This window comes from Thalassophryne amazonica, chromosome 12, assembly GCF_902500255.1.
Source record: "Thalassophryne amazonica chromosome 12, fThaAma1.1, whole genome shotgun sequence".
In the NCBI taxonomy this organism is placed as follows: domain Eukaryota; kingdom Metazoa; phylum Chordata; class Actinopteri; order Batrachoidiformes; family Batrachoididae; genus Thalassophryne; species Thalassophryne amazonica.
The window spans coordinates 103,605,664-103,677,752 of record NC_047114.1 but is presented as its reverse complement, the minus strand read 5'-3'; the positions used below and the strand labels follow the sequence as shown (position 1 = coordinate 103,677,752).

Sequence of the window (72,089 nt, the reverse complement as noted above, 5' to 3'; positions counted from 1 at the left end):
TTGGTTTCGCCTCCCGGGGTTTGATGGGACGGTCCCCTGGGGGGTGATGGGTGGGTAATTGGGTTGTTTTTTCTTTTTTCTTTTTTTTGTTTTGTTTTTTGTTATGCCCTCTCTTCTCCTCTGACTCCAGCCGGGTGAGCCGTAGAGTCGGCGTTGCTGGAGTGGTGCAGTTTGGTTATGCTGGGCGTTTCCCAGGTAACCTCTGCACCCGGGAGGGGAGGGGGGGGGTTTGGGGTATTTTCTTTTTATTCCCTCTCTTCTCCTCTGGCTCCAGCCGTGTGAGCCGTAGGTTGTCGGCGTTGCTGGAGTGGTGCAGTTTGGTTATGCTGGGCGTTTCCCAGGTAACCTCTGCACCTGGGGGGGGGGGGTGTTTTTGTTTGTTGATTCCCTGTTCCACCTCCGGCTTCAGCGCGCCTTTGAGCCGTCTGCCATCGGCGTGGCTGAGGTTTGGGGCAGTGGGATATACCCGCAGCTGGTGGCTGGTTTGGAAGTCGGAGGAGTGGCGCCGTTTTGTGCCGTCTGCCATAACCGCTGTTCCACTCCTCCCAGTTGGCTTCTGGGGTATAGTCACGGTTTGTGACGCTGGACGTGCTTCCAGTTTCCACTGCGCCAAGGGGGTGGGGTTGGGGTTGTTTTGTTTGTATGTTTTTTTTCTTTCCTTTTGTTTTTCACCCCAGTTTCCGCCCTCAGGGTGTGACTGTGGTGTCCTCTGGGGGGGAAAGGGCTGTGGGTCCATCTAGCCATAGACGGCCAGGGCTGGGTCCGTTGGTCATGAGGGGAGGCGTCTCCTGGGGTTGATGGAATGGTCCTCTGGGAGGCGCTGGGAGTCCCCGTGGGTGACGTTGGATCCCAGAGGGACCTCGGCTGTGGTTATTACTCCTGGAGCTGGAGGGATGTCCTCTGGGGGGTGTTGGTCCCTACATGTCATTGGGGGGGGGGGGTTAGCATTTTTATTTGCAAGCTTAAGTTTGGGTTGTTTTTCTTTTCTCCCCTTCCCCGGGGTTTGATGGAACGGTCCTCTGGGGAGGGGGGGGGGGGTGTTAGCATTGTTATTTGCAAGCTTAAGTTTGGGTTGTTTTTCTTTTCTCCCCTTCCCGGGGTTTGATGGGACGGTCCTCTGGGAGGGGGTGGTGGTTTGGTTGTTTGTGTTTGTCTTTTTTGTTTTATGACTAATCAGACTGAACATGGCTGGACAAAGGCTGACCGCACAGGTTTAAGACCTCCTGGCCACACCTGTGCTAAGTGACTGACAGAAACAAAGGCAAAGATGCAGCCAGAGGAGAAGACATCAACCGTTCTGTTAAATGAAGATTCTGTTGGAAGACGAATGCAGATACGGTTTCCAGCCATGGTCCCTGGAGGGGGGTGTTTCTCCTGGGCCAGGTTTGTGTGGTCGCCGGGAGGCTTCCCGTGAGGGTGGGGTGCTGTTGTGGCTGGCGTGCCTGGCTGGCTTTTGTGTGTCTTTTGTTTCTGTCTTTTGGTTTTCCTCCCAGGTGGTGCGCATTTGGGACTGAGTGGCTGTGTAGCTGAGTTTATCAGGACCTCACCCTGATCACCTGAGGCTGATCACGTGCAGCTCGTCAGGACTCACAGCTGTGGTGCATCTACATGGATTGGAACATGGTAGCATTTAAGTCTGGAGTACACAGTGTGTATTTGCCAGAGACTCGACCTTGTGACCAGACGGGTGAGATCGTTGTCTCAAGAGCCATCTCATCATCAGTGGATGCAGAGAACGTCCAGGTTTGATGCATGGTCTGTGAAAGAGGAGGGGGTGAGGTCTCACGCTCGTCAGCACACTTCCTGAGGTACGTTAGATTTTGTGACTAACATTTATACAGTCAGTAAATGTGGTGTCCCTCACACCTTATTGTATTGAGCTGTTATGTTGGTCGTTTTAATTAGCTTCCACTGCAGTGAGTTTGTGAACAGGATGTTCCATGCCTGCAGGGTGGGAAGCTGATTAGTAATTAAGCCAGGAAGTGTTTGCTGTTTGTACACCTTTGAGCGTTCTCTCTGTGTGTTGAGTGTGGACTCACAAGATGATTTCTTCATTCATAGACTCGGTTTGTCGCGGCCACCTGGGGGGTGTCGGCGGGGTCCTGGGGTCCGAACTGGTTCTGGCTCCGGACCGTTAGCGCTGCTGGGAGCGCACCGCAATCCACCACGCCAGACCGCGCACTTTTATATTTATCACATCACTGTTATGTTTATTAAACTCTGTTATCCTTTGTACCGTGCTCTGCTTATTTTATACTGGGTCCTTCAAACGCTGGTCGGTTCTCCGGGCTGCGTCCGACACATAACACCTTCGCCATGGAACATTATACTTAAACAGGTAATGATGTCACATAGTTAACACCATCAACTTCCTTCCACTTCTAAAACATGCAGAACAAGTTGGTGAACGTAGATGATGATCACCGTGAACTTACGAGTAACGGCTTCTGTGTGGCGGCATACCGAATATCGCCCCTTCGCCATGAAATTACCTTCTTCCTTTTGACGGCTTTAATTTTGTCATATCATCATGAAAATTGATACACAGGTCAAGCATGATAGCCTCTTACAATTCATAGGGGCATCACCCATGGGCGGGGCAAAATGCCTCAATAGCACCCCCTTGAAACTTAAAAAAAACCCCTCCCCTTAGGGGTTTTTTTTGTACTAGGGAGATGAAAATTGGTACACGTGTGACTTGCATAGACGTACAAAAAAGTCTCTTGCACCATGGGTCTACTCCAAACAGGAAGTCGGCCATTTTGAATTTTCTTCTCATTTTGGCGTGATTTCCACATGTTGTATTTGAACGAACTCCTCCTAGGGATTTTTTCCAATGCACTTCAGATTTATTTAACAGCATCCAGAGATGATACAAACCAAAAGTTATCGAAAGCTTTTCTCTATGTTGAAGGGTGCGGCCGCTGTGGTGCTGCCATTTTGACCATTCGCCATAGAACATCAAGTCATGATAACTCCTTCATGCTTTGCCTGATTGACTTGAAACTTCACATGTATGATGACAGTTGGCCCCTCAACACACCTGACCCCTCTGTTTGTACACTGTGCGCCTCCTAGTGGATGAACCATCAACATGTCATAACTCCTTCATGCAATGTGTGATTTCCTTAAAATTTGAACTGTGGGATGAGTGGTTGCCCCTGCATGCACATGCCCACATGTGTTCACAAGGGCACCCACTGGCCTGGGTAGGCGGTCGCGCGGAACGAGGGCCCTTATATGACTGCTTGCAGTCCTAGTTAGTTATTATTACTATTGTTGTTGTTGCTATTATTATTTTTAATGTATAAACAAAAATACATTTAAAAAAATTACAATTTGTAATACATTTGACTCTTTTACAACAACAGATGCTGAACCACATTATACAGAAAACAAATGCACACAAACGTGCTGAGATGCAAACATCTTAATCAATCAATCAATCAATCAATTTTTTTTATATAGCGCCAAATCACAACAAACAGTTGCCCCAAGGCGCTTTATATTGTAAGGCAAGGCCATACAATAATTATGTAAAACCCCAACGGTCAAAACGACCCCCTGTGAGCAAGCACTTGGCTACAGTGGGAAGGAAAAGCTCCCTTTTAACAGGAAGAAACCTCCAGCAGAACCAGGCTCAGGGAGGGGCAGTCTTCTGCTGGGACTGGTTGGGGCTGAGGGAGAGAACCAGGAAAAAGACATGCTGTGGAGGGGAGCAGAGATCGATCACTAATGATTAAATGCAGAGTGGTGCATACAGAGCAAAAAGAGAAAGAAACAGTGCATCATGGGAACCCCCCAGCAGTCTACGTCTATAGCAGCATAACTAAGGGATGGTTCAGGGTCACCTGATCCAGCCCTAACTATAAGCTTTAGCAAAAAGGAAAGTTTTAAGCCTAATCTTAAAAGTAGAGAGGGTGTCTGTCTCCCTGATCTGAATTGGGAGCTGGTTCCACAGGAGAGGAGCCTGAAAGCTGAAGGCTCTGCCTCCCATTCTACTCTTACAAACCCTAGGAACTACAAGTAAGCCTGCAGTCTGAGAGCGAAGTGCTCTATTGGGGTGATATGGTACTATGAGGTCTGTTAAAGATTTTGTATATATGTTATCACTGTTAAACATTTGTACATTTGTCTTCTTTCTCATGAGAACGGTGTTGTGCTGTTTTGCACTTCACCCTGAGAATGTACGTGTTATTCAACCTTGTTTTAGCTTTGTCTTCTTTCTCATGAGAACGGTGTTGTGCTGTTTTGCACCTGTCTTAACGCAATCCTGAGAATTCAATTTTGTTTTAGCACTCTGGGGTCAATCTGAGCTGGGAATGAAGGGCTGGATGTACTTATTATTATAATATAACTTTGTTTTCGCAGCCTCTAACGACTGGGAGTAAGAGAACGTTTTGACTGTTGTGATGTGGTGCTTAGTGTGAAGGAGTGTGAAGGACAGGACACTTCAGGCAGATGCAGAACAGCTGATAACTGCAACAGACGAACGAGATGTGCTGACCTGTGTAAAAGAAAGTGTTCTTCCTTACAGCTGCACTTATTGACGTATGCGTTTATGTTACGGGAAGAAACTTGTCTTGCGTCATCACCCCCACCCTTAGGACAAGTTTTTTGTTTATGTGATGAGGGCGTCTCTTAATAAAAAGAGCGGAAAAGCAGGCCAGACTTTAGTGTAGCCTTGGTGTACAGCCTGACTGCACTCCGCGCGTAAAATTTGACTTTCTGTCTCACTGGTGTTTCTTGACTCTGTTTGTCTTGTTAAAGGTTTTAAAAATGTTTGGAGGAGAAAATACCCAACACCGCCCCTCTCCCTTCCCGTTCTGAAGCAGCCCCACCTTCCCCACGCTCCAGAGCCAGAATGCTCCATGTGACGACAGCTCCCCCTGCTGACAAATCTATGGACACGAGCAGGGCCAAAATAAAATTAGAAAACAGACAGAGGAGGCTGGCCCGCGGAGAGTGCTTTTTCTGCGGCTCTAATGAGCATTTGCAGAAACAATGCCCCAAGGGGTTAAACACCAATGCTCGCCCTTAGAGATTCGGCTAAGGGTGAGCCATAACACACACGCGGGTAATGCACGAAAATCCGCAGGAATCCCAGTTGTGATCCTCTGTGGGGATTTAACCCTTCAAGCCCCAGCACTAATCGACACGGGGTCAGAAGGGAATCTGCTTGATAGCAGATGGGCTAAAGAAGTAAGGCTCCCTCTAGTGGCCCTTCCTTCACCAGTGAGGGTACGGGCACTAGATGGCACCCTCCTTCCACTCATAACACACCAAACACAGCCCTTAACACTGGTTGTGTCTGGAAACCACAGGGAGGAGATTGTGTTCTTCGTAACACCTTCTACCTCCAGAGTTATTTTGGGCTATCCATAGATTAGTAAGCACAATCCCCGGATCGATTGGCCATCTGGGGTTGTGGCTCAATGGAGCGAAAACTGCCACCGGGAGTGTTTAAGATCCTCGGGCCCACCCGGTGTGACTGCTAAAGAGGAGGTTCGAGTCCCTCCCAATCTCACGGTGGTGCCAGCTGAGTACCACAATCTTGCTGATGTTTTCAGCAAAGATCTGGCACTCATGCTTCACCCGCATCGACCGTATGATTGTGCCATTGATTTGATTCCGGGCGCTGAGTTTCCATCCAGCAAACTGTACAACCTCTCACGCCCCGAACGCGAATCGATGGAGACCTACATCTGGGACTCTTTAGCTGCCGGGTTGATCCGGAACTCTTCCTCCCCATTAGATGCTGGTTTCTTTTTTGTGGGCAAGAAGGACGGCGGACTCCGTCCATGCATTGATTTTAGAGGGCTGAACGAGATCACGGTTCGCAATCGATAATCATTGCCCCTATTGGATTCAGTGTTCACGCCCGTGCATGGAGCCAAAATATTCACGAAATTGGATCTTAGGAATGCGTATTACCTGGTTCGGATCCGGAAGGGAGACGAATGGAAGACAGCATTTAACACCCCGTTAGGTCACTTTGAGTACCTGGTCATGCCGTTCGGCCTCACTAATGCCCCCGCGACGTTCCAAGCATTGGTAAACGACGTCTTGCAGGATTTCCTGCATCGGTTCATCTTCGTATACCTAGACGATATCCTCATCTTCTCCCCGGATCCTGAGACTCATGTGCAGCATGTACGTCAGGTCCTGCAGTGGTTGTTGGAGAACCAGCTGTTTGTTAAGGGCGAGAAGTGCGAGTTCCACCGTACTTCTTTGTCCTTCCTGGGGTTCATCATCTCCTCCAACTCCGTCGCCCCTGATCTGGCCAAGGTAGCGGCGGTGAGAGATTGGCCCCAACCGGCAAGCCGTAGGAAGCTGCAACAGTTCCTTGGCTTCGCTAATTTCTGTCGGAGGTTTATCAAGGGCTATAGTCAAGTTGTTGGTCCCCTTACAGCCCTGACCTCCCCAAAAGTTCCCTTCACCTGGCCGGATCGGTGCGAAGCCGCGTTTAGGGAGTTGAAACGCTGGTTCTCTACTGCACCAGTTTTGGTGCAGCCCGATCCTAGCCGCCAGTTTGTTGTGGAAGTAGATGCCTCAGACTCAGGGATAGGAGCCGTGCTGTCCCAGAGCGGGGAGTCCGCTAGGGTCCTCCACCCCTGTGTCTATTTCTCCCGCAGGTTGTCCCCGGCAGAGCGGAATTATGACGTCGGCAATCGGGAGCTCCTGGCGGTGAAGGAGGCCCTGGAGGAGTGGAGACACTTGTTGGAGGGAGCTGTGGTTCCATTCACGGTTTTTACTGACCATAAGAACCTGGAGTATATTCGGACCGCTAAGCGTCTGAACCCCAGGCAAGCCCGTTGGTCTCTATTTTTTGGACGTTTTGACTTCAGGATCACCTATCGCCCAGGGACCACAAACCAGCGGTCAGATGCACTGTCCCGGGTGCATGAAGAAGAAGTCAAGACGGAGCTGTCGGATGCACCAGAAAACATCATCCCGGAGTCCACTATCGTCGCCACACTTACGTGGGACGTGGAGCACATCATCAGGGAGGCCCTGACGCGTCACCCGGACCTCAGCGGTGGACCACCTAACCATTTGTACGTCCCACCAGACACTAGGACTGCAGTTTTGGACTTCTGTCACAGTTCTAAGCTCACCTGCCATCCAGGGGTGCGAAGGACCGTGGCAGTTCTCCGGCAGCGGTTCTGGTGGGCATCTTTGGAAGCCGACGTCTGGGAGTATGTCCGGGCCTGTACCACCTGTGCCAGGGGCAAGGCAGTCCACCAACCAGAGAAAGGACTCCTCCAGCCGTTGCCGGTGCCTCATCGCCCCTGGTCCCACATCGGCCTGGACTTCGTCACGGGTCTCCCTGTGTCCCCTGTGACGATAGTGGACCGGTTCTGCAAGGCGGCCCACTTCGTGGCCCTCCCAAAGCTCCCGACGGCCCAGGAGACTGCAGACCTCCTGGTCCACCACGTCATACGTCTGCATGGTATCCCTGCGACATCGTCTCGGATCGTGGTCCCCAGTTCTCCTCGCAAGTCTGGAGGAGTTTCTGTAGGGAACTGGGGGCCACCATGAGCCTTTCGTCCGGGTACCACCCACAGACCAACGGACAAGCAGAGCGGGCTAATCAAGAGCTGGAACAGGCCCTGCGGTGTATGACGTCCGCGCACCCGACGGCCTGGAGTCAACATCTGGCCTGGATCAAGTACGCTCATAACAGTCAAGTTTCATCAGCAACCGGCCTCTCCCCATTTGAAGCGTGTTTGGGGTACCAGCCCCCATTGTTTCCGGCTGTGGAGGGAGAGGTCGGGGTTCCCTCGGTCCAGGCCCACCTCAGGAGGTTCCGTCGGGTGTGGCGTACAGCCCGCTCTGCCCTGCTGAAAGCCCGGACAAGGGCGAAGAGCCATGCAGACCACCGACGCGCCCCGGCCCCAGAATATCAGCCCGGGCAGGAGGTCTGGCTGTCAACCATGAACATTCCTCTCAACACGGAGTCACAAAAGCTGATGGACAGATATATCGGACCATCACCAAAATCATCAGTCCAGCCGCAGTGAAGCTGGGAGTTTCAGCTTCACTGCGGATCCATCCTGTTTTTCATGTCTCCAAAATCAAACCATACCACACCTCGGACCTTTGCACCCTCGGACCTGCGCCGCCTCCTGCCCGCATCATCAACGGCGAGCCTGTGTGGACTCTCCGCAGGCTCCTGGATGTTCGCCGGAGGGGTCGGGGTCTCCAATATCTGGTGGACTGGGAGGGTTACGGGCCTGAAGAACGCTCCTGGGTGAAACGGAGCTTCATCCTGGACCCGGCCCTCCTGGCCGAGTTCTACCAGCGACATCCCGACAAGCCGGGTCAGGCGCCAGGAGGCGCTCGTTGAGGGGGGGAGCCCTGTTGTGTGGGCCGCCCGAAGAGGAGGTACTGCTGGCCAACGCCAGCATCACTCTGAGACATGACCTTTCTAATTTTAGAGATATTGCGCAAATGCAAAAAAGCAGTCCTACATATTTGCTTAATATGCGCATTGAAGGACATATCCTGATCAAAAATGACTCCAAGATTTCTCACAGTATTACTAGAGGTCAGGGTAATGCCATCCAGAGTAAGGATCTGGTTAGACACAATGTTTCTAAGATTTATGGGGCCAAGTACAATAACTTCAGTTTTATCTGAGTTTAAATGCAGGAAATTAGAGGTCATCCATGTCTTTATGTCTGTAAGACAATCCTGCAGTTTAGCTAATTGGTGTGTGTCCTCTGGCTTCATGGATAGATAAAGCTGGGTATCATCTGCGTAACAATGAAAATTTAAGCAATGCTGTCTAATAATACTGCCTAAGGGAAACATGTATAAAGTGAATAAAATTGGTCCTAGCACAGAACCTTGTGGAACTCCATAATTAACCTTAGTCTGTGAAGAAGATTCCCCATTTACATGAACAAATTGTAATCTATTAGATAAATATGATTCAAACCACCGCAGCGCAGTGCCTTTAATACCTATGACATGCTCTAATCTCTGTAATAAAATTTTATGGTCAACAGTATCAAAAGCAGCACTGAGGTCTAACAGAACAAGCACAGAGATAAGTCCACTGTCTGAGGCCATAAGAAGATCATTTGTAACCTTCACTAATGCTGTTTCTGTACTATGATGAATTCTAAAACCTGACTGAAACTCTTCAAATAGACCATTCCTCTGCAGATGATCAGTTAGCTGTTTTACAACTACCCTTTCAAGAATTTTTGAGAGAAAAGGAAGGTTGGAGATTGGCCTATAATTAGCTAAGATAGCTGGGTCAAGTGATGGCTTTTTAAGTAATGGTTTAATTACTGCCACCTTAAAAGCCTGTGGTACATAGCCAACTAACAAAGATAGATTGATCATATTTAAGATCGAAGCATTAAATAATGGTAGGACTTCCTTGAGCAGCCTGGTAGGAATGGGGTCTAATAAACATGTTGATGGTTTGGATGAAGTAACTAATGAAAATAACTCAGACAGAACAATCGGAGAGAAAGAGTCTAACCAAATACCGGCATCACTGAAAGCAGCCAAAGATAACGATAGATGGGAGAAGAGTTTTGTTTTTGCTTTATTCCTTCTCTGAGAGTCTCCTGACCACACTCCAATCAGTAAGTGGCGGTAATGCACCTGTAAATTGGTTTGCCAACTGCCAATACGACCCGACGAAGAAGAAGAAGAAAGGAGTGGCAACATGGCGGACGGCGGGATCCCTTTTTTTCAGTGGCGAGTTTCAATCAAATGTGTTAAGTTCACCTTTAAACTAGCTGGTTAACTAGCTGTTAAACTGAGTCTGACGGCCATCCGCAGCCTTAAGGCGTGTTGGAGCGAGACGTCGACCGCAGCCAAGCTCCTTACTGGACCTTCAGTCAAAAAAAAAAGTAGTGCGTGTACTACTCGATGATGTAGCATGCTAATGCCATTAGCAAAGTGTAAGTTCTTATTTTTAAGTTAAAAATAAGGGTAAAAATAAGTTTAAAAAATAATATTTTTAACAGATTTCAACACTTATTTATTTTGTTTTTATTCCTCTTGTTCTGTCTACAAACACGCTAAAAAAGGAAGTTTTGATTTCATGTGGAAGCAGTTCTTCCTCCTTGTGTTTGTCCACCTGCCTCTAACCCGCCTGTGGTCTAACCTGCCTGTGGTCTAACCTGCCTCTGGTCTAACCTGCCTCTGGTCTAACCCGCCTGTGGTCTAACCCGCCTGTGGTCTAACCTGCCTCTGGTCTAACCCGCCTGTGGTCTAACCTGCCTGTGGTCTAACCTGCCTCTGGTCTAACCTGCCTCTGGTCTAACCCGTCTGTGGTCTAACCCGCCTTGGTCTAACACGTCTGTGGTCTAACCCGCCTCTGGTCTAACCCGCCTCTGGTCTAACCCGCCTTGGTCTAACACGTCTGTGGTCTAAGCCGCCTCTGGTCTAACCCGTCTGTGGTCTAACCCGTCTGTGATCTAAGCCGCCTCTGGTCTAACCCGTCTGTGGTCTAACCCGCCTTGGTCTAACACGTCTGTGGTCTAAACCGCCTCTGGTCTAACCCGCCTCTGGTCTAACCCGCCTTGGTCTAACACGTCTGTGGTCTAAGCCGCCTCTGGTCTAACCCGTCTGTGGTCTAACCCGTCTGTGATGTAAGCAGCCTCTGGTTTAACCCGTCTGTGGTCTAAGCCGCCTCTGCTTTAACCCGTCTGTGGTCTTAGCTGCCTCTGGTCTAACCCGTCTGTGGTCTTAGCTGCCTCTGGTCTAACCCGTCTGTGGTCTAACCCGCCTGTGGTCTAACCTGCCTCTGGTCTAACCCGCCTGTGGTCTAAGCCGCCTCTGGTCTAACCCATCTGTGGTCTAACCCGCCTTGGTCTAACACGTCTGTGGTCTAACCCGCCTCTGGTCTAACCCGCCTCTGGTCTAACCCGCCTTGGTCTAACACGTCTGTGGTCTAAGCCGCCTCTGGTCTAACCCGTCTGTGGTCTAACCCGTCTGTGATCTAAGCAGCCTCTGGTTTAACCCGTCTGTGGTCTAAGCCGCCTCTGCTTTAACCCGTCTGTGGTCTTAGCTGCCTCTGGTCTAACCCGTCTGTGGTCTTAGCTGCCTCTGGTCTAACCCGTCTGTGGTCTTAGCTGCCTCTGGTCTAACCCGTCTGTGGTCTTAGCTGCCTCTGGTTTAACCCGTCTGTGGTCTAAGCCGCCTCTGCTTTAACCCGTCTGTGGTCTTAGCCGCCTCTGGTCTAACCCGTCTGTGGTCTTAGCTGCCTCTGGTCTAACCCGTCTGTGGTCTAAGCTGCCTCTGGTCTAACCCGTCTGTGGTCTAAGCTGCCTCTGGTCTAACCCGTCTGTGGTCTTAGCTGCCTCTGGTCTAACCCGTCTGTGGTCTAAGCCGCCTCTGCTTTAACCCGTCTGTGGTCTAAGCTGCCTCTGGTCTAACCCGTCTGTGGTCTAAGCCGCCTCTGGTCTAACCCGTCTGTGGTCTAAGCCGCCTCTGGTCTAACCCGTCTGTGGTCTAACCCGTCTGTGATCTAAGCAGCCTCTGGTTTAACCCGTCTGTGGTCTAAGCCGCCTCTGCTTTAACCCGTCTGTGGTCTAAGCCGCCTCTGCTTTAACCCGTCTGTGGTCTAAGCCGCCTCTGCTTTAACCCGTCTGTGGTCTTAGCTGCCTCTGGTCTAACCCGTCTGTGGTCTAAGCTGCCTCTGGTCTAACCCGTCTGTGGTCTAAGCTGCCTCTGGTCTAACCCGTCTGTGGTCTAAGCCGCCTCTAGTCTAACCTGTCTGTGGTCTAACCCGTCTGTGGTCTAAGCTGCTTCTGGTCTAACCCGTCTGTGGTCTAAGCCGCCTCTGGTCTAACCCGTCTGTGGTCTAAGCCGCCTCTGGTCTAACCCGTCTGTGGTCTAAGCCGCCTCTGGTTTAACCTGTCTGTGGTCTAACCCATCTGTGGTCTAAGCTGCCTCTGGTCTAACCCGTCTGTGGTCTAACCCGCCTCTGGTCTAACCCGTCTGTGGTCTAAGCCGCCTCTGGTCTAACCCGTCTGTGGTCTAACCCGTCTGTGGTCTAACCCGCCTCTGGACTAACCCGCCTCTGGACTAACCTGCCTCTGGACTCTGCGCACGAGCCAGTGGTCCAGGAAGTCATTAACAGCCCAGATCTTAGTTTGGATCCTGGACAGTCACAAACCCACACTGTGTGATTCCTCTCAGTGTCCACTGATTCCACAAAGTCAAGATCAGGAAACCTTTTTTAGTCATCAAAAGTAGCAAAGTTGCTGGTTTCCATGACCCAACCCGCCATCCAGTCCATGGAAGAACTGAACAGTATAGGAGCCAGAACATATCCCTGAGAAACACCAGTTTCTCTGGAAACCTGCTTCTCTACCTCAGCTTAGTCCAGCAGTCGGTATCTGGGTAAAGGCTGGATATGATGTCCAGTATTTCTTATTTTATTGTATTGTTACAAGTATTATTATTGCTTATCTTTTCACATGCTGTTTGATGCACATTTTCCTCTACTCGCACTCATCTTGTGTGTTTTTTAAGAGCTGAAGTAATGTGAATTTCTCCACTGTGAGATCAGTAAAGATCTTATCTTAAAGTCTTGGGGATCAGCTAATTTGTCCCTTCGTTCACACTGAGTACAGAAACAGATCCTTCATGATGATCAAACACCTCTGTCACACCATGATGATTTAGCCTGTACTCGTATAAGTTGACCATATAAAAAACGCTGGTGTATGTCAAATAAGTTACAGGTAAGTTTTGTTTAAGCACGCATGATGTTATACGTCATAATACGCCGAGTACCTTGAACAAGTTTGAGCATGTACAATATTTTCAAAATATGACTCATACATCCCGCACATATGGAACATAAGTTATAGGTAAATTATGCAATTATTGGCATGCTTATAATTTACTCATAAATCAAAATATGTCCATTGATTGGCTGAAAGCTGCCATCCTCACGTGAACAGTACAGACTGTTTCAAATATTAAACCATCACACAGGGAGTATATATGAAGTCTTTATCTGACCTGTTGGTTTCAGCCGGATTCATCATCACAGCCTCACAAAAACGTATCCACATGAAGCCTCCTGATTTTGGAAAACAATGTCTGAAAATACTTTAGTTTCTTGTTTCTTTTGAAAGAAACATTTTAAGGAAGTCCCCCTGTGTTTTGTTTCTCAGCCTGAACCAGAGAACACTGGTTCTTTGTGCCACAAGAAAATGTACTTATTTTAAAAGGTGAAAGAGTCACAGCGCCTCATTCATTCACATCAGCGTTTGTCACAACATTCTGCATACAATGAAAATAAATCCCATAATCCACCAAAACTAAAATAAAATAGTGTTAAATTACTCTGTTTGGCTTCCGTGTGGAGCGGAGGGAGAGGCTGTGCACAGCGTACTCGCGCTCGATGACGTGCTTGTTAATATTTACGTTTTCCACCTACCAAATAAAAGGGCTTTGCCAGCGGTGGCTACGCAAACCAAGCCAGACTTAACTGTTTTTCTTGTTGCTTAATGCTGACAAATTATACTGTATTTGTCTTTCTGATCAATCAATCAATCAATTTTTTTATATAGCGCCAAATCACAACAAACAGTTGCCCCAAGGCGCTTTATATTGTAAGGCAAGGCCATATAATAATTATGTAAAACCCCAACGGTCAAAACGACCCCCTGTGAGCAAGCACTTGGCTACAGTGGGAAGGAAAAACTCCCTTTTAACAGGAAGAAACCTCCAGCAGAACCAGGCTCAGGGAGGGGCAGTCTTCTGCTGGGACTGGTTGGGGCTGAGGGAGAGAACCAGGAAAAAGACATGCTGTGGAGGGGAGCAGAGATCGATCACTAATGATTAAATGCAGAGTGGTGCATACAGAACAAAAAGAGAAAGAAACAGTGCATCATGGGAACCCCCCATAACCATCCCTTATAACTAAGGGATGGTTCAGGGTCACCTGATCCAGCCCTAACTATCAGCTTTAGCAAAAAGGAAAGTTTTAAGCCTAATCTTAAAAGTAGAGAGGGTGTCTGTCTCCCTGATCTGAATTGGGAGCTGGTTCCACAGGAGAGGAGCCTGAAAGCTGAAGGCTCTGCCTCCCATTCTACTCTTACAAACCCTAGGAACTACAAGTAAGCCTGCAGTCTGAGAACGAAGCGCTCTATTGGGGTGATATGGTACTACGAGGTCCCTAAGATAAGATGGGACCTGATTATTCAAAACCTTATAAATAAGAAGAAGAATTTTAAATTCTATTCTAGAATTAACAGGAAGCCAATGAAGAGAGGCCAATATGGGTGAGATATGCTCTCTCCTTCTAGTCCCCGTCAGTACTCTAGCTGCAGCATTTTGAATTAACTGAAGGCTTTTTAGGGAACTTTTAGGACAACCTGATAATAATGAATTACAATAGTCCAGCCTAGAGGAAATAAATGCATGAATTAGTTTTTCAGCATCACTCTGAGACAAGACCTTTCTAATTTTAGAGATATTGCGTAAATGCAAAAAAGCAGTCCTACATATTTGTTTAATATGCACTTTGAATGACATATCCTGATCAAAAATGACTCCAAGATTTCTCACAGTATTACTAGAGGTCAGGGTAATGCCATCCAGAGTAAGGATCTGGTTAGACACCATGTTTCTAAGATTTGTGGGGCCAAGTACAATAACTTCAGTTTTATCTGAGTTTAAAAGCAGGAAATTAGAGGTCATCCATGTCTTTATGTCTGTAAGACAATCCTGCAGTTTAGCTAATTGGTGTGTGTCCTCTGGCTTCATGGATAGATAAAGCTGGGTATCATCTGCGTAACAATGAAAATTTAAGCAATACCGTCTAATAATACTGCCTAAGGGAAGCATGTATAAAGTGAATAAAATTGGTCCTAGCACAGAACCTTGTGGAACTCCATAATTAACTTTAGTCTGTGAAGAAGATTCCCCATTTACATGAACAAATTGTAATCTATTAGACAAATATGATTCAAACCACCGCAGTGCAGTGCCTTTAATACCTATGGCATGCTCTAATCTCTGTAATAAAATTTTATGGTCAACAGTATCAAAAGCAGCACTGAGGTCTAACAGAACAAGCACAGAGATGAGTCCACTGTCCGAGGCCATAAGAAGATCATTTGTAACCTTCACTAATGCTGTTTCTGTACTATGATGAATTCTAAAACCTGACTGAAACTCTTCAATGCCTGGTTCTGTTTTTTCTCTCTGTTTGAGGTGCAGCTCCATCCAGAGATGGGAGTGGGTGTCTTCTTCTACAGGCCTCCTGTCCTGTGCACCGGCATGGACTCCCAAAATCTCCCCAAATTTCCTGTGTAATTTCCTGTATTGTCAATTGTGTCTGTATCATGGTCCAAGCAGAGGGTCGCCCCTCTGAGTCTGTTCTGCTTGAGGTTTCTTCCTCAAATCATCAGAGGGAGTTTTTTCTTACCACTGACCCCTGTATTCTTGCTCTGGGGGTTAGTAAGGTTAGACCTTACTTGTGTGACATGCCTTGAGGCATCTTTGTTGTGATTTTGCGCTATATAAATGAAATGAATTGAATTGACCCACACGACACCGTGCAGTACCGACCCGAACCGCTCGGTGGAAACGGGCCTTTCGTTATACGCTAGCTAAATTGTCCAGGTGTGACAGGGTCCTAAGGATCAAAGAATATTTGTGATATTTGATGTCATATTTTTAGATCTTTTGATGACCTAGTCAGATGTATTTGTAGTTTTAAGTACTTTCAAATGTAATGAATATTTTTCATGCTGATGATTTATTTCTTTTTGTTATTGTGTTTATTATAATATTTACACACAGCGGGTAAAATAAGTATGGAACATGTCACCATTGTTCTCTGTAAATATATTTCTAAAAGTGCTATTGATATGAAATTTTAAACAGTTGTCAGTCACAACTCAAATAATCCAAACATACAAAGAAACCAAAAATTGCAGAAATAAGTACAGAAATTAAGTTATGTGTAATAAAATGGGATGACGGGGGAAAATATTGAACACGCTTACTGAAGAAAAAAAAAGCCGTTGCTGGTAATGAAGCTTCAAGATGCCTCCTGTATGGAGAAACTAGTCACATGCATTGACCAGGTGTGATTTTGGTCCATTCTTCCACACAAACAGTCTTCAGATCTTGAAGGTTCTGTGGACCTCTTCTATGAACTCTGACCTTTTAGTTCTGTCCATAGATTTTCTGATGGATTCCAGTCAGCTGATTGGCTGGACCTTTCTAGCAGCTTTATTTTCATTCTCTGAAACCAGTTGAGTTTCGTTGTCTGTGTGTTTGGGATCATTGTCTTGCTGAAATGTTTACCCTCCTTTCATCTCCATCATCCTGGTAGATTTTTGTCACGAATGTCTCTCAACATCCATCCTTCAGTTATCTGAAGTTTGTCAGTGAAGAACAGCCCCACAACATGATGTTCCACCTCCAACCTTCACTGTCGGGCGTGTGTTTTTGGTGACATTTGACCTCCAAACATTGTGTGTTTTGTGGCATCCAAGGAGTTCAGTTTTGGTCTCATCTTTCCAGATTAATTTTCCGAGTATTTCAAAGGTTTGTCTAAATGTTGTGCATCAAACTGCTTTTTCTTCACTAATAGAGTCTTGTGTGGTGAGCATGCACACAAGCCGTGGTGGGTTAGGTGCATTACTTACAGTTTTCTTTGAAACAATTGTACCTGCTAATTCCAGGTCTTTCTGAAGCTATCCACAAGTGGTCCATGGCTCTTGGACAACTCTTCTGATTATTCTTTTACTCCCCTGTTCAAAATCTTGTGAGGAGCACTGGGTTGTGGCTGGTTTATGGTGAAATGATGTTTTTCCACTCAGTGGTGGGCACAGTTCCACTAACTGCTAATTATCAAACTTAACTTTTTTGTTAGCAGATTAGCTTGTCAGCTAACTTCAAAAACCATCAACGGACCAATTAGCTTCCGATAAATTTAGTTCAATAACTCTTAGACCGCTAACGTTTTTTTTTTTAACTTGTACTTTTTTTTTTTGAGCTTTTGAAATTTTTCTTTGAACATACCTTTTTAATTCTGTTAAATTTTCTGTTTATTTTATTTTCTTCTCCAGACCTTTTCAGTCTGCGTGTGATTTACTCAGATTTATATTTGCACTGAAAGGCTGCACTTTACCTTTTGTGGTGCTGGTTACAATACCAGTAAAGAATCTGAATGGAATTTTTTGGACAACTATGGTTTGATTTCTTTATATGTGTGGATTAGCTGGGTTGTTACCAACTAGTAAGTCCCTTCAGCTGCTCCCTTGTTTGCACTCGGGGTCGCCACAGCAGATCCAAGGTGGATCTGCATGTTGAATTGGCACAGGTTTTACGCCAGATGCCCTTCCTGACGCAACTCCACATTACATGGAGAAATGTGGCAGGGGTGGGATTTGAACCCGGGACCTTCTGCACTGAAACCAAGCGCATTAACCACTTGGATTGTTACCAACATCTGGTGAAAATTTCATGTCAGTAGCACCTTTAGAATATATATTTACTGAGAAAAACGGTGACGTGTTCCATACTTATTTTTCCCGCTGTATATATAATCAGGTTGTTGTTGTTGTTTTTTTTTTGTTCTTCTTCTCTTACCAGAAGAAGCTGCAGGTCAAAGTTCACACAGCCCCCTTGTACTTATTTGTTCCACTCACAGGCTGAACTACAGCTGCCTGTTATGGTGTGAAGATGGCGGCAGTGAAGCAGCGGTACAATGAGATCAGCCCTGTGACGCTGCAGGTGGTGGGCGGGATGGTGAGCTCCACCCTGTACTGCAGCACAGTAGAGGGCGTGGCGGCGGCTAACCTGGTGGAGTCCTTCCTGGTGGAGGTTTTCCGTTGCAAGCTTTGCCAGTTCACCTGCAGCCTAAAGAGCACTATCTGCAGCCACGTACTGGACCAGCACCACTCACCTGCTTTGCCATACATGGGTCGGACCAGCTGTGAGGGCGTGGCTAACAGCGGCAGCGAGGTGTCAGGGTTCCAGCATGCGGAATCACCGTACCAGCTGACTCTGAACGGAGGGTCCAAGCAGAATGAGGAAGACGAGGAGTTCCTGTTGCCCATGTACAGCATGTTAGAGAATATGAGCCCACCCACCTGTGACATCACCACATACGGTGGGCTGCCGGTCGCGCACACGTGTGAGGTGATACACCACACAATCATAAATAACAGAATCAAAGTGGCTGTGAGCCAAGCTAACCTGGTAGCAGGCTATTGTTAGTGCCCACTTTTGCTGATGTTCCCATGATGCAGAGTTTCCTTTTGCATCTTTGTACAAACATGTTTTTCACCAGAATGCTATTACACGAAGTTGACATTTTATTGTTAATTAGTAAAGTATCATAACATGGTAAGACATAGTTACTGTTGGTTGGTTATCTTAACCTCAACTTATCTCTGCTATTATGCTAATGTTACAGGTTTATCAAATGAATGAATGTACAAACTTATTGCATGTAATAATGCTAATATTAGCATGCTAGTTGGTGTGTGTATGGCAGCTGTGTTTGATGACTGTAGCTAAAGCTAACATTAACTACAGTAAAGTTAAAACTGTATGGATTTACTTTTTTTTTATATTTAAGTCCTAAAAAGAATTTTCTTTGATGCCACTATAATTATTAGTTAATTGATTCTTAGCCTTTAAATGGGGAATTCATAACATGACATTGACAGTATGGTCAAAATTCATGTCTGCAAAAAATTCTAAAGAACAGACAGCCTTAAACTACTGACATTAGACACACGTACAGTCTGTGATGGTGATGTCACAGATCACGTGAGGGCTTCCCTGACTTGTGCAAGGGATGCTGGGAAGCACAGCAACAGCCAAACAGAGTAGAGATGCACAGTGATGTCAGATGGCTGCTCGTTCCAACAAAATAATCCATGGGTTAAAGTTCTCTGTCACCATGACGGATTTCCATCATTTGGAAAATTTAACCACACATACGCTCGCGCATGTGGTGTCATGTGTGTTTTGGGGCAGAAATATGATACTCTTGTTTTCAAAGCACCATCCCATTCTGTGCTCATCAAAGCAGCAGCAATGTCAGTGTGGATGGCGCCACCGCGGAGGAAGGGACTGTGTGAATTTTCACTCCTCTCCGCTCTGTTTCCTGCTTGCCATGAGCCACGGTCCTTCTCCTCCCTGTCATCATGAGAACATTGGCAGACACTCCCCAAGTAGAGCAGGGTGTGGCTTTGCTTTGAAGCACTGAAGCAATGCTTTGATCTGCTGCTTCAGTTCTTTGTTTATTTCGCTTTATCTTAATTTTTTGCTGCTAAAACCCTAAAGAGTATATATCTGTGAGTAATATTTACCTTTTTTATGTTAAACCGACCTGTTATAGTCTTCTGAAACAGTTGATAGATGTATTTTATAACTTAAAAACGGGACCGATGCTAACGCGTTAGCATGTCTATGGCGTTTTCAAAGTTAAAGTTAGCATTAAGCTGTAAAAGAGTCAAATGTATTACAAATTGTAACATTTTATTCATTTATTTTTATTTATATATCAATAATAATAACAGCAACAACAATAATAGTAATAATAACTAATAATGCCACAATACAGTTTTAGAGAAACAGACAAAAAGAACCTGATAAAACAAAACAGAAAAGATTAAACCAACTAACAATGAACATAAATAAATATAGAAATAAGTGTTTCCTGTGAACACCTAGTGACTCTTAAACCTCCACTTCATCCCTGTTTTATTTAAGTTTAATGACGATTTGTTTCAGTCAAACCACATCTAAGCTGTGTTTTTACACAAGAAAAAAATAAAATGCAGTAAACTGCACATTTGTGTCTTTTTTCATGAAAATATCTTATTAAAGATCACATATTACACTTTGGTCAGGCCTTTAAAATACTTTTGTGGATTCTTGCTGTAATACGTTGCTGTAATATATAACTCAAAGAAATAATGGCAAAACTCACATGTAAGTAAAAAATAAAAAACGATTAATTGAAAAAATAACCGATTAATCGTTAGTTGCAGCCCTAGTTTGTTTTACGAGTGAGAGCATTTTACCAATTAAATGTGAATAAGCCAGTTTTGACTTTCTCAGTGCGCATGCGTTTTCAAAACTGGTGACAGTGTTACTTTGTGCAGAACAACGTTGTCAGTTGCTTTAGGCCCTAATTTTGTATTTTATTGACTGTACAGTCAGCGACACAGCACCCATTTGGTGCATTTACTGGAATAGAACAGATCAAAATACTACAGAAGACAAAGAATTTTTACTTGACAGTTTGAAGTGAGTTTTCTTTGTTTCGCCGCCATGCGGCTCCACCGCGACACGCGGACTCCTCTTTCCATGACAAAAACTCCTGTAACAGTGGAATGTGCCGTTCATTTCTAAACTGGACGCTGTCTTGATCCGGTATGTCGTCTGACTAGCACAGGAATTGTGAAAAGACGTGGACATCAGCACTTTTTCGGCACATTGAGACAGACGTGCGGAGGAGTTCCGCGCATCACGGTGGAGCCGCATGGCGCAAAGCAACGCCGTGATGAAGCCTCACAGGACATGTTGGGGCATGTCCAGCTCATGCTCAATTTCTCGGATAATCACGCGACTGAAAAGCAACCGACAGCCGTCTGAAATCCACCTGAAAGCCGTCCTGTGAGACCAACGCGGAGGTGGTTTTGTGCCGCGTAATGAACAGCTCCGTAGTGCATCCCTCTGCTTTTCTTTCCATGAAAAAAACTCCTGTAACAGTGGAATGTGCCGAAAAAGTGCTGATGTCCACGCCTTCTGCCTTTTTGTGAAAGTCAGACGACGTCCCGGATCAACAAAGCCTTCATGTTGGAAATGATCTGGTTGTTTCAGCGGGGTGTCAGCCTGTCGATCAGCGCTTGGAGCGCGGCGCGCTCTCAGCAGCTGTGGGCGGTCTTTAAACCGTCTGGATCACTCCTTAATCTGTGTAATCCCCATAAAATCGTCCCTGAAAGCCATATTAATTTTTCGAACGGTGTCCACCTGGAGGTCTCTCTCAGTTTCTGGAAAAAAATTGATGCAGCAAAGCTCCAAATCGTTCAGACATTTATTTGCAATAAAAAAATGACGAGAGGGGTGGACCAGTGCTCACACAAGGCCTGCTCACAGGCGAATGACGCAACCGACAGGCGTGAAAAAACTCACGCATGTGCACGAAGGTTCAAGTTTGGCTGATGCAATCACACATGATTCAAATCCATATGGTTTTTGAAAAAAATAAAAAGGTCGGATACTTTTCTAACAGACCTTGTAATTGCTCACTATGCCTTCGCTGTCCGTGTCTGCTGTGTTGGTAAACAGAGCCGCGCTTCGACACATTTACTCGCATGACGTCACATCCGTCGCAGAGAAAAAGTAGGTCAACTCGGAGGGGGTAAATTCAAATTCTCAGATGGGTAACGAAACGTCTAAATCCTTGTTCAGTGTAATTTTATGGTAAAAACAAAGACAACATGTGGAAAAGGCTTTTTTTATTCTTCAAGAATATGTACAAACGTCATGGCGTGGCAGGGACACTTGAAAAGGAAAATAATATGTTCATTATGGAATTCCCCCCAGATAAATAAGTTCTCTTCATTAAAATGAGTTCAAATCTTCAAACAGATTACAAAGATAAACCAACATCATAATGTTTGGATTTCAGAAGAAACTAAATTTTGTCAGTTTAGTGAAATTTGAAAGGTTGAACAGCTTTAAATATAATTTGTTTGGTAAGAATTAATGTAAAATACAAACAGAAATCATTACTGAGTATTACTTATTTCTAATGTGGTCCTGTATAAAGTTTCAAAAACAACAACAAAAAAAAAACTACACCAGGTCAGAAGAGAACCTGGAACCTTCCACAGCACTGAACACAGACACTGAGTGGCCCGTGATATTTAGCCTGGGTTTATTCATGGGGACTGTGCTAATATTTCTCTGCTGTTTGGGAGAAATATGGTGATTAGCCCCCGTTGCCATGGTGAATCCCATTGTCTCTTCCAGGACTTCTTTTTTCATGTGTGTGCTTGACTAGGGGTTGGCTGAAGTGATTAGAATAGATTAGCCTTTATTGTCATTGTACAGAGGAGGGGGGAGGACAGTGAAATTTGGGGTGCTCCTGCAGAGCTACTGTACACCACAAAAAAAATAAATAAATATGGCTGAAGTTTGCTGCTGAGGGTTCCACTCAGGTTGTCTGAAACTGGATTTCTTATCGCTGCTTTGATCAGACACGGAGGATAAATGCTAAATGGGCTGCATTTATATAGTGCTTTTCCATCTGCATCAGATGCTCAAAGCGCTTTACAATGATGACTCACACACCGATGGCAGTCTGCTGCCATACAAGGTGCTCACTACACACCGGGAACAACTCTGGGATTAAGGGCCTTACCCAAGAGCCCTTTTTGATTTTCTGGTCTGGCTGAGATTTGAACTGAGGATCCTCTGGTCTCAAGCCCAACGCTTAACCACTAGACCATCACCTCCCCATACATAAAGCATAAATGAATCAGGCGATTTCTTACCCTCCATATTGGATTTTGGTCGCTCTTTCTTTCTCATCCACTGAGACGTATGTTCTTGTCTCAGCAACGCACACATACGATCTGAACCATCTCAAAGGTTATCTCCATTACAACATTTGTTCTAAAACCTCTAAATATGTGCAGTTTTCCACACATCACTCACAAGGTAATAAATCCCAGAAGCAAGTTAGTCAGAACTCACCTCGATCACATCCTTTATCTGACCTTTTAAAGTTTCAGTCCTTTTTAGTTCTGCTGCTGCTTCCAATTGTGACTTAATAACGGCTCATTTTCTGGGTCCAAATTTGACTTAAAAGTACCGCATCTCTTTTTTAACGTCCATGGACGCCAGCTGTAGGCATACAGATGATCCCATGATGCATTGTGCTGCCTCCGGCGTGTGCACTGACACGTGCAGTTCCCCTGTTACAAATGTCTTGCTGTTGTCTGCAGGTCAGCACGCTGTTTGAGGAGGATGAAGACGAATCCACCATCTTCCCCCTGAAGGGAGACTCTGTGGACCTGACCTGTCCTGCCAGCCCCTCCTCCTCCCATGAGGAGACAGCCCAGTCTGCTCATCTCATGACTCTGGGACTTTGTCGCATCTCTGCCACCAGAGCTCCTCCCTCTGCAGTGCATTCTGTCGCGTGCCCGCCGCCGTCTGATGATGATGTAAGGACCAGCAGGAGAGCAGACAGCCTGTCAGGGAGGATGATGCCATCCAGAAACCAAAGGCTGCCATGCGTCCTGTGCCCATTGACCCTGCCGTCCAGGCGGCTGCTGGATGTTCACGTGAGGTCACATCAGACGGAGGGCGGGTTCTGTTGTCCCAGCTGCAGCTGGTCGGCCATCAGCTGGGAGGAGCTGGAGCACCACTGGAGGAGCCACAGCAGGAAGAGGAGCTTCAACAAGTCCACAGAGCAGAAACGGCAAAAGAAGAAGAAGAGGTTCAGCTGCTGCGTCTGCCGCCAGGTGTTCAGGAGCGCAGCATCGCTCATCACTCACTGCCGCACACATGACAACTGTTTACAGCATCGCCATGGCAACCACTCAGGTCAGAACACCGTTCACTGCATTTTGTGGTATCGCAGTCATAAAAGAATGACTAACATTGAGGTGTTGGCCTCAGGGTGGACACACAGGAAGGCCGGGAGGACGGGCACAAAGAAGGTGGACCTTCCTCAGAGGTAGGCGTGTACAATTCCGTGTACCTTACGGTAAAAAAAAAACAACATAAGCAAAAGAACCAAAAGTTAAATAAAAATCACAAAAATATCTGCACAACATCATCAAATCAAATCAATTTTATTTATATAGCGCCAAATCACAACAAACAGTTGCCCCAAGGCGCTTTATATTGTAAGGCAAGGCCATACAATAATTACAGAAAAACCCCAACGGTCAAAATGACCCCCTGTGAGCAAGCACTTGGTGACAGTGGGAAGGAAAAACTCCCTTTTAACAGGAAGAAACCTCCAGCAGAACCAGGCTCAGGGAGGGGCAGTCTTCTGCTGGGACTGGTTGGGGCTGAGGGGAGAGAATCAGGCCAATATGGGTGAGATATGCTCTCTCCTTCTAGTCCCTGTCAGTACTCTAGCGGCAGCATTTTGAATTAACTGAAGGCTTTTCAGGGAACTTTTAGGACAACCTGATAATAATGAATTACAATAGTCCAGCCTAGAGGAAATAAATGCATGAATTAGTTTTTCAGCATCACTCTGAGACAAGACCTTTCTGATTTTAGAGATATTGCGTAAATGCAAAAAAGCAGTCCTACATATTTGTTTAATATGCGCTTTGAATGACATATCCTGATCAAAAATGACTCCAAGATTTCTCACAGTATTACTAGAGGTCAGGGTAATGCCATCCACAGTAAGGATCTGGTTAGACACCATGTTTCTAAGATTTGTGGGGCCAAGTACAATAACTTCAGTTTTATCTGAGTTTAAAAGCAGGAAATTAGAGGTCATCCATGTCTTTATGTCTGTAAGACAATCCTGCAGTTTAGCTAATTGGTGTGTGTCCTCTGGCTTCATGGATAGATAAAGCTGGGTATCATCTGCGTAACAATGAAAATTTAAGCAATACCGTCTAATAATACTACCTAAGGGAAGCATGTATAAAGTGAATAAAATTGGTCCTAGCACAGAACCTTGTGGAACTCCATAATTAACCTTAGTCCGTGAAGAAGATTCCCCATTTACATGAACAAATTGTAATCTATTAGATAAATATGATTCAAACCACCGCAGCGCAGTGCCTTTAATACCTATGGCATGCTCTAATCTCTGTAATAAAATTTTATGGTCAACAGTATCAAAAGCAGCACTGAGGTCCAACAGAACAAGCACAGAGATGAGTCCACTGTCCGAGGCCATAAGAAGATCATTTGTAACCTTCACTAATGCTGTTTCTGTACTATGATGAATTCTAAAACCTGACTGAAACTCTTCAAATAGACCATTCCTCTGCAGATGATCAGTTAGCTGTTTTACAACTACCCTTTCAAGAATTTTTGAGAGAAAAGGAAGGTTGGAGATTGGCCTATAATTAGCTAAGATAGCTGGGTCAAGTGAATCATCAGAATCTTATAAAAAATGGTTTCAGAAATGAAGTGCATTGTGGGTGTGAGCCAATCAGAATGCAGTATTTTTGTATGACATCAGTGGTGGATGTTTGTTGTCTGTGTGTTGATTGGTTTAGAGATCAGAGTGTGTTGCAACAGCTCGCTGTGGGCGGAGCTTCATGGAGAATAAGCAGGAAGCAGTCTAGAGGAAGAGAAGAGTGCAAGGAGACTCCGCCTCCTCCAGCCAAAGACAAATCGGATTTCTCCTGCGTGCAGTGTCACAGGTAACTACAGTACCCACAATCCTCCAGCAGGTATCAACAGGAAACTCATATTAGAAGGAGGTGTGACATTCTTTGATGCTTCCAGAAATTTCTCCACCAAGCTGACACTGCGCCGTCACATGGGTGTCCACGGCAGCGATAAGCCGCACCGCTGTCCTCACTGCGCCTACAGCAGCCGGCTCAAGGCCTCGCTGCTGCAGCACCTTCGCACGCACACCGGTAAATGTCTGCTGACCCATCGCCGCTCGTCAGGTGTAGCTCCACCCACTGACTGTGTGTGTGTATGTGTGTGTGTGTGTGTGTGTCTTCAGGTGAGAAGCCGTACAGGTGCTCAGAGTGTTTGTACGCGTCCATCGACAGGAGCTCCCTGCTGCGGCACTACCGCACGCACAGTCAGGAGAAACCGTACCGCTGCTCCAGCTGCACATACAGCAGGTGACACGAAGGCAGCACACGTACGTCACCTCTGCGGAGCTTTGGGGTGGGAGGAGCTTCAGCGTGTGTTTTGAACATGTCCAGAAAGCACTCCGTGACCCCACCCTGTGCCACTCCACTGACCACCTTTTTTTTTCTTTGTCAGTCACAAAGATTCAGTCTGTAAATTAGTGGGAGAGGAAAAATGAGGTTTTAAAAATGTTTATATTCCAGAGAATATCGGTTAATATTTGACTCGTTGATGATTTATTTCATCCACCCACAGTTACTCAGAATGAATGGATGGACCCTGAACTTGCATAGGTGGCGCTCTGAGCTCATGAATCTGGTCTTTGTGTCCCAGCATCCAGAAGAAAAGTTTGGACCTGCACACTCGCCGTCACCACACCGGCAAGGTGTTCTCCTGCCAGCTTTGCCCGTACTCCAGCCCAGACCGTCAGCTCCTGCTCCGCCATGTCCGCAAGTACCACCCGCCACCCTGCGAGGGCGCTGCAGAGGACCAGCAGAAGTCCGACAGGGCGGCGGTCTGACGCAGCCACACCCCCCACAGTGACTCAATTGTGGTCAGGTTCCATGTGTAATTTCATTCAGGTTTTTTGGAGATTTGGTAAATTTATGAAAGCTTATGAAATGAGAATTTTTTTTTTCCCCCCCAAGTTTGTTATGACCACCATGTTGGATTTCCAAAAATTGGCAACTTTGGGAAACTAAACCCAGAATGGCAGCCAACACTATGACTCTTCATCAGTTTCAATAATTGTGTCTGGATCCTTATTAGTCCCTTCAGTTTTGAGGCCAAGTTAACCAGAAGTCCACAAAATGAAAATTAGTTTTTGAAGGTTTCCATTTTTAGAAATCCAAGATGTCTGCCATAGCAACCTTTAGTGGCAAAAATGGAATCCCCCCTACCCTCTAAATTTCATAAGCTTTCTAAAAATGTATGGCTTAATATCAAAAAAGTTAAATGAACCTATGAATTGTTACATAAGAAACCTGACTGTTGCCAGGATTGGATGGCGCAGTGGTGGGCGGGGCTGCTGTTGGTGATGTCACTGTGACTTTGTGAGTGTGATATTTTACTGTCTTCTGATTTTCAAATGATAAACACTTCAAAGTGATGTCATCGTCTCACAGGTAATCAGAACCTGGCCAATAGGACCAACCCACAGCTGTATGGTTTCCCTGACAACAGATTCCAGTCTCAGTCAGCTCTGGGCTTCATGCTTTGGACTGTCTGCAGTTCTGCAGTCGGCTGTGGTTTTTATGCTTATTGACATGTTAATTTTTTTTTTTTTTTTTTTTTTGTATTTATGGTTTGATGGCTGCTGTTGGTTGGATGGATTTATTCATGATTGGGTGGATCATTTTTGACAGTGGAAAGAACAGCAGAATGGATCAATAAATAGATCAATAGATGTATATGCTAACTGATCAATCCTGTGCACTGTCTTGTTTTTCAAAGCTTGTTGTCATGGTGATGTCTCCTCAGCTTCCTGCTAATAAGTGACATGAAGGTTGTGGAGAAACTCGCAGGCAGTTGAGCGACTTCACAGAGAGCAAAGACCTGAGATTCTGCTGCTCCTCCCCTGGTCACTGTGCTCGGTGGCATTATGTTCGTCTGCTCACGCCCTACGTGAACTCTGCGATATATAACCCCATCATCGATGCCATCACACACCCTCAGTACCACACTGCTACAGCCTGCTATGTCCCGCTGCTGTGCACAGTCCTGCATGTCGAGAATAAAGACCTCAAATCATCTTTCAGCTCCAGTGCTGCCTCTCCCGCAGTGGTGAGCACTGTTCCGCTAATTATCAAAGCTAATGTTTAACAGTTCAGAAACCTTTAAGTCTATTATCAAAGATTTTAGCACTTACCTGGGTTTTGTAGCAGATAAATAGCTCTGTTCTCTGTAAACAAAAGAATGCTGGTGTCAGGAGAAACCACTCTATCCTCTGAGAGGAGAACTAGTCACAAGATAGCTTTTGACACCATACTAACTCGCCACCAATAACACCCAAGTCATCCAGAGGCATACAGTTTTAACTTATGGTTAAAATTTTAACCAAACTAATTTCGGACAAGTTATTTAAATTAACGTCACATCTGAAGTTTTATAAAGTGAAAATATCAGCTATATGTTTTAGTTTTAAAGTAATGCACTAATTTTGAAGGTTTTAGTGTGGGCATGCTGTGTCCAGGTGCATTATGGGTATAGGTAATCAGTACAGTCACAACAGAAGAAATGCATTTGAGACGCTCTGATCAGGCTCCACGCGGACAACAACATTAAACTCTTTGTATATTGTGCTTAAAAGTCTCATGAATATATTGTCTGGGTTTATAGACGTTATTGTGGTGGTTTTATGTAAAAATGCCAGAAGAAGCTCGGGTTGTTTCTCCATTATTTTCAGTTGGAATCACTGAGTTGCATCACTTCCTGTTTGCTCTATGGTCTCTACTGCTATCTACTGGCCAGTAGTATTGAGATATCCCATAATCCTAATGTTCATTTACAATTGTCGTTGTGGATTCTGTTGTTTAAACCGCAGCAACTCTCTGGTGCACAAAAAAAACAAAACAAAAAACTGGTACACAAAGGATTATGGGTTAGGATCTGAGCATCTGGGCGCCAGTAGATGGCAGTGTTCTATGCATTTTGACTGGTTATATCAGACGGTTGTCTAATAACTTGGCTTTTGCAAATGGCTTCTTTTTTTTTTTACATATTGGTAAAATGGCATATTTTACAAAAGCACATATGTAAATACTAAAGTCATGTCACATTAACATGTTTTTTTTACATAGAATGAATGAGTCAACCAATCAGTGTTAATGGAGGCTCATTTACCATAATCACCTTGGCATCTCAACTCAACTCAACTTTTTTCTTGTATAGCGCCAAATCACAACAAACAGTTGCCCCAAGGCGCTCCACATTGCAAGGCAAGGCCATACAATAATTATGAAACACAGTCTACGTCTAAAGCAACATAACCAAGGGATGGTCCAGGGTCACCCGATCCAGCCCTAACTATAAGCCTTAGCGAAAAGGAAAGTTTTAAGCCTAATCTTAAAAGTAGAGAGGGTATCTGTCTCCCTGATCTGAATTGGGAGCTGGTTCCACAGGAGAGGAGCCTGAAAGCTGAAGGCTCTGCCTCCCATTCTACTCTTACAAACCCTAGGAACTACAAGTAAGCCCGCAGTCTGAGAGCGAAGCGCTCTAATGGGGTAATATGGTACTATGAGGTCCCTAAGATAAGATGGGACCTGATTATTCAAAACCTTATAAGTAAGAAGAAGAATTTTAAATTCTATTCTAGCATTAACAGGAAGCCAATGAAGGGAGGCCAACACGGGTGAGATATGCTCTCTCCTGCTAGTCCCCGTCAGTACTCTAGCTGCAGCATTCTGAACCAACTGAAGGCTTTTTAGGGAACTTTTAGGACAACCTGATAATAATGAATTACAATAGTCCAGCCTAGAGGAAACAAATGCATGAATTAGTTTTTCAGCATCACTCTGAGACAAGACCTTTCTGATTTTAGAGATATTGCGTAAATGCAAAAAGGCAGTCCTACATATTTGTTTAATATGCGCTTTGAATGACATATCCTGATCAAAAATAACTCCAAGATTTCTCACAGTATTACCAGAGATCAGGGAAATGCCATCCAGAGTAACGATCTGGTTAGACACCATGCTTCTAAGATTTGTGGGGCCAAGTACAATAACTTCAGTTTTATCTGAGTTTAAAAGCAGGAAATTAGAGGTCATCCATGTCTTTATGTCTGTAAGACAATCCTGCAGTTTAGCTAATTGGTGCGTATCCTCTGGCTTCATGGATAGATAAAGCTGGGTATCATCTGCGTAACAATGAAAATTTAAGCAATACCGTCTAATAATACTGCCTAAGGGAAGCATGTATAAAGTGAATAAAATTGGTCCTAGCACAGAACCTTGTGGAACTCCATAATTAACTTTAGTCTGTGAAGAAGATTCCCCATTTACATGAACAAACTGTAATCTATTAGACAAATATGATTCAAACCACCGCAGCGCAATGCCTTTAATACCTATGACATGCTCTAATCTCTGTAATAAAATTTTATGGTCAACAGTATCAAAAGCAGCACTGAGGTCCAACAGAACAAGCACAGAGATAAGTCCACTGTCCGAAGCCATAAGAAGATCATTTGTAACCTTCACTAATGCTGTTTCTGTACTATGATGAATTCTAAAACCTGACTGAAACTCTTCAAATAGACCATTCCTCTGCAGGTGATCAGTTAGCTGTTTTACAACTACCCTCTCAAGAATCTTTGAGAGAAAAGGAAGGTTGGAGATTGGCCTATAATTAGCTAAGATAGCTGGGTCAAGTGATGGCTTTTTAAGTAATGGTTTAATTACTGCCACCTTAAAGGCCTGTGGTACATAACCAACTAACAAAGATAGATTGATCATATTTAAGATTGAAGCATTAAATAATGGTAGGACTTCCTTGAGCAGCCTGGCAGGAATGGGGTCTAATAAGCATGTTGATGGTTTGGATGAAGTAACTAATGAAAATAACTCAGACAGAACAATCGGAGAGAAAGAGTCTAACCAAATACCGGCATCACTGAAAGCAGCCAAAGATAACGATACATCTTTGGGATGGTTATGAGTAATTTTTTCTCTAATAGTCAAAATTTTGTTAGCAAAGAAAGTCATGAAGTCATTACTAGTTAAAGTTAATGGAATACTCAGCTCAATAGAGCTCTGACTCTTTGTCAGCCTGGCTACAGTGCTGAAAAGAAACCTGGGCTTGTTCTTATTTTCTTCAATTAGTGATGAGTAGAAAGATGTCCTAGCTTCACGAAGGGCTTTCTTATAGAGCAACAAACTCTTTTTCCAGGCTAAGTGAAGATCTTCTAAATTAGTGAGACGCCATTTCCTCTCCAACTTACGGGTTATCTGCTTTAAGCTACGAGTTTGTGAGTTATACCACGGAGTCAGACACTTCTGATTTAAAGCTCTCTTTTTCAGAGGAGCTACAGCATCCAAAGTTGTCTTCAATGAGGATGTAAAACTATTGACAAGATACTCTAACTCCCTTACAGAGTTTAGGTAGCTACTCTGCTCTGTGTTGGTATATGACATTAGAGAACATAAAGAAGGAATCATATCCTTAAACCTAGTTACAGCGCTTTCTGAAAGACTTCTAGTGTAATGAAACTTATTCCCCACTGCAGGGTAGTCCATCAGGGTAAATGTAAATGTTATTAAAAAATGATCAGACAAAAGGGAGTTTTCAGGGAATACTGTTAAGTCTTCTATTTCCATACCATAAGTCAGAACAAGATCTAAAATATGATTAAAGTGGTGGGTGGACTCATTTACTTTTTGAGCAAAGCCGATAGAGTCTAATAATAGATTAAATGCAGTGTTGAGGCTGTCATTCTCAGCATCTGTGTGGATGTTAAAGTCGCCCACTATAATTATCTTATCTGAGCTAAGCACTAAGTCAGACAAAAGGTCTGAAAATTCACAGAGAAACTCACAGTAACGACCAGGTGGACGATAGATAATAACAAATAAAACTGGTTTTTGGGACTTCCAATTTGGATGGACAAGACTAAGATACAAGCTTTCAAATGAATTAAAGCTCTGTCTAGGTTTTTGATTAATTAATAAGCTGGAATGGAAGATTGCTGCTAATCCTCCGCCCCGGCCCGTGCTACGAGCATTCTGACAGTTAGTGTGACTCGGGGGTGTTGACTCATTTAAACTAACATATTCATCCTGCTGTAACCAAGTTTCTGTTAGGCAGAATAAATCAATACGTTGATCAATTATTATATCATTTACCAACAGGGACTTAGAAGAAAGAGACCTAATGTTTAATAGACCACATTTAACTGTTTTAGTCTGTGGTGCAATTGAAGGTGCTATATTATTTTTTCTTTTTGAATTTTTATGCTTAAATAGATTTTTGCTAGTTATTGGTGGTCTGGGAGCAGGCACCGTCTCTATGGGGATGGGGCAACGAGGGGATGGCAGGGGGAGAGAAGCTGCAGAGAGGTGTATAAGACCACAGCTCTGCCTCCTGGTCCCAACGCTAGACAGTCACAGTTTGGAGGATCCCAAAAAATTGGCCAGATTTCTAGAAATGAGAGCTGCTCCCTCTAAAGTGGGATGGATGCCGTCTCTCCTAACAAGACCAGGTTTTCCCCAGAAGCTTTGCCAATTATCAATGAAGCCCACCTCATCTGCCTGTGTTTGTTACAAACCTTCAGAATTAGTGCATTATTTAAAATTAAGAGATACGTGTTATATTTTAACTTTGTACAAATGACAAAATTGGCATTAATGGAGTTATTCTATCCCGATTAATTTGATGATTTTAAATCAAAACCATAAGTCAAAACTGTTTAATTTTCCAAGACCTCTGCCTCACTGCGGCACTGCTGTATTTACCTTATTCAGCCCTGCCCACTTTTACAAAAGAGGCACTTCTGTTTTGTCTTAGGACTTCAGGGAGTGGTGTTTTCAATACAGAACAACGGAAGAGATTACATGGGTAGGATCAAAAACCTTTTTGAAAAGATCAAAGGGATCGACTCTGGCTCACCCACGGGTCAGAACAGAGTGGGAAGATGACATGAAAAAGTGGCCCTCGATTATTTTTAACTACTTTGTGTTGTCACTCGGCATGGACGGTTTGAATATGAGGAACTACTTGCTCCGCACCGCACAGTGCTGCTGAAGCTCGTATAAAAGCACAATCAAGTTAAAATACTACCCGACAAGTAGTACCACCGTAATGCCAAGATTACATAACGTTAATATATGTATGGTGTTATTTCATGCAGTGTTTGGTTGTATCAAACACACCAGAAAATGAGTAAATTAGATAGTAGCTAATGCTACAAACACAGCTTACACATTTATCTCACTAGCATCCACCGTGGCTTCTTCAATGGAGCGTTATAGTCCAACCATTTCTGTGGGTAAAGATCCAGTGGTGTGGGTTTTTTCTCCATAAAATAAAAAGAACAGACATAGGGACATTTGCCTGTTTTTTGTTGTTTCCCCCCACCCCCCCACCCCCAAATTCAGCGCCTTCAGGCAGTTTCTTACAGTTCGGTCACAGACGTTGACTCCAGTTTCCTCCCATTCGTTCCTCATTTGTTGTGCATTTTTCGATTTTTGAGACATATTGCTTTAAGTTTTCTGTCTTGACGCTTTGATGTCTTCCTTGGTCTACCAGTATGTTTGCCTTTAACAACCTTCCCATGTTGTTTGTATTTGGTCCAGAGTTTATCCACAGCTGACTGTGAACAACCAACATCTTTTGCAACATTGCGTGATGATTTACCCTCTTTTAAGAGTTTGATAATCCTCTCCTTTGTTTCAATTGACATCTCTCGTGTTGGAGCCATGATTCATGTCAGTCCACTTGGTGCAACAGCTCTCCAAGGTGTGATCACTCCTTTTTAGATGCAGACTAACGAGCAGATCTGATTTGATGCAGGTGTTAATTTGGGGGATGAAAATTTACAGGGTGATTCCATACTTTATTCCTCAGAATTGAGTGATTCCATATTTTTTTTCCTCTGCTTGGTCTAAAAAAGTAACTGTTACTGACTGCCACAATTTTTTTCCTGATTTCTTATAGTGTTTCTTAAAGCCAGAAAGTTGCCATTTGAAATGACTTTAGTTTTGTGTCATGTCTGTGATCTGCTTTTTTTCTACAAAATTAAACAACTGAATGAACATCCTCCGAGGCCGGTGATTCCATCATTATTGCCAGGGGTTGTAGTTGAGCTTAGCTCCTCTCAACTGCTGCAAAATATGTAGTAAACAGGAGCTTCCAGCAGGGGGCAGGATGCTCAAAGACAAGTGCTGACTCATTGTTTGGGTCTGCGGTCGCCTTTGATGCTACCAGAAGCGATCGAGGTGTTAAAACTCCAAATCAGCTTGTTAGTAGTTTACTGACAGTTATCGGTTAGCTGTAGCTTCCGATACATTTTTGGGTGGTTTATCAGTTTAGCTTTATAAAACATAACTTTTCAGTTAGCTGAATAGCTGTTATCTAAGCTATGCCCACCGCTGCTCTCCGGGATGTGCCGCCCCCCCCCCCCCCCAGAGACAAAATGTGCACCGGTGTCTGAGCCAATGGCTGCTGGGGGAGGAACCAGCTTTCTTTGGCTTCAGACAGCGACTCCTGCTGGACAGAGAGTGAAATTGATGCTCTTCATACACCTGATACCTACGGACAATTCCGTGGACATGCCCTTCCTTGTCCAACAGCACTATCAGGACAGAGCCGGCCTCCACATGGCGCTGCACTGCAGTCTGGACAAAGCTCATGAATCCAATCAGAGAGGAGTTTGCAGAAGAAAATATTTTGATTCAGTGGTTGTCATGGTTACGTATGTTCATCTGTATGTATGTGCAAATGTTCTGCCCTTCATTTCGGATGCAAATTATTAATAATGAGCTTCAACAGTTAATTCCTAAAAACTGGAGCAGACCTAAAGCCCTGGAAAGAGGTTTTTGCCACTTTCCCACCAAAATGCCAACTATCTGTGGAGAATCATGATACTGAAATAAATTCACCAAAAGCACAAAAACCTCTGTACTTTGATGACATCACTTGTGGGAGGGCTTTAAATGTTAAATTCCTTCTGAGGAGGATTTGATTGATGGGTCAGTGGTCCTATCAGCTTTTGTTGAGCCGTGGCAGCAGGCGCCTTATCCTGTGTAACACGCCAAGTGACGGGTGCCTGCTTGGGACAATCAGCTGTGTGGAATTCAGGAAGAGTAAAAACTTTTGTGTTAAGATACAGATTTTTTTCAGTGAATAGTGGTGTGAACTTGTACCTGAATTTACTTATTTTTATGTCACAAAATGCACAACGGTGGTCCCCCACCACCACAAACACACACAGCTTATTTTCAGTTAATTTATATATATATATTAACATCACAGTTGTTAATCCAAGCAGCTGCACAACATAAAAAATCCTCTCCGTGTAAATATCTTTAAACTGATTCTCTGAATTATTTTTTTTCTATTTCTATTAACCCTATTTTTTTTTACAAAGGAAACACAAACTTTTGTGGGGGGGCAGAAATCAGAAAGGCTTCATCATAAATCAATATTTTAAAGTAAATAAAAAGTCCTTAGTTTGTTTGATAGGTGGTTGAGCAGTGCATTATGGGGGATTGATGGGTGAATCTTGAAATCAGTTTCTGCTCGTAGTTTACAAACGAGATGTTAATGGTAATAAAAAGACATGTCAGTAAGTGTCCACAGTGAGGATCAGGTCCCCGGTGTGATGAGTCTGGATTAGTCTGGTTAATGGATTAGGGCTCAGATAATCTGCAGCTGGTTGTTCAGTCAACATGTCCATCTGCATGAAGGTCGTCCTCTCAGGTAGGTCCCAAAAACTTTACCTTGACACCATACAGCTGACTTCACGGAACTCTCATCTACACAGACAGACTTATTATTCCTCACTGAGAGACTTTATACAGAACAATAATTATGCAAACAGTCCGTCTTTGAGGCAACTTGGAAAAAATGTCTTTCAGAAACAAAAATGACTTTGAAAAATGAATATTTTAATGTTACTAAAACCAAAAAGCATCTCCAATAATTTTTAATTTTTCACACAAATCTGAATTATGCTTCATTGACATTTAATGCTTTATTTAATGGATCAATTATTTCCATGTTGAGGAAAATGTGTTTACTCTTGATGTTCTTGATCAACAAACTAAATCTGGATTGCTGATTGGATCTATGTTTCCTGTCCCTTGAACTCATTTTATTAGCAACAGAGCAGGTCTCGGCCTCGCTTCATCTAAATTCTGGCTCTGTTAGTGACGATTGGTTCAGTTTTCTCTCTGCTTCCTTGTTGATTTCCTGCTGGTGAATTAATGCCAGGTGCAGTTATTTCTGGTCCACCGATTCTGTTCTTTTTCTCTCTACCGTGGCACTGACGACACCAGTGACTGATCCTGACCCTGAACTCCAGGACACCGGACGGACCTCGGGATGCCACACCTGTTGCACCGCTGACCAGACGTCCTGGTCTGCAGCCGACTGCTGCTGGATATGTTCACCAATATATGAGAGACCCAAGATGGGCTTGATTGTATTTGCAATTAAGGACTCTGTTTTTGTTGCTCTTCTGTTGTAAAACTCTTGTGCAATCTGTACAAACCTTGTAATTAGCATGGCCCAAGCAGTGGGTCACTCCTGAGTCTGGTCTGCTTGAGATTTCTTCCTCAACAATGTCATCAGAGGGAGTTTTTTCTTACCATTGTCTGTGTTCTTGCTCTGGGGGTTAGTAAGGTTAGACCTTACAGTAGTGTTCAGAATAATAGTAGTGCTATGTGACTAAAAAGATTAATCCAGGTTTTGAGTATATTTCTTATTGTTACATGGGAAACAAGGTACCAGTAGATTCAGTAGATTCTCACAAATCCAACAAGACCAAGCATTCATGATATGCACACTCTTAAGGCTATGAAATTGGGCTATTAGTAAAAAAAAAAAGTAGAAAAGGGGGTGTTCACAATAATAGTAGCATCTGCTGTTGAAGCTACAAACTCAAAACTATTATGTTCAAACTGCTTTTTTATCAATCCTGTGAATCACTAAACTAGTATTTAGTTGTATAACCACAGTTTTTCATGATTTCTTCACATCTGCGAGGCATTAATTTTGTTGGTTTGGAACCAAGATTTTGCTGGTTTACTAGTGTGCTTGGGGTCATTGTCTTGTTGAAACACCCATTTCAAGGGCATGTCCTCTTCAGCATAAGGCAACATGACCTCTTCAAGTATTTTGACATATCCAAACTGATCCATGATACCTGGTATGTGATATATAGGCCCAACACCATAGTAGGAGAAACATGCCCATATCATGATGCTTGCACCACCATGCTTCACTGTCTTCACTGTGAACTGTGGCTTGAATTCAGAGTTTGGGGGTCGTCTCACAAACTGTCTGCGGCCCTTGGACCCAAAAAGAACAATTTTACTTTCATCAGTCCACAAAATATTCCTCCATTTCTCTTTAGGCCAGTTGATGTGCTCTTTGGCAAATTATAACCTCTTCTGCACACGTCTTTTATTTAACAGAGGGACTTTGCGGGGGATTCTTGCAAATAAATTAGCTTCACACAGGCGTCTTCTGTCACAGCACTTACAGGTAACTCCAGACTGTCTGTGATCATCCTGGAGCTGATCAATGGGTGAGCCTTTGCCATTCTGGTTATTCTTCTATCCAGTTTGATGGTTGTTTTCTGTTTTCTTCCACACGTCTCTGTTTTTTTTTTTTTTTTTTTTTTTTTTTCTTTCCATTTTAAAGCATTGGAGATCATTGTAGATGAACAGCCTATAATTTTTTGCACCTGCGTATACGTTTTCCCCTCTCCAATCAACTTTTTAATCAAACTACGCTGTTCTTCTGAACATCGTCTTGAACGTCCCATTTTCCTCAGGCTTTCAAAGAGAAAAGCATGTTCAACAGGTGCTGGCTTCATCCTTAAATAGGGGACACCTGATTCACACCTGTTTGTTACACAGAATTGACGAACTCACTGACTGAATGCCACACTACTATTATTGTGAACACCCCCTTTTCTACTTTTTTTTTTACTAATAGCCCAATTTCATAGCCTTAAGAGTGTGCATATCATGAATGCTTGGTCTTGTTGGATTTGTGAGAATCTACTGAATCTACTGGTACCTTGTTTCCCATGTAACAATAAGAAATATACTCAAAACCTGGATTAATCTTTTTAGCACTACTATTATTCTGAACACTACTGCATAGTACATCTGGAAACTAGTCACAGTGCTTCACTTTTTCCACTTTTTATGTTTCAGCCTTATTCCAAAATGGATAAAATCCACCCCCCACCCCCAAAAAATTCTACACACCATACCCCATAATGACAGTGTGACAGTTTTTTTGTTTTTGTTTTGTTTTTTTAGATTTTTGCAAATTTATTAAAAATTTGCAAAAACAAACCAAGCATGAAGTCAAAGGAATTGTCTGTAGACCTCCAAGACAGGATTGCCTCGAGGCCCAAATCAGGGAAAGGGTACAGAAACATTTCTGCTGCTTTGAAGGCCTGGGTTTGTGTGTCAAACATCACACGAACAAAGTGATTAACCTCGGGGTAATTTTTGATCCTACGTTGTCCTTTGACCTCCACATTAGAGATATTACTACGACTGCTTTCTTCCACCTGCAAAATATAGTGAAGATTCCTCCCATCCTGTCTGTGGCTGATGCTGAGACCCTGATTTATATGTTTGTCTCTTCTAGATTGGACTACTGCAGTGTTCTATTTTCTGGTTTACTGCAGTCCAACATTACGACTCTCCAATTTGTTCAAAATGCTGTAACCAGACCTTTCAATCAATCAATCAATCAATCAACTTTTTTTTTATATAGCGCCAAATCACAACAAACAGTTGCCCCAAGGCGCTTTATATTGTAAGGCAAGGCCATACAACAATCATGAAAAACCCCAACGGTCAAAACGACCCCCTGTGAGCAAGCACTTGGCAACAGTGGGAAGGAAAAACTCCCTCTTAACAGGAAGAAACCTCCAGCAGAACCAGGCTCAGGGAGGGGCAGTCTTCTGCTGAGACTGGTTGGGGCTGAGGGAAAGAACCAGGAAAAAGACATGCTGTGGAGGGGGGGCAGAGATCGATCACTAATGATTAAATGCGGAGTGATGCATACAGAGCAAAAAGAGAAAGAAACAGTGCATCATGGGAACCCCCCCACAGTCTACGTCTAAAGCAGCATAACAAAGGGATAGTCCAGGGTCACCCGATCCAGCCCTAACTATAAGCCTTAGCGAAAAGGAAAGTTTTAAGCCTAATCTTAAAAGTAGAGAGGGTATCTGTCTCCCTGATCTGAATTGGGAGCTGGTTCCACAGGAGAGGAGCCTGAAAGCTGAAGGCTCTGCCTCCCATTCTACTCTTACAAACCCTAGGAACTACAAGTAAGCCTGCAGTCTGAGAGCGAAGCACTCTATTAGGGTGATATGGTACTACGAGGTCCCTGAGATAAGATGGGACCTGATTATTCAAAACCTTATAAGTAAGAAGAAGAATTTTAAATTCTATTCTAGAATTAACAGGAAGCCAATGAAGAGAGGCCAACACGGGTGAGATATGCTCTCTCCTGCTAGTCCCCGTCAGTACTCTAGCTGCAGCATTTTGAATTAACTGAAGGCTTTTTAGGGAACTTTTAGGACAACCTGATAATAAAGAATTACAATAGTCCAGCCTAGAGGAAATAAATGCATGAATTAGTTTTTCAGCATCACTCTGAGACAAGACCTTTCTGATTTTAGAGATATTGCGTAAATGCAAAAAAGCAGTCCTACATATTTGTTTAATATGCGCTTTGAATGACATATCCTGATCAAAAATGACTCCAAGATTTCTCACAGTATTACTAGAGGTCAGGGAAATGCCATCCAGAGTAAAGATCTGGTTAGACACCATGCTTCTAAGATTTGTGGGGCCAAGTACAATAACTTCAGTTTTATCTGAGTTTAAAAGCAGGAAATTAGAGGTCATCCATGTCTTTATGTCTGTAAGACAATCCTGCAGTTTAGCTAATTGGTGTGTGTCCTCTGGCTTCATGGATAGATAAAGCTGGGTATCATCTGCGTAACAATGAAAATTTAAGCAATACCGTCTAATAATACTGCCTAAGGGAAGCATGTATAAAGTGAATAAAATTGGTCCTAGCACAGAACCTTGTGGAACTCCATAATTAACTTTGACACAAACTTTGACCTTTGACACAAAGCAGAAAGTTTGACCACATTACACCCATTTTGGTGTCTCTTCACTGGCTTCCTGTCCCAGTGAGATTAGATGTTAAGGTTCTGCTACTAGCCTATGAAATTATTCATGGACTGGCACCGTCCTATTTGGCTGACCTAATTAAACCCTACATACCAACCCGGGCTCTGCCTTCTCAGGGTGCAGGACTACTTTGTGTCCCTAGGGTGAATAAGAAGTCTGTGGGTCACAGAGCTTTCTCTTATCATGCCCCTATTCTGTGGAATGATCTCCCTGTGTCAATAATTGTCCCTGATTCTGGTGATTCCGCCATTCTGGTGCTTTTAGACTTGACTGCTGCCTTCGACACAGTTGACCATGCAACTCTTTAAACTCTTCTTGAGAACTGTGTGGGTGTCAGGGGGACAGCCTTGGACTGGTTCCACTCTTACCTTACAGGCCGTTCATTTACTGTCAGGCTGGGGGAGTCCACCTCGTCTTCTGTTCCTCTGAACTGTGGAGTCCCCCAGGGTTCTATTCTTGGGCCTATTCTCTTCACCCTATACCTTCTCCCGTTAGGTCAGGTGTTTAGAAAACATGGCATATCTTATCATCTTTATGCAGATGATACTCAAATTTATTTGCCTATTAAGAAAAACTCTAGCAGCCCCCTGACACCCTTGCTTGTGTGCCTGGAAGACGTCAAGGCTTGGTTGGCTCAAAAATTTTCTTAGCTTAAATGAGAACAAAACCGAGGTGATTGTGTTTGGGCCCAGTGTTGGTTCCACAGTTCGATTAGACCTGGGCCCTCTCAGTCAACACATGAAGCCCACAGCCACCAACCTTGGCGTCATTATGGACTCTGATCTTAAACTGGACAGGCAGGTCAAGGGAGTTGTTAAATCCAGCTTTTATCAGCTTTGTCTTTTAACCAAAATTAAATCAATTTTATCCTTTTCCGACTTGGAGCGCGTCATGCATGCTTTTATTTCTTCACGCCTGGACTACTGCAATTCACTTTTTTATGGAATTAATCAAAATACACTTCACAGATTGCAGTTAGTCCAGAATGCTGCTGCACACCTCTTAACTGGGAGCAAAAAACATGAACATATTACACCCATTCTTGCGTCTTTGCACTGGCTCCCTGTTAATTTTAGAATTGATTTTAAAATTTTATTATTTGTTTTTAAAGTTTTAAATGGACTGGCCCCACAATATATTGTAGACCTCCTCCAAATTTACTCCCCAGCGCGCGCTTTGAGGTCTGAGGGCCAGCTCCAGCTTGTGGTGCCTAGGACGAGACTTAAGACCAGGGGGGACAGGGCCTTCTCTGTGGCTGGGCCCAGACTCTGGAACACTCTGCCTCTCCACATCCGAACAGCCCCCACAGTGGAGTGTTTTAAGTCTCGTCTGAAGACCCACTTTTATTCTCTGGCTTTTAGCTCTGCGTGAGTTGTATGGTCCTCTGTTGTCTTTGGCTTAGTGTTTTATTTATTTATTGTTTTATTGTTTTTATGTTTATTTATTTATTAGTATCTGAGTGGGTTTATTGTTTTGTATAGTTGTATAATCATTTTTATGTGCAGCACTTTGGAAACTGTTCTGTTGTTTAAATGTGCTATATAAATAAAGTGGATTGGATTGGATAAAACAGTCAGATTCTTTGGAGACTTTCAAGTCCAGACTTAAGATGCTACTGACATGGTATAGTTCTGCGATTTTTATTAATTTATTTTACTGTTTTATTGTGCCTTTTCATCTTTTAATTGTGCTTTGTAATTTAATTAATTTTATCTTCTTTTTTTTTTATTGGTTTGTGTGAAGCACCTTGAGGTGACACCATATGGCTTGGTGCTACATGAAATGAATAAACTGAATTGAAATTGAAGGTCCCAATGAGCACAGTGGCCTCCATCATCTGTAAATGGAAGACGTTCAGATCCACCAGGACAGTTCCTAGAGCCATCAAGCCACCCATCTAAACTGAGCGATCGAGGAGAACGACGTGAGTCAGGGAGGTGACCAAGAACCCAATGGGCACTCTGTCAGAGCTCCAGCATTCCTCTGTGGAAAGAGGAGAACCTTCCAGAAGGACAACCATCTCTGCAGCAATCCTCCAATCAGGCCTGTATGTTAGAGTAGCCAGACGGAAGCCATCTGGATGTTAGGCATGGTGAAAATCAAGCTCAAGTGAGCTTTTGTCCTTCTGCTTCATGATATTGTAATACCCCTAGCTGCAGAGAAGTCAACTGAAGACCATGGTTCTCTTCCAGAACTTTTAACACTCAAAATAGAAAAGAGTTGCTGTTGCAGCCACAACTCACGCTGAAAGACGCCTCATAACACCGAGCTGCTTCCTCTCACTCCCTTTTTCCTCTCTCTCTCACTCCCACTCCCAACTTGTGAACAGTTAACCCTTGCGTGACAACATGAACATTAGAACTATGATCATTACACTGCCCCCCCCATGAAGCCCCTCACCCTCGAGGGGTCAACAAATAATCCTCAAACTGTGGAGATCTCCGTTTCTGTCTCTGTGGCCTGCGTGGGGCTGGCCCACACTCATTCCCAGATGGCAACAGAGGCTTAGTGTATATCACTCCTTTTTCCTCTCTCTCTCACTCCCCCTCCCAACTCGTGAACAGTTAACCCTTGCATGAAAACATGAACATTAGAACTATGATCTTTAAAATATGTTTCTGTCCTCCCTGAGCTCAACTTAAGGGACACCTGCGTTTGACAGGTGTACCAGACTCCTCACTTGCCACTGTCCCCAAAACGGGCCACGCCAAAGGGGGCTGGGCGCTTGACAGTAGAAACATGAGCCTGTGAGTACAAGATTTGCTGAAGTACAACCCCAATTTCAATGAAGTTGGGACGTTGTGTAAAATGTAAATAAAAACAGAATCCAATGATTTTCAAATCCTCTTCAACCTACAACCCCTGGCAAAAATTATGGAATCACCGGCCTCGTAGGATGTTCATTCAGTTGTTTAATTTTGTAGAAAAAAAGCAGATCACAGACATGACACAAAACTAAAGTCATTTCAAATGGCAACTTTCTGGCTCTAAGAAACACTATAAGAAATCAGGAAAAAAAAATTGTGGCAGTCAGTAACGGTTACTTTTTTAGACCAAGCAGAGGAAAAAAAATATGGACTCACTCAATTCTGAGGAAAAAATGATGGAATCACCCTGTAAATTTTCATCCCCCAAATTAACACCTGCATCAAATCAGATCTGCTCATTGACATTGACCCTATGTGTCTTTTTGCAAGGAATGTTTTCACAGTTTTTGCTCTATGGCAAGATGCATTATCATCTTGAAAAATTATTTCATCATCCCCAAACATCCTTTCAATTGATGGGATAAGAAAAGTGTCCAAAATATCAACGTAAACTTGTGCATTTATTGATGATGTAATGACAGCCATCTCCCCAGTGCCTTTACCTGACATGCAGCCCCATATCATCAATGACTATGGAAATTTACATGTTCTCTTCAGGCAGTCATCTTTATAAATCTCATTGGAACGGCACCAAACAAAAGTTCCAGCATCATCACCTTGCCCAATGCAGATTCAAGATTCATTGCTGAATATGACTTTCATCCAGTCATCCACAGTCCACGATTGTTTTTCCTTAGCCCATTGTAACCTTGTTTTTTTCTGTTTAGGTGTTAATGATGGCTTTCGTTTAGCTTTTCTGTATGTAAATCCCATTTCCTTTAGGCCGTTTCTTACAGTTCGGTCACAGACGTTGACTCCAGTTTCCTCCCATTTGTTCCTCATTTGTTTTGTTGTGCATTTTCGATTTTTGAGACATATTGCTTTAAGTTTTCTGTCTTGACGCTTTGATGTCTTCCTTGGTCTACCAGTATGTTTGCCTTTAACAACATTCCCATGTTGTTTGTATTTGGTCTGATTTGATGCAGGTGTTAGTTTTGGGGATGAAAATTTACAGGGTGATTCCATAATTTATTCCTCAGAATTGAGTGAGTCCATATTTTTTTTCCCTCTGCTTGGTCTAAAAAAGTAACCGTTACTGACTGCCACAATCTTTTTTTCTTGATTTCTTATAGTGTTTCTTAAAGCCAGTGTTAAAGATTTTATATATATGTTTATCACTGTTAAACATTTGTACCTTTGTCTTTGTTCTGTTATTGTGCTGTTATGCACCTGTCTTAAAAGTAACCCTGAGAATGTACTTGTTATTCAACTTTGTTTTAGCATGCTGGGGTCAGTCTGAACTGGGAGTGAAGAACTGGAGGTTGTTTTGACAGTTGTGAATTTACGACCTTGTGCTGTGCGAGTACAGGAACATTCCAAGCAGATGAAGAACAGATGATAAGTACAACAGACGAGCCTGCAAGAATAGGATGTGCTGACCTCCATTGATAAGATTAAAGAAACTGTTTTTCCACGCAGCTGCACTTATTGACGTATGTGTTTGTTTTACTTGAAGAAACTTGTCATGCGCTGTTCTCCCCCCACCCTTAGGACAAGTTTCACAATGTGGGTAGGGCTTTCTCCTAATAAAAAGAGTGAGCATGCGCAGCAGTCCTCAGTGTCTCAGTGGTACTACGTGTACGGACTGTCTGCACTCCTCGCGAGCTAAATTTGACTTTCTGTCTCACTGGTGTTTCCTGACTCTGTTTGTCTTGTTAAAGGTTTTAAGAATGTTTGGAGGAGAAAATACCCAACATTGACTGGGGGCTCAGTCCGGGATCTCAACAACACCGGAGGTGTCCGGCAGAGGTCGTCAAGTCCAGACGAAAATCCTTGGCCAAGGTCCGATCGATTGATCGTGTCTGCAATTGTCGACCGCCGTTGGCATCGTCTGGTTGACGAGATTTTCCCGAAGAAGACAGACAGGAGGTCGAGTCAGTGAGTAGAATTTCTTTGTAACAGTACTGAGTGAGTGGTGATCAGATCACATAGTCAATGTTGGGTATTTTCTCCTCCAAACATTCTTAAAACCTTTAACAAGACAAACAGAGTCAAGAAACACCAGTGAGACAGAAAGTCAAATTTAGCTCGCGAGGAGTGCAGACAGTCCGTACACGTAGTACCACTGAGAGCACTGAGGACTGCTGCGCATGCTCACTCTTTTTATTAGGAGAAAGCCCTACCCACATTGTGAAACTTGTCCTAAGGGTGGGGGGAGAACAGCGCATGACAAGTTTCTTCAAGTAAAACAAACACATACGTCAATAAGTGCAGCTGCGTGGAAAAACAGTTTTCTTAATCTTATCAATGGAGGTCAGCACATCCTATTCTTGCAGGCTCGTCTGTTGTACTTATCATCTGTCTTCATCTGCTTGGAATGTTCCTGTACTTGCACAGCACAAGGTCGTAAATTCACAACTGTCAAAAACAACCTCCAGTTCTTCACCTCCCAGTTCAGACTGACCCCAGCATGCTAAAACAAAGTTGAATAACAAGTACATTCTCAGGGTTACTTTAAGACAGGTGCATAACAGCACAATAACAGAACAAAGACAAAGGTACAATGTTTAACAGTGATAAACATATATATAAATCTTTAACATTTCCCTCCTGTTTATCGCCTGTTAAACATATATAGCAGTTATCACCTAGCTTAGCACTTCTTTTGCGAGATTTTCACTAAGAGGTTCATCATGGTATGTTCTACAGGCTTACACCCCAGAGGTCATGTCATCATTGTCATCATCATCGGTGTCTGGGTCGTTATACTTGGTTTGGTCAGGGAAAAGTTCATGAACTCCTTGCTCCCAGTCATCATTGTGGTCATCTTCATCCTCGTCATTGTCCTCGGCTTCAGATCCAAGGAGAGGGTATGTAGCTGAAGTGGGCATTCCTGGCCCTATTGCTGTTGTGATCATTCGATTAATAAGTCCACGTATACACGGAATACAACAACATCCACACAATGTCAGAATCGCAGCAAACACTGCTATAGACACTAATAGTGAAGAAATCAAAGACCTCCATTTTCCCAACCCTTCCAGCCACCAATCCCAGCCTTCGGTGTTTACTCCACTGTGCTCCTTCATCTTCCTGTTCAACGTCCTCAGACCGTCGATGGCTTGAGTGAGGCTGCCATCTGCAGCTGTGTTGTTGGGAATGAATGTGCAGCATTGTTCTCCGAACATGGCACAAACACCTCCTTTCTCTGCCAACAACATATCCAGAGCAATACGGTTCTGGAAGGCCATAAGGGACGTGGCTTCTAACTGTGAATGGACAGCCTTAAATCCTTCCTCATGCAATTTCCTAATTCTGCACATTGTAGTGGATGTAGTTTATTCTGTCTACGTTCTTATTAATTGAACACCACCAACAGATGGAGGATTCGAATCCAGCTGCTATTTGATCAGCCAGTTTATACTCGTCAGGCACTCCTCTGGGGACTCCTATCGCATCAATATATGTTGGATCTCCCACTCCTTTCCAATCTCTTTTTACTCTATGTCTGGTTATGCCTTTCTGCCAGTCTTCAGGAACGAGAGAGGCTGTATATGTCATGACTTCTTCAGGTGTCATGGGTATAGTTTTAACCGGTAACAATAATGATATTAATGCACAATAACCTGACACATTTCTTGGCAGTCTGTCAAAGAGTCTGTTATCACCACACCACCACCATACATCACTCCTACTGACAGGTTTGAATGTGGAATTACTATGGACCACATTCTTACACCAGGCAGTGTGGTTTAAGCTACCCAAAGTCTTACTTGTCCCTGTCAAGTTTACACATGTATGGTTAGCATGCCCAACTTTGCTTGAAAATAAAGGTTTAATCTTAGTCAATTTGGTCAATGGATAGATCTTGTCCCACTTAGAACAATTGTTGTTTGCTGCAATGTATGTCTGTGTCATTACAGTCAACAGACAGTCTGTGGTTAATGTTGCCGGTATTACCTGTAATATAGGTCTGGGTCCCATACATACAACACAGTCCCTCTTTGTAGCTAGTCCTGCTTGTTCTGCCATTAAAAGCCAATTGTTATTTTGTCCACTAATTCCTGTAGTTACTAGGAACCAGTCGTCTGCCGATAGCGGCCCTTTGTGTAGCCGAGCCTGCTTTGCTCTTACAGACCCCGGTCCTGGCAGCAGATCGCCCGATACTGTTTGATCTGCGGTGTTTCTTGAAACGTTGGTGTTTGTGGACACAGCACAATCTTCCAGCAGGGATCATATCCCGCTTTGTGGGCGCACAGCGCAAATGTGTGGCAGATATGCACTGGGTTACTTATCTGGAATGCTAATGAATTTATTGTGAATGTCACCGTTTTGGTTTGGCCGCTAACTGTTAAATTTGATATGATATTTTTCCAATTAACTGCATCACCTGTCCACCCATAAGAATTTCGCGCCCAGTGGCCATTTGTTAGAAAGGTATTTCCCCACCAATGACTGGCACGGGGAAAACCTGTAGTCATATAAAAATCATAATGCAGCCATCGTTCCGGGTCACCAATCCAGCTATCTTGACTGAGGGCCAAAAAGGGTATCTGTACGACGTAATAGATTTTGGGCGTGGTGTAACAGGCATAAAACCATTGGTAGGATGTTTCCTGGTCCTCGCAAGGATTTAGTCCGCATAGTATCTGCCTCCCATGATTGTAGCAGGTTACTCCCTTTGAGGTAATCACATATCGTTTAACGCGGCGGACCGAATTTCCACTTGTAGTTTCGCCTGTTCTGATTGTGATGTTCTCTACTGCCCCATAGTCAATTCCCTTTTTCATTCCCTTTGGAGTTCCACAAGGTTCTGTGCTAGGACCAATTTTATTCACTTTATATATGCTTCCCTTAGGCAGTATTATTAGACGGTATTGCTTAAATTTTCATTGTTACGCAGATGATACCCAGCTTTATCTATCCATGAAGCCAGAGGACACACACCAATTAGCTAAACTGCAGGATTGTCTTACAGACATAAAGACATGGATGACCTCTAATTTCCTGCTTTTAAACTCAGATAAAACTGAAGTTATTGTTCTTGGCCCCACAAATCTTAGAAACATGGTGTCTAACCAGATCCTTACTCTGGATGGCATTACCCTGACCTCTAGTAATACTGTGAGAAATCTTGGAGTCATTTTTGATCAGGATATGTCATTCAAAGCGCATATTAAACAAATATGTAGGACTGCTTTTTTGCATTTACACAATATCTCTAAAATCAGAAAGGTCTTGTCTCAGAGTGATGCTGAAAAAACTAATTCATGCATTTATTTCCTCTAGGCTGGACTATTGTAATTCATTATTATCAGGTTGTCCTAAAAGTTCCCTAAAAAGCCTTCAGTTAATTCAAAATGCTGCAGCTAGAGTGCTGACGGGGACTAGAAGGAGAGAGCATATCTCACCCATATTGGCCTCTCTTCATTGGCTTCCTGTTAATTCTAGAATAGAATTTAAAATTCTTCTTCTTACTTATAAGGTTTTGAATAGTCAGGTCCCATCTTATCTTAGGGACCTCATAGTACCATATCACCCCAATAGAGCGCTTCGCTCTCAGACTGCAGGCTTACTTGTAGTTCCTAGGGTTTGTAAGAGTAGAATGGGAGGCAGAGCCTTCAGCTTTCAGGCTCCTCTCCTGTGGAACCAGCTCCCAATTCAGATCAGGGAGACAGACACCCTCTCTACTTTTAAGATTAGGCTTAAAACTTTCCTTTTTGCTAAAGCTTATAGTTAGGGCTGGATCAGGTGACCCTGAACCATCCCTTAGTTATGCTGCTATAGACGTAGACTGCTGGGGGGTTCCCATGATGCACTGTTTCTTTCTCTTTTTGCTCTGTATGCACCACTCTGCATTTAATCATTAGTGATCGATCTCTGCTCCCCTCCACAGCATGTCTTTTTCCTGGTTCTCTCCCTCAGCCCCAACCAGTCCCAGCAGAAGACTGCCCCTCCCTGAGCCTGGTTCTGCTGGAGGTTTCTTCCTGTTAAAAGGGAGTTTTTCCTTCCCACTGTAGCCAAGTGCTTGCTCACAGGGGGTCGTTTTGACCGTTGGGGTTTTACATCATTATTGTATGGCCTTGCCTTACAATATAAAGCGCCTTGGGGCAACTGTTTGTTGTGATTTGGCGCTATATAAAAAAAAATTGATTGATTGATTGATTGATATAGTGACTGTTATGGCCCCCAACGCTAATGCCCAGCAGCACAATGCTATTTTCATCCACAATGGTGTATGGCGCCCCATAGTCAGGATCTCCCTAAAGTCAGTGTCCTGAGTTTCTGGTCAGTGGCTTGTAATTGCTTCTGCTGATTTTCGTGTCAGCTCTGGATCTTAACACCAGAGCCACACACTATTATCAGACTTGCTCACTTTCCGTACTTACACTGGGTTTACAGAGATCACTTTCTTACAATGTGTTAAATGAATCCATGTACTTCTTTCCACAATTTTCAAAGCTGTGGGTGTTGTGAGTAGTACTTGATGGGGCCCTTCCCACTTAGGTGAATGCCAGTGTTTTCTCTTGATGCTTCTTATCAACACCCAGTCTCCAGGTACCACTTTAGGGTCATCCTGTGGAGAAATGGGATCATCAGTGTTTGAAACTCTCCCTCGTTGTCTTTCTAACATCTTCCTCATGTAATCTGCCAAATTGGCTTCCTCAGGTACATCCCAAATTTGCCCATAATATGGTAGTCGATATTTTCTTCCAAACAATGTTTCATAAGGTGTCAAACCCGTGGTACAAGTTATGTTTATGTACATCTTCACTAAATCTATACAATGTGTCCATGGTCTGCCTGTTTCCTCCATTGTCTTCCTAAGTCTGTTTTTTACTGTCCCATTCATCCTTTCCACTAATCCGGCACTTTGTGGATGATAAGCACAGTGATTTTTGAGATTAATCTGTAGTGCTTCTCCTACATATTGCACTATTGTATTAACAAAATGCGCTCCATTGTCTGAATAGACTGTTTCTGGTATTCCAAATCATGGAATGATGTCTTTGCACAATGCTTTAGCCACTGTAAGTGCATCTGCATGTTTTGTGGGGAACAATTCTACCCATTTTGAGAAGGCATCAATTATGACTAAACAAAATTCCTTCCCTTCATGTTTACTCAACTGTATATAATCCATATGAATCACTTGAAAGGGATATTGTGGTGTTGGAAATTTGCCTCTTTGGGGTCTCAAATTGCCTTGTGAATTGTGTTTTGCACATGTCATGCATGCTCTACAATGCTGTTTTGCATATGCATCAAACCCATAAAGACAAAAAATAGATTGTAATTGCGATAACATACCCCCTGATGAGACATGCATCATGCCATGGCTCATGATAGCTGCCCATTCAAACATATTTTTTGGCAATATGGGTTTCTTTTGTGGTCATAAGTACAAATCATTTGCGAACGTAGCTCCTTTGTTTAACCACATCTGCTTTTCTTTCTCAGGTGCCTGCTGTTGCATCTCAGCAAGCAGTGTGTGACCTAAATGCAAATCTGGAGCCAGAAAGTTGCCATTTGAAATGACTTTAGTTTTGTGTCATGTCTGTGATCTGCTTTTTTTCTACAAAATTAAACAACTGAATGAACATCCTCCGAGGCCGGTGATTCCATAATTATTGCCAGGGGTTGTATATTCAATTGAATACACCACAAAGACGATATTTAATGTTCAAACTGATAAACTTTGTTTTTGTGCAAATATTTGCTCATTTTAAGATAAGAAGATAAGAAAAGCCTTTATTCATCCCTCAATGGGGAAATTTCAGTGTCACATCGCAGCATAGAACAGTAGGAACAGACAGAAGGGCATGAAATAAAACAGACAAGTATCTCTTAAAAAACAAGAACTAAAAAAAGCACTGAGTGCCGGGTAAAGCTGAGGCTACCATTGTTCAGTTCAATGCTGCACTGCCGGGATGATGTACACTGTCAGGATGTGAGAGTGATCAGATAAAATGACTTCAGCGTGAAATGTACGACAAGTTACTCTGATATTTACAATATGGACAGGTTAAAAAAATATAGTAGGTAAAGTGACTTAAGTTTGCACCATAAGTTAAATTATTGCACTAATAAATACAGCAGGTAGTGACATGATTATTGTCCTGGTTGCTATGGTTACTACAGTACTAGCATTGATCATTGTACAGTCTGACAGCAGCCGGGAGAAACGTTCTGCAGAATCTGTCCCTCACACAGCAAGGGTGGATGAGTCTGTCACTGAAACTGCTCTCCAGAGCAGACAGAACGTCCAGCAGGGGGTGACACTCGTGGTCCAGCATAGATTTAAGTTTAGCCAGGACCCTCCTGTCCCCCACCTCCTGCACAGAGTCCAGAGGACAGCCCAGGACAGAGCAGGATTTCCTGATGATCTTATCCAGCCTTTTCCTGTCCCTCTCTGTGATGCTGCTGCTCCAGCAGACCACACCGTACAGGATGGCAGATGCCACCACAGAGTCATAGAAGGTCCTCAGGAGTGGCCCCCTCACTCCAAAAGACCTCAGCCTCCTCAGGAGGTAGAGGCGGCTCTGACCCTTCCTGTAAAGTGCGTCCGTGTTGTGAGTCCAGTCCAGTTTGTTGTTCAGATGAACACCCAGGTACTTATAAGAGTCCACTCTCTCAATGTCCCTTCCCTGGATGTTCACTGGGGGGAGTGTAGTGGGGCAGCGTCTGAAGTCCACCACCATCTCCTTGGTCTTCCCCGCGTTGATGAGGAGGTGGTTCCTCTGACACCAGTCCACAAAGTCCTGTGTTAGTCCTCTGTACTCCGCTTCATCGTCGTCCATAATAAGTCCAATCAGGGTGGAGTCATCAGAGAACTTCTGCAGGACACAGCTGTCCATGTTGTGTCTGAAGTCTGCAGTGTAAAGAGTGAAGAGGAAGGGCGCGAGGACCATCCCCTGGGGGGCCCCCCACACTGCAGGTCAGGAGGTCAGACAGGCAGTTCTTGGTCCTCACAAACTGGGGCTGGTTTGTGAGGTAGTCCAGGACCCACTCAGCCAGATCCTCGTCCACTCCTGCAATCACCAGCTTGTCCCTCAGGAGCCGCAGCTGGATGGTGTTGAAAGCGCTGGAGAAGTCAAAGAAAAGAATCCTCACAGTGCTGCCGGGCCTCTCCAGGTGGGACAGTGAGCGGTGCAGCAGGGAGATGATGGCGTCCTCCACTCCAATGCCAGGCTGGTAAGCAAACTGCTGTGGGTCCATAGCAGAGCTCACCGTGGAGCGGAGGTGACACAGGACGAGGCGCTCTAGGGCCTTCATCAGGTGGGATGTAAGTGCCACTGGCCTGAAGCTGTTGAGGTCCTTGGTGTGCGGTGTTTTGGGCATTGGGACCACACATGACGTTGTCCAGAGGTGTGGCACCGTCCTCAGCTTCAGGCTCAGGTTGAAGACCCGCTCCATGACCCCACACAGCTCATCTGCGCAGGATTTGAGGAGCCTCGGGCTAATCTTGTCTGGGCGTGCTGCCTTTTTGCTCTTTATCCTCTTCAGCTGACTCCTGACCTGATCTGCTGTGAAGAGTAGAGAGCAGGTGGGGGGGAAGGTAGGGGTGGAGGAGGGGGAGGAGGTCTGACTGGTGCCGGGATGTGTACTGGGGATGAAGCAGTCTGTGGTGGCGGTGTGAGTGGAAGTGTAAGGAGGGGGAGGAGGATACTGGGCAGAGGCACAGAAGACAGAGCAGGGGGAGGAAGAGGAAGGGTTGTGTTGAACCTCAGGAAGTGCTTGTTGAGGTCGTTTGCCCATTGATGGTCACCTTCTGCCTGTTTGGGAGGGGGTTTGAACCCAGAGATGGTCTTCAAGCTGCTCCACACCCCCCGGATGTTCTGGTGTTGGAGCTACTCCTCCAACTTCCTCTTGTAGGCGGTCTGAGCCTTGAAATGGATGCCTGCAACACATTTCAAAAAAGTTGGGACGGGGCAACAAAAGACTGGGAAAACTGCTGAATGCTCAAAGAACACCTGTTTGGAACATTCCACAGGTGAACAGGTTAATTGGAAACAGGTGAGTGTCATGATTGGGTATAAAAGGAGCATCCCCAAAAGTCTCAGCCATTCACAAGCAAAGATGGGGCAAGGATCACCACTTTGTGAACAACTGCATGAAAAAATAGTCCAACTGTTTAAGAACAATGTTTCTCAACGTTCAATTGCATGGAATTTAGAGATTCCATCATCTACAGTCCATAATACAATCAGAAGATTCAGAGAATCTGGAGAACTTTCTACATGTAAGCAGTAAGGCCAAAAACCAACATTGAATGCCCGTGACCTTTGATCCCTCATGCGGCACTGCATTAAAAACCGACATCATTGTGTAAAGGATCTTACTGCGTGGGCTCAGGAACACTTCAGAAAACCATTGTCAGTTAACACAGTTCGTCGCTACATCTACAAGTGCAAGTTAAAACTCTACCATGCAAAATGAAAGCCAAACATCAACATCCAGAAACGCCGCCGCCTTCTCTGGACCCGAGCTCATTTGAAATGGACAGACACAAAGTGGAAAAGTGTGCTGTGGTCTGATGAGTCCACATTTCAGATTATTTTTGGAAATCATGGACGTCGTGTCCTCTGGACAAAAGAGGAAAAAGACCATCCAGATTGTTACCAGTGCAAAGTTCAAAAGCCAGCATCTGTGATGGTATGGGGGTGTGTTAGTGCCCATGACATGGATAACTTACACATCTGTGATGGCACCATCAATACTGAAAGGTACATCCAGGTTTTGGAGCAACACATGCTGCCATCCAAGCAACGTCTTTTTCAGGGACGTCCCTGCTTATTTCAGCAAGACAATGTCAAGCCACATTCTGCACGTTACAACAGCGTGGCTTCGTAGTAAAAGAGTGCGGGTACTAGACTGACCTGCCTGCAGTCCAGACCTGTCGCCCATTGAAAATGTGTGGTGCATTATGAAGCGCAAAATATGACAATGGAGACCCCAGACTGTTGAACAACTGAAGTCGTACATCAAGCAAGAATGGGAAAGAATTCCACCGACAAAGCTTCAACAGGCATTCATTTCAAAATGAGCAAATATTCTTTGTGTCAGCTGTTTTCTGGCTCATGGTGGTCTGGGTTTCACTTTTTGTGACCCTCGTTCAATTTCAATTTATTTAGTTTATATAGCACCAAATCACAACAAAGTTGCCTCAAGGTGTTTCACACAAGTAAGGTTTAACCTTACCAACCCCCAGAGCAAGAACACAGGTGACAGTGGTAAGAAAAAACTCCCTCTGATGATTTGAGGAAGAAACCTCAAGCAGACCAGACTCAAAGGGTCGACCCTCTGCTTAGGCCATTCTAACAGTTACAAGGTTTGGCAAAGTTTTACAAAGCTGAAGAAACTGTCAACAGGGAAATCAAACATCTGCTGCATCAGCTTCAGGTGTGGCATCTTGTGGTCAGTCCAGCATCCCACTGTCCATAGACACCAATCCCGTGAATTTACCTCTGTACCTCGGACAGAGAAAAAAGAGCAGAATCAGTCGGCTGGAAAAGCCACATCTAAGGTATAATTCATTAGCATTAAATTGACAGGAAAGCAAAGAGAATATTAAGGTGATCGCCGGCCACTAGCCCTAACCTTCACCAGACTTTAGATAAAGTTGAGGCTGCGGCCCACTCCGTTTCCTACTGAAATAAATTAAAAAGAGTAAAAAAGCATAGCAACATACTATGCCAGTATGCTAGCCATACGAAAGGGAAAATAAGTGCATCTTAAGTCTGGACTTGAAAGTCTCCACAGAATCTGACTGTTTTATTGACACAGAGAGATCATTCCACAGAACAGGGGCACGATAAGAGAAAGCTCTATGACCTGCAGACTTCTTATTCACCCTAGGGACACTAAGTAGTCCTGCACCCTGAGAACACAAAGCCCAGGCCGGTATGTAGGGTTTAATAAGAGAAGTGCGCAACGCATCTGTGCATGCATGAGTCAAACGGGGTAAAAAATTTCAGCTACCAAACACACACCGATATCACTGAATTTTGTATACGGTAGCATTAGCAGACTGTGAAAGTTGAGGCTTACTGGGATTGTTTCAAAGGCTTTAAGCCTTAAGCGAAGCATACAATCAATCAATTCAATCAATCAATTTTTTTATATAGCGCCAAATCACAACAAACAGTTGCCCCAAGGCGCTTTATATTGTAAGGCAAGGCCATACAATAATTATGTAAAACCCCAACGGTCAAAACGACCCCCTGTGAGCAAGCACTTGGCTACAGTGGGAAGGAAAAACTCCCTTTTAACAGGAAGAAACCTCCAGCAGAACCAGGCTCAGGGAGGGGCAGTCTTCTGCTGGGACTGGTTGGGGCTGAGGGAGAGAACCAGGAAAAAGACATGCTGTGGAGGGGAGCAGAGATCGATCACTAATGATTAAATGCAGAGTGGTGCATACAGAGCAAAAAGAGAAAGAAACAGTGCAACATGGGAACCCCCCAGCAGTCTACGTCTATAGCAGCATAACTAAGGGATGGTTCAGGGTCACCTGATCCAGCCCTAACTATAAGCTTTAGCAAAAAGGAAAGTTTTAAGCCTAATCTTAAAAGTAGAGAGGGTGTCTGTCTCCCTGATCTGAATTGGGAGCTGGTTCCACAGGAGAGGAGCCTGAAAGCTGAAGGCTCTGCCTCCCATTCTACTCTTACAAACCCTATGAACTACAAGTAAGCCTGCAGTCTGAGAGCGAAGCGCTCTATTGGGGTGATATGGTACTACGAGGTCCCTAAGATAAGATGGGACCTGATTATTCAAAACCTTATAAGTAAGAAGAAGAATTTTAAATTCTATTCTAGAATTAACAGGAAGCCAATGAAGAGAGGCCAATATGGGTGAGATATGCTCTCTCCTTCTAGTCCCCTCAGTACTCTAGCTGCAGCATTTTGAATTACTGAAGGGCTTTTTAGGGAACTTTTAGGACAACCTGATAATAATGAATTACAATAGTCCAGCCTAGAGGAAATAAAGGCATGAATAGTTTTCAGCATCACTCTGAGACAAGACCTTCTGATTTTAGAGATATTGCGTAAATGCAAAAAAGCAGTCCTACATATTTGTTTAATATGCGCTTTGAATGACATATCCTGATCAAAAATGACTCCAAAGATTTCTCACAGTATTACTAGAGGTCAGGGTAATGCCAGTCCAGAGTAAGGATCTGGTTAGACACCATGTTTCTAAGATTTGTGGGGCCAAGTACAATAACTTCAGTTTTATCTGAGTTTAAAAAGCAGGAAATTAGAGGTCATCCATGTCTTTATGTCTGTAAGACAATCCTGCAGTTTAGCTAATTGGTGTGTGGTCCTCTGGCTTCATGGATAGATAAAGCTGGGTATCATCTGCGTAACAATGAAAATTTAAGCAATACCGTCTAATAATACTGCCTAAGGGAAGCATGTATAAAGTGAATAAAATTGGTCCTAGCACAGAACCTTGTGGAACTCCATAATTAACTTTAGTCTGTAAAGAAGATTCCCCATTTACATGAACAAATTGTAATCTATTAGACAAATATGATTCAAACCACCGCAGCGCAGTGCCTTTAATACCTATGGCATGCTCTAATCTCTGTAATAAAATTTATGGTCAACAGTATCAAAAGCAGCACTGAGGTCTAACAGAACAAGCACAGAGATGAGTCCACTGTCCGAGGCCATAAGAAGATCATTTGTAACCTTCACTAATGCTGTTCTGTACTATGATGAATTCTAAACCTGACTGAAACTCTTCAAATAGACCATTCCTCTGCAGATGATCAGTTAGCTGTAACTACCCTTTCAAGAATTTTTGAGAGAAAAGGAAGGTTGGAGATTGGCCTATAATTAGCTAAGATAGCTGGGTCAAGTGATGGCTTTTTAAGTAATGGTTTAATTACTGCCACCTTAAAAGCCTGTGGTACATAGCCAACTAACAAAGATAGATTGATCATATTTAAGATCGAAGCATTAAATAATGGTAGGGCTTCCTTGAGCAGCCTGGTAGGAATGGGGTCTAATAAACATGTTGATGGTTTGGATGAAGTAACTAATGAAAATAACTCAGACAGAACCATCGGAGAGAAAGAGTCTAACCAAATACCAGCATCACTGAAAGCAGCCAAAGAGAACGATATGTCTTTGTAATGGTTATGAGTAATTTTTTCTCTAATAGTTAAAATTTTGTTAGCAAAGAAAGTCATGAAGTCATTACTAGTTAAAGTTAATGGAATACTCAGCTCAATAGAGCTCTGACTCTTTGTCAGCCTGGCTACAGTGCTGAAAAGAAACCTGGGGTTGTTCTTATTTTCTTCAATTAGTGATGAGTAGAAAGATGTCCTAGCTTTACGGAGGGCTTTTTTATAGAGCAACAGACTCTTTTTCCAGGCTAAGTGAAGATCTTCTAAATTAGTGAGACGCCATTTCCTCTCCAACTTACGGGTTATCTGCTTTAAGCTACGAGTTTGTGAGTTATACCACGGAGTCAGACACTTCTGATTTAAAGCTCTCTTTTTCAGAGGAGCTACAGCATCCAAAGTTGTCTTCAATGAGGATGTAAAACTATTGACGAGATACTCTAACTCCCTTACAGAGTTTAGGTAGCTACTCTGCACTGTGTTGGTATATGGCATTAGAGAACATAAAGAAGGAATCATATCCTTAAACCTAGTTACAGCGCTTTCTGAAAGACTTCTAGTGTAATGAAACTTATTCCCCACTGCTGGGTAGTCCATCAGAGTAAATGTAAATGTTATTAAGAAATGATCAGACACAAGGGAGTTTTCAGGGAATACTGTTAAGTCTTCTATTTCCATACCATAAGTCAGAACAAGATCTAAGATATGATTAAAGTGGTGGGTGGACTCATTACTTTTTGAGCAAAGCCAATAGGTCTAATAATAGATTAAATGCAGTGTTGAGGCTGTCATTCTCAGCATCTGTGTGGATGTTAAAATCGCCCACTATAATTATCTTATCTGAGCTAAGCACTAAGTCAGACAAAAGGTCTGAAATTCACAGAGAAACTCACAGTAACGACCAGGTGGACGATAGATAATAACAAATAAAACTGGTTTTTGGGACTTCCAATTTGGATGGACAAGACTAAGAGTCAAGCTTTCAAATGAATTAAAGCTCTGTCTGGGTTTTTGATTAATTAATAAGCTGGAATGGAAGATTGCTGCTAATCCTCCGCCCCGGCCCGTGCTACGAGCATTCTGACAGTTAGTGTGATTCGGGGGTGTTGACTCATTTAAACTAACATATTCATCCTGCTGTAACCAGGTTTCTGTAAGGCAGAATAAATCAATATGTTGATCAATTATTATATCATTTACCAACAGGGACTTAGAAGAGAGAGACCTAATGTTTAATAGACCACATTTAAACTGTTTTAGTCTGTGGTGCAGTTGAAGGTGCTATATTATTTTTCTTTTTGAATTTTTATGCTTAAATAGATTTTTGCTGGTTATTGGTAGTCTGGGAGCAGGCACCGTCTCTTTGGGGATGGGGTAATGAGGGGATGGCAGGGGGAGAGAAGCTGCAGAGAGGTGTGTAAGACTACAACTCTGCTTCCTGGTCCCAACCCTGGATAGTCACGGTTTGGAGGATTTAAGAAAATTGGCCAGATTTCTAGAAATGAGAGCTGCTTCATCCAAAGTGGGATGGATGCCGTCTCTCCTAACAAGACCAGGTTTTCCCCAGAAGCTTTGCCAATTATCTATGAAGCCCACCTCATTTTTTGGACACCACTCAGACAGCCAGCAATTCAAGTAGAACATGCGGCTAAACATGTCACTCCCGGTCCGATTGGGGAGGGGCCCAGAGAAAACTACAGAGTCCGACATTGTTTTTGCAAAGTTACACACCGATTTAATGTTAATTTTAGTGACCTCCGATTGGCGTAACCGGGTGTCATTACTGCCGACGTGAATTACAATCTTACCAAATTTACGCTTAGCCTTAGCCAGCAGTTTCAAATTTCCTTCAATGTCGCCTGCTCTGGCCCCCGGAAGACAATTGACTATGGTTGCTGGTGTCACTAACTTCACATTTCTCAAAACAGAGTCGCCAATAACCAGAGTTTGATCCTCGGCGGGTGTGTCGTCGAGTGGGGAAAAACGGTTAGAGATGTGAACGGGTTGGCGGTGTACACGGGGCTTCTGTTTAGAACTACACTTCCTCCTCACAGTCACCCAGTCGGCCTGCTTTCCCGGCTGCTCGGGATCTGCCAGGGGGGAACTAACGGCAGCTAAGCTACCTTGGTCCGCACCGACTACAGGGGCCTGGCTAGCTGTAGAATTTTCCACGGTGCGGAGCCGAGTCTCCAATTCGCCCAGCCTGGCCTCCAAAGCTACGAATAAGCTACACTTATTACAAGTACCATTACTGCTAAAGGAGGCCGAGGAATAACTAAACATTTCACACCCAGAGCAGAAAAGTGCGGGAGAGACAGGAGAAGCCGCCATGCTAAATCGGCTAAGAGCTAGTAGCTACGCTAAGCTAGCGGATTCCTAAAAACACGCAAAGTGAATAATGTGTAAATAATTTAGAGGTGATTCAGCAGAAGGAGTGCTTTAGTTAAGGCACGTAAAGATTACACTGGGAAACAAATCGTAATCTAGATAACTAGATCAATCTAACTGCGCAGATTAAACAGCTAACAGATACAGAATAACACCGCTGTGCTCCGGAACAGGAAGTGATACAATACCGCAGTGAGAGCCAACCACCAGTAGAGGCAAGCAAGAGATCATTCTCTTGCTTGCTTGCTTACAGGGTACATAGAATCCAAATCTACAATAATGACAGGGGCGCATTGTGCTGTTTCCAAATGCTCAAACGGAATTTATAGGCTTGAAAGGTGGCTAAAAACACACGATTGCAAAGCTCCACTGAGTCCACGCAAAAACGGAAAGAAGAAGAAATGTGGTTATAAACCTCTGTTCATTCTACACAATTTCCCCACAGAAAAGAAAGATCCAGACGGATGTAAAAGATAAACTAAAGTTGTAAGTTTCTTGCACATATTTATTTTGTCAATATCCTGAAACCGTGCCAAATTATAATGTGGTTGATGGCGCCGTTTTCATGCATCGGCTTATGACTGTAATGTCACACCACGAATGACGTGGTGCATAATATTGCAATATTGACATGTTCTATAAACAAAGCAAACGTGACACCAAAGAGGTTATATGCGAGACCCACTGTCATTGTCGTCATTACGAAGCCGACAGAGTAACGATTTCTCATCCCTGCTTAGCAAATATTCTGCAATATCCACAGTTTCAGACCCTGGACTTCATCTAACCATCCATCAGTTGCCTTCAAGGGGGCAGAAATTTGTTTATCTCCAACTATCAACAAGGACTGGTCATCATTTTTGACAGCAGCTCTCTCTTCTTCCTTTGTTGGCACCAACGGTAGTTTCTGTATCGATGCAGCACACACAAGGGCAGCCAGCTCTTCTTTCTGTTTCTCTCTACTGCCATATGCAGTCCTGGTTGTAACAGGCAATCCACAGAGCTTACAAAAACGCTTTAAATTGTCAACTTTCCAGCAGTTGAAATGATCCAAATCATGGCACTCCTCGCTGCTTTCCACTGTCTTTGAATGTGGATTGATAGCTGAAAAATTTAGCATACCCATAATGCACCACACGGCCTGAGATGTGCACTTCGCTTATTAGGTCAGTTAAGTAGGGAGGTGCCAGTCCATGAACAATTTTATAGACTAGTAGCAGAACCTTAAAATCACTCACTGGGACAGGAAGCCAGTGAAGAGATGCCAAATGGGTGTAATGTGGTCAAACTTTCTGCTTCGTGTCAAAACTCTGGCTGCAGCATTTTGAGCCAGTTGGAAAGCCCTAATGCTGGACTGCAGTAAACCAGAAAATGGAACATTGCAGTAGTCCCATCTAGAAGAGACAAACGCATGGCTCAGGGTCTCAGCATCAGCCATAGACAGGATGGGACGAATCTTCACTATATTTCACAGGTGGAACAAAGCAGTCCTCGTAATATTTCTAATGTGGAGGCCAAAGGACAACGAAGGATCAAAAATTACCCCAAGGTTCCTCAGTTTGTCAGTGTGATGTATGACACACGAGCCGAGGCTGAGTGTTAACTGGTCAAATTGATGTCGATGTCTCACTGGACCAAGAACCATCATTTCAGTCTTATCAGAGTTTAAAAGTAGGAAGTTTCTAGACATCCAACTTCTCACTGCTGCAACGCAATCTTCTAAGGATTTTATGTGGATGAGATTACCAGCAGTTATTGGCATGTATAACCGAGTATCATCAGCATAGCAGTGAAAGGTAATCCCAAAAATGCCGCAATATATGTCCGAGCAGCCCAGTCTCACATTTATTTTTTCGTGCTCCCGTCATGAAATTAGTCAAATTTTCGTGACAGGGTGTTTTTTTAAACTCACTATTACTAACCCTACTCCTTCCCCCAACCTTAACCATAACTACCCTGACCCCCCTGCTTCACTTTAAATTTTGTGCAGCCATCATGGAATGAATTAGAATGAATTTGTGCTGCCGTGACACAAATGAGGCGCTTTTCGTCACAATATCACAAACCAATAGATTAATGTATATTTTGTGCTGCTGAATCACGACTTGCCGTGAGACCAGGTTGGCCCAAGGGGTGCTAGATAAAGGGAGAAAAGCAGGGAGCCTAAGACAGACCCCTGTGGAACCCCATTTCTTTTGTTCTTTGTTTCAGCAGTTCTCCGGCTCACGGTGGTCTGGGTTTCAGCCTTCGTGGATGAGCTTGACAACTCGTAAGTGATTCCGCCTTTCGGTCTGTGCTTGTTTGGATGTTATAATCTGAGCCTGTGATTCTGGGTCTGCACTCGTCTGCTTAAATGCTCTCCATCCTGACACACAGTGAGGGGGTGTGTCTACAGTAGTTTTCTGTCATCTCATTGGTTATTCTGGGCTGAGCTGCCATTACTTTGTCCCTCATGAGCCTCCATACATTTGATCATTGAAGAATTCATCTTTATGGTGAATTATTTTTGTTTTAATTGTTCAGTGCCGCTCTAATGGCAGCTGTGTGTTATAGTTGTGAACATATTTGTGTTTTATTGGTTTTTGTCTGTTTGTTTTTAGCTTTGTGAAGACACGAACAGCGGATAATATCTGGCTCATCAACGTATGTTCCAGCAGAGACCATTCCTAGGACAGGTTTCTGTGTTCAGGATCAGGATCAGGTCTAGAACAAGAACAAAAAAACTAGAACAAATCTGAACCCTTATGTTCAGTGAGGTGACACAGACACCAAAACAGCAAACAAATTTAATGTTGAAATTGATTGTTTCTTCAGTCTACAGTTAAAAAACTGCAATGACTCAGTTTTAACATAAACAATTGAAGACATTAAACCGAGTTCAATTTAATTTAATGCTCACTTACTTTTCTGTGCAGTTCTACGCCCCCTGGTGTTCATTCTGTAAACAGCTGGATCCAGTGTGGCATCAGATCGGGTTGGAGCTGAGGAGTTCGGGTTCTCTGGTCTATGTGGGTAAAATTGATGCCACCATCAACACTGGTGAGCTCCACGTCATAAATTATACATCTGTCTGGGATATGAACCGACAACCTTATGAACAGTGTTGGTTCTACACTGAATTACTCCCTGGGTGAGACCTCCTCTGAGTGCCAAAAAAAAAAAAACAGACAAAATTTTGCACAAACAGCCAGTATATCTGATTTTCTTATTATTTTAAATATTTTAAAAGTGCCCCTGAGATTGCAATTGACATCAAAAGTCTGCAGGCTCCAATATAACACTGAACTCTGAAGAAATACTTCGAGGATCTCCTCAATCTCATCGTCACGTCTTCCAAAGAGGAAGCAGAGACTGGGGACTCAGAGGTGGACTCATCCATCACCTGGGCCGAAGTCACTGAGGTGGTCAGAAAGCTCCTCGGTGGCAAGGCTCCTGGGGTGGATGAAATCCGTCCTGAGTACCTTAAGTCTCTGGATGTTGTGGGACTGTCTTGGTTGACACGCCTCTGCAACATCGCATGGCAATCGGGGACAGTGCCTCTGGATTGGCAGACCGGGGTGGTGGTCCCTCTGTTTAAGAAGGGGGACCAGAGGGTATGTTCCAACTACAGGGGGATCACACTCCTCAGCCTCCTCGGTAAGGTCTATTCCAGAATACTGGAGAGGAGAATTCAACCGATAGTCGAACCTTGGACTCAGGAGGAGCAGTGTGGTTTTCGTCCTGGTTGCGGCACACTGGACCAGCTCTACACCCTCCATCGGGTGCTCGAGGGTTCATGGGAGTACATGTGTTTTGTGGATCTGGAGAAGGCGTTCGACCGTGTCCCTCGGGGCACCCTGTGGGGGGTGCTCCGGGAGTACGGGGTCCGGGGTCCTTTGCTAACGGCTATCCGGTCCCTGTATGACTGCAGCAGGAGCTTGGTTCGCATTGCTGGTAGCACGTCTAATCTGTTTCCAGTGCATGTTGGCCTCCGCCAGGGCTGCCCTTTGTCACCGGTTCTTTTCATTATCTTTATGGACAGAATTTCTAGGCACAGCCAGGGTGTAGAGGGGGTCTGGTTTGGGAACCACAGAATCTCATCTCTGCTGTTTGTGGATGATGTGGTTCTGTTGGCTTCATCAAATCAGGACCTTCAGCGTGCACTGGGGCGGTTTGCAGCCGAGTGTGAAGCGTCCGGGATGAAAATTAGCACCTCTAAATCCGAGGCCATGGTTCTCGACCAGAAAAAGGTGCTTTGCCCTCTTCAGGTCGGTGGAGTGTCCTTGCTTCAAGTGGAGGAGTTTAAGTATCTCGGGGTCTTGTTCATGAGCAAGGGACAGATGGAGCGTGAGATCAATAGATGGATCGGTGCAGCATCTGCAGTGATGCGGTCGCTGTATCGGACCGTCGTAGTGAAGAGAGAGCTGAGTAGGGGGGCAAAGCTCTCGATTTACCGATCGATCTACGTTCCGATCCTCACCTATGGTCATGAGATTTGGCTCATGACCGAAAGAACGAGATCGCGAGTACAAGCGGCCGAGATGAGTTTCCTCCGCAGGGTGGCTGGGCGCTCCCTTAGAGATAGGGTGAGGAGCTCGGTCACTCGGGAGGAGCTCAGAGTCGAGCCGTTGCTCCTCCATGTTGAAAAGAGCCAGTTGAGCTGGCTCGCTGGAGAGGTGTTCCGGGCACGTCCCATTGGGAGGAGGCCCGGGGAAGACCCAGGACACGCTGGAGGGACTACGTCTCTCGGCTGGCTTGGGAACGCCTCGGGGTTCCCCCAGAGGAGCTGGGGGAGGTGTGTGTGGATCGGGAGGTCTGGGCGGCTTTGCTTGAGCTGCTGCCCCCATGACCTGACTCCAGATAAAGTGGAAGAAAATGGATGGATGGACAAAACATCCATGAGTTGCAAATTTGAATAAACATGCCCTCGTCATTAGGCGCTCTATTAATCTGTCTTTTAGGGAGGAACGATTAGCTCTTTTATTAAGGTGCATATTTGTCTTATTATTTATTTTGATGTTTGTAAAACCACCTAAAACAGTTCTGCATTTTTAAAGGTTTAAATCTGTCTCACCATTTTCTTACTTATTTCTGTCTGTTGTCAGCCATCAGTCATATTGACTCTGGTGTGGCACCAGAAGGATCATCTTGTTTGACTGTGTGGATCAATCTTAGATTTACGTCCTCTGTTGGACATTTCTGACGTATGCAGACAGACGTCTGTTGTAGGTGTCAGTGATTCTGTAGTGCTGACTTTGACTTTCCTTCTGGTCCTGGTTTCATGGTTACCGTTTCTGATGACAGTCCGTCCATTTCTGAGTTCTTGTGATATTTGTTCCTGAATCCATTTGTTTAGTTTATTCCTGTTTGTTATCTGATCTCACATCAGTCACATGACCAGTGAAATCAGAACGAAATCAGAACTGAAAACAAAAAAAAAAACATATCAAACATGGTGAACCAAATCAGTTCTGGAAGTGCCACGGAACCACTTTGGGTTCTTGATGGCAGAAACCTGTCCATCCTCACATCTCGAAAATAACCATTTATCTGCCGCAGCCAGATGAAACGTGGGTATGTTCTTGGTCTAACCCTATCCTAGTACCAAACACATCCAGTCATCACCTAGTCTGGATCCAGGACCATCACAAACCCAGACACTCCTCATTCAGCTTCTCAAGTGCTGCATTCAGAGAATCTACTGATTCCACAAAGACCACAACATCGTCCATGAAGTCAAGCTCAGTAAACATTTCCTCACCAAAAAAGGTACCTAAACTGTGGGTTTCTCTGCCTGCACACCAAACAGTACCCACAGTATCTGTGTCTATTCTGACTATGGTGATGATAACTTCTTGGAGATCATTCGAATTCTCAGGATGTCCCAGACAGCAACCCGATCAACTGAATCAAACTTCATGAAAATCACCATAGGCCTCCAAAGAACTATTAAACATGGGCTACTTCATGGTTCACCCCGAGGCCCACTGTTATTTTCACATTACATAACACCACTTGTTCAATTACACATAATTACAGGGTTAAAGTTCATATCTCACCCCAGTCAATTATACACCATATTAAATGAGTTCTTTGATGTGTTTAACTTGTGCCAGCCCTGATATAGCTGGTAAAAGTAAAATACTGATACAGATTCTTTATTGTCATTGTAACAAAGTACAAGAAATGGTTTCACAGTTTCACAGTCAAACCTGTTAAATCAGAGATAACTTAGACATTCACAGAGAATAATCAGACAGTGAGACTGTAATTCTTTCTTTCACAGGGAGAGCAAGATGACAGGACCCCTCCCTCGCCTTCTTGCTCACCTCCTTTTATTCAAATACAAACATAACAGACAAGAATGAGCAGAAGAAAACAACTCAGTGCCTGTCTCCATCCAGATAAGACATTATTATGGGTTTCTAAACAGAGTCAAAACAGAACCGGCTACAGTTGGTTTTCACAGTGCGCAATGTTCCTGTTCAAGGGCAGTCAGCTAATTAAAACGTACTACTGTGCTCAGTAAACAAGATTTACGCTCTCAAACATTCCTCAAAGCAGCAATAGGTCATTTTACTGTGTGAAATTGTCAAGGATTTTATATAGTTCATGCTTATATTATCATTTATTTTATATAGTTCATGCTTATATTATCATTTATTTTATATAGTTCATACTTATATTAACATTTATTTCCTTTTATGACTACGTGTACTTTTCCTCTTTGTGAGAAGAGGAGGTTTTAAAAAGAAAGACTTGTTGTCTGCATTCTTCATGATTGAGCAAACTATTTTTCATTTTGCATAAGTGCCTTATCCTGCTGTGGACGAGCCACAAGGCTCATGTCGCAGGAATGGAAGGTTCCAGCCGTCACCTTGCCTTGATATCTCCCTCTTGCAGACATGACTCATGTGTAACCTCTCCCTGACTGTCCTTGTTTGTTTTTTCTCATGTTGATGAACTAAATAAAAAGCCGAGCCAGAGGAGGGGATTTTAGGAGAGCTTTGGAGCTGAGCACTTACAAGCTGCTTCTTATCCTCCTCCTCTGCCCAGAACATAAAATATATTTGTTTCTCTCTGACTGGTTTCTTTACAGTGTTTGTGCCTCTCATTTCTTTAAAACAGGGTGCAAACCCAACAGTTTTTTCCTGGTGCCCAACGTGGGGCGTCGACAGATCTTCTTGAGCAAACAGAGGGAGACGCACCGCTGACAGCGCGCACTGAAGAAAGTCCTGAGGAGTGAATTCTCCGTCGGGCCGGTGACCACAGACGTCAGCCTCCGCTCGCCGCAGTAGATTGACGACGCCTCCGAACCAAATGAGAGGTGCAACAAATTAACGTAAGTAATTACTGCCTGCCTGTGAGGATAAAATACGTTAACGTGGGTAATAAAGTGCGGGGGAGGGAGTTAGAGTCTCCGGTCCTGCCGGCACATTTGGCGGAGGGGTTCAAGTCCCCATCCGGCTAAGAAATACAGGAGGAGTAAAAATAAATTTCAGGAGAAACAGTTAGAGAGACGCAAATTAATTGAATATTCCAAAAGTGAAACTAAGTGTGTTTGTGGTATGAATGTGAGAGAATGGGACTATGAGTGACTGAAGCACGGACAGCTTGATATCCCATTTTATCAGGGGACAAAAGTGAAGCTGTCATCTGCAAAATAGGTCATTTTAAGTCCATATGCACCACACTCACATATTCCCGACGAGTCTGCAATGAGGGGGATTCCAAGGAATGTCCGCCCCACGGGGTAGAAGCCTGACCTGAACTTTGCAGAGTGAAGGGGAATAGGTGACCAACATGGGAAACACATGCACAGAAAATAAGCCCCTATTTCAGGGCGACGAAAAATACATGCACAAACGCAATCCGGAAAATCTGAAGTACATAACTAAATGGAAAAAGAAATATGGCTTTTCAGGTAAATTGGTTGTGCCAGATTGTGAAGGTTTGGTGTTAAAACTTACAGCAGCAGCAGCAAATAAAAAGGGTAACAGGAAAGCAAGAAAAGAAGGTGAAAATGGAGAAAAAGTCAGAGTGACTGAACTGGACGTGACAACAAACACACCATTAAGTGACAACATTGATGAGTTACCAGAAAAACAGATAACAGTCACAGTGGATATTCATGGAGCATGGTCATTACCACTCCTGAAAGAAAGACCTGTGGTGACTCTAAAGGTAAATGGACAGGACATGGATTTTCTCTGTGACACAGGAGCATGTAGGACAGTGATAACAGACAGACCTCCCGGAACTAAATTTGCAAAAATGGACAGGTGAATTCAGAGAAAATATTGAAGTTTGTCAATTTTGAAGATCCTGAAACGAACCAAACTGCTTGTGTCTCTGTGGTTTATTCGCCCCATTGTCCAGTAAATTTACTGGGACGAGATTTGATGACTGCCTTATCTATAGGAGTCACACCAACAGTAGGTGGTATGAGAGCTGTGAGGCAGCCCGCTACTGTATATACAAATTTGGCCCAGGCCTGGCAGTACTCTTTGGATCTGTCGGAGTTGAGACAAACTGAACAATTATTGGAGGAAGGTCTGATGACCTGTGAAAACAGAGAAAACGTAGTAACGATGTCACCAAAAGATCTACACATAACTATGCTATTCACGCCACAAAAGGATGAAAGGTATGGAGCAGGATTTCTGAAAATTCCATCAGAATTACAGACAGTAGCACACCTATACACAGACAGAAAAACCACCTCTGTGTGTAGTGTAGTGCTGACCCAAAGTGCAGACAAATGGTACAGAGGAAAACCTGAGGCTGTGCTGCATATTTCACTGACAAGGGCAGACACTCAGTCCTGGAAGGACCTTGGAGGAATTGCTAAAATAGCTGAGGAAGCAACTGATTGGCACGAAGCAGATGCAGTGTCGGTGTGGGATTTCAGTCCATCCACAGGCTTGTATCGGAAATACATGTTTGTAAGTGCTTGGACGACACCGGTGATACATGAAGTAGATCTGGACGATTGAAATTTAACAACATCTGTGTTTTTGACACAGGAAGATGAGACTTTATTGGCCAAACTGCCTCCTCATCTCTGGGTGAATGCACCCACAGATGTAGGACTGTTGAAAAACATTCCGCCAGTCAAAATTAAGCCACGATCTGATTGGAGACCACGGATCAAACAATATCCGTTAAAACCTGAAACAGAAAAAGGAATTGAACCGGTTATTGCAGAATTATTGGAAGCAGGAGTCATCAGGGAATGTTTAGATGCATCCTGTAACACTCCAATATATCCTGTGAAAAAAGCAGACAATCAGAATTGGCGAATGGTACAAGACCTACGTGCAGTAAATGCTGCAGTAGAAACTAGTGCCCCTCTGGTCCCAGACCCACATACGCTGCTAAATAGATTAAGTCCTGGAAACATGTACTTCTCTGTCATAGACATCAGTAATGCATTTTTCTCAGTACCTGTTCATCCAGACTCTCAATTTTGGTTTGCTTTTACATTCAAAGGGAAAAGATACACATATACAAGACTCCCTCAAGGTTTTGCTGACAGTCCGACCATTTTTACACCAGCAATAAATTGTTGCTTATCTTCATTTACTCCACCAGAAGATTCACAAATCTTGGTGTATGTAGATGACATTTTGGTGGCAGGAAAGACAAAAGACAGCTGTACAAAATGTACCATGATGCTTTTGCAACATTTGGCAGAAACAGGAAGTAAAATTAAAAAGCAAAAGTTGCAGTTTGTGCAACCACAAGTGACTTATTTAGGCCACGTCCTATCAGCTGAGGGGAAACGAATACAAGACGATCGAAAGCACGCTATTCTCAAGCACCTAAACCGTCAACAAAAAAGGAAATGATGACTTTCTTAGGTATCTGTAATTATTGCAGAGCCTGGATTCCATGTTATGCAGAGAAGGTGCAGAAATTGCAGGATTTAATACACTCTATACCAACGGCTATGAGTGACAAAATACAGTGGAATAAAGAAGCTGAAGAACAGTTTACAGCTCTTAAACAAGAACTTGTGAGTTCCACAGTATTATCTCTGCCGAATTATGCCAAGCCATTCACTCTCATGGTGGACACAAAACAGGGATTCATGTGTGCAGCTACAACAACATGGTAATAAAAATAAACCAGTTGGCTACATTCTTATCGCCTGCTAGACAGATAGCTTATACAGCAATGCTACTGTCTCAGCCACATATTACCATTGAAAGATGCAACACCTTGAATCCCGCCACGCTCCTACCTACTGAGACAGACGGTGAACCGCATTATTGTTTGGCAGACACACAGAAACAACAATTACCTCTACCAGACTTAACAGACAAACCATTTACAGATGGACTACATTACTTTGTGGATGGCTCATGTTTCAAAGATCAGAAAGGACAGACATTAACAGTCTATGCTGTTGTTCAATTACCAAATACTGTTATTGAAGCAAAACAGATCGATCATTTTAAATCAGCCCAAGCTGCAGAACTCATTGTATTAACCAGAGGTTGTATCTTGGCTAAAGGACAGAAACTGACAGTCTATACAGATAGTCAGTATGCATTTTCAACAATTTGGTTCTTTGCAAAACAATGGCAACAAAGAGGTATGATAACCTCTACAGGGAAACCAGTGACACATGCAGGCTTACTCACAAATTTGCAAGAAGCAGTGACATTACCATCACACCTGGCATTATGTAAATGCGCAGCCCACACCAGAGGCACAGATTTTGTCTCCAGAGGAAACCGTCTCGTAGACAAAATAGCGAAAGAAGCAGCAGCTGGTCGATATGGCACTTCTTCTATTTACACAGCTCAGACAGACAATGAACCATTAATAGACTCTGACCTTTTACTGGATATGCAAAAACAAGCACCAACACAGGAACGAAATCAGTGGTTGAAAAATGGGGCAACCCCAAACCCCAAAGGACTTTATTGTGTACATAACAAACCCATCCTACCCAAAAGCTTATCAAAAGCAGCTGCAATTGCGACACATGGGTTAACACATGTGTCGACATGGGGGATGGTACATATGGTAGACCAATACTTTACTACTTATGGATTTAATTTATATTCAAAAAATTTTTGTAAAGCCTGTGTTACCTGATTGAAACACAACCCACAGGGAAATATAAGACCCCGGAGAGGGCAATTCCCAAAACCACAGTATCCTTTTCAAATTGTTCATATGGACTTTATTGAACTAAATCGACGTGGACCTTATCAATACTGTCTAGTATTAATTGATGCTTTTTCAAAATGGGTAGAAATCGTTCCATCACAAAAAGCAGATGCTTTAACAGTAGCAAAAGCACAGTGTAAGACAATTATTCCATATTATGGAATACCAGAGACATTGTACAGTGATAATGGAACACATTTTGTAAATGAAGTTGTACAAAGAGTAGCAGAACACATGAAAATTAAGTTAAAACATCATTGTGCTTACCACCCACAAAGTGCAGGATTAGTGGAAAGGACAAATGGCACAATAAAAATAAGACTAAGGAAATGTATGGAAGAGACAAAACAAACCTGGATTGAATGTTTGGAACTAGTAAAATTGTATATGAGAATAACACCAACACCATCAGGTTTAACACCATTTGAGATACTTTATGGACGACCATGTCGTCTACCAATTTTTGACATGGATACTAAAACAGCAGATGAGGAACAAACATTAGCAGATTTTATGAAAAAGACATTAACACAGAAAGAGATAACTCAAACACATTTACTGCCAAATAATTTTGATCTCCCACAGGACGGCCTTCCAGTAGTCCAGCCAGGAGACTGGGTGTTCATCAGAGTGATTAAGAGGAAGAACTGGTCCAGTCCTCGATGGGAAGGTCCATACCAAGTGCTGTTAACAACACCAACTGCAGTAAAGATAGCGGAGAGATCAACGTGGATACATCTAAGTCACTGTAAGATACAGCGTGTGTTGGCTGCCTCCACAGTGTAAGGGGAAGTCTGGCTACAAAGGGAGTCTATTTAATTAGCAATAGATTGTCTCAACGCCAGTGAAGCAGGGAGATCCTTGCACTATTAGGTGAGGTTGGTCAACAGCACTGTATCCTAGCAATCATGACTGAACTACAGCAGACCCCAGAGCGGCGTGCTCAGCGCCACCGCTGCCGGACTGTTGGTAGGGCAGCTGGTTGCACTGTAACCTTAGTGTGTTTTGTGCTCCTCGGATTCCTGGCATGGTGGTTGACCCAAGAATTGAAGCTCACTGTGGACCGAGCCAGAGAACAACGGAAGCAACGTCAGAAGAGGTTTATTCATAATGTGAATGAGACAGATGGACACCCTCATATATACCATACTAATTTGTGGTACAGATATGTTCATTTATTGGCTATGGAATTACATGTTCACAAATGCCTATATCCTCAACACACCCAGCTCTGACGGCTAAACCGTACCCTGCTAGGGTGACAGAATGTCTTATCATACGGATGCATAATCAAACTGTATTTCGGGGACAACGGTTCTCAGCAAATCTGACAAGACATAACACCACTTGTCTCAGTGCAACCACTTTTATGATAGGGACTTCAACAGAAGATGTACAAGCGTGCCCAAGTGCTGCTCCATTGACTAGACTGAAGGGAAATGCAAAAATATCATCACATGTTAAATTGTCATCACAACGGCCATTCCCGATTTGCTTTTACGGGACAGGGAATAAAACTAGGTAGGTAAAATTAAGAAACGTCTGTGTACCCAAACTTATGTTTTATCAAATAATTTAAGCCTAACCAAAACATATTATGTGGATGGTACTTATCTTCATCACATTGGACGGGGATGTAATTATACAGGCTCCTGTCCATGGAGAACGGATGAATCGTGTGCTTATCAATCAATCAATCAATCAATTTTTTTATATAGCGCCAAATCACAACAAACAGTTGCCCCAAGGCGCTTTATATTGTAAGGCAAGGCCATACAATAATTATGTAAAACCCCAACGGTCAAAACGACCCCCTGTGAGCAA

The 72,089-nt window shown here is 43.7% G+C and overlaps 2 protein-coding genes across 3 annotated transcripts; both read left to right on the top strand.

The window, feature by feature from the left end:
• Nucleotides 1-9,623: 9,623 nt before the first annotated feature.
• si:dkey-154p10.3 (zinc finger protein 629) lies at nucleotides 9,624-27,747 on the top strand. 2 transcript variants are annotated; one of them, XM_034183675.1, is made up of 8 exons: nucleotides 9,625-9,926; nucleotides 17,657-18,147; nucleotides 22,980-23,580; nucleotides 23,656-23,713; nucleotides 25,233-25,379; nucleotides 25,465-25,598; nucleotides 25,691-25,814; nucleotides 26,158-27,747. In XM_034183675.1, exons 2-8 carry the CDS (start codon nucleotides 17,689-17,691, stop codon nucleotides 26,342-26,344), a joined length of 1,710 nt encoding a protein of 569 aa, XP_034039566.1. In that variant the 5' UTR covers nucleotides 9,625-9,926; nucleotides 17,657-17,688; the 3' UTR covers nucleotides 26,345-27,747. The 2 variants fall into 2 exon arrangements, with proteins under 2 accessions (XP_034039565.1, XP_034039566.1); XM_034183674.1 differs by having other exon boundaries at nucleotides 9,624-9,926; nucleotides 22,980-23,713.
• Nucleotides 27,748-35,143: 7,396 nt separating this feature from the next.
• LOC117521359 (protein disulfide-isomerase TMX3-like) lies at nucleotides 35,144-62,236 on the top strand. The gene is made up of 4 exons (XM_034182649.1): nucleotides 35,144-35,238; nucleotides 61,314-61,371; nucleotides 61,703-61,745; nucleotides 62,018-62,236. The coding sequence occupies exons 1-4, from the start codon at nucleotides 35,208-35,210 to the stop codon at nucleotides 62,234-62,236; spliced, it is 351 nt and encodes a 116-aa protein (XP_034038540.1). The 5' UTR covers nucleotides 35,144-35,207.
• The last annotated feature ends 9,853 nt before the right edge of the window (nucleotides 62,237-72,089 follow it).

Bases quoted from the DNA above. Each gene is read 5' to 3' on its own strand.
- si:dkey-154p10.3 (XM_034183674.1), top strand. From the start codon at position 17,689: ATGGCGGCAGTGAAGCAGCGGTACAATGAGATCAGCCCTGTGACGCTG. The intron at 18,148-22,979 runs GTGATACACCAC...TGTTGTCTGCAG, and splicing joins CGGTCGCGCACACGTGTGAG to GTCAGCACGCTGTTTGAGGA. The intron at 25,599-25,690 runs GTAAATGTCTGC...GTGTGTCTTCAG, and splicing joins GCACCTTCGCACGCACACCG to GTGAGAAGCCGTACAGGTGC.
- LOC117521359 (XM_034182649.1), top strand. From the start codon at position 35,208: ATGTCCATCTGCATGAAGGTCGTCCTCTCAG. The intron at 61,372-61,702 runs GTAAGTGATTCC...GTTTGTTTTTAG, and splicing joins GTGGATGAGCTTGACAACTC to CTTTGTGAAGACACGAACAG. The intron at 61,746-62,017 runs GTATGTTCCAGC...TTTTCTGTGCAG, and splicing joins ATAATATCTGGCTCATCAAC to TTCTACGCCCCCTGGTGTTC.